We start from the raw sequence: 72,089 nt of genomic DNA, 5'->3' as shown, positions 1-72,089 counted from the left end.
TGTGCTCTGACATCCTATGATTTTGTGGAAAGAATAGAGTTAACAGTATCATCCTTCTGCCCTTACTTAATGATCCATGGTGGATGAATTTAGTTCAGAACAATGTAACACTGCAAACATAATTTATGTTGATATCTTTTTCAAAAGTAAATTTGTAAGTAGTTGGTTCCCTTGCAGCCTCTATCTTTGAGATGACATTGTAAGAGATGGCCCCTCTCTGGGTTGAAATAGTTGCAGGTGCACCTCATGAAAGGGAGCAAGTTGGCATCAGGCAGGGTTATCCAATGTAGGAGTTGCACAGCATACAAACAGACCTTGAATTTGGACAAGGCCAGTCCAGATGGGGCAAGCTGTTGGCCAGGGTAAGTCTGGCCTCAGACAGTGAGGAACATATGTCTCTGTGGTATTTGGATTGGATTCTTCAGCTGCTTGACCCCATACCTTCACTTATGGGATATTCTAAGATCTTCTCCTGATTTTCTAACAAGGTCAAGATGTTCTTCCAACAGCCTTTTATACCTTCTGTTTGGGAACACCTGTCACACTAGTTAGTTGCTTGTTGAATTGTCTGTTTTCTGCACTGAAGTGTAAACTCCATGAGAATGGGGACCTTGTCCTTCCTGTTCAGCAGGTGCTCAGGATGGTGCCTATACATTAGGAAGCTCAATAAAAACTTGTTGAATCTAGATGTCACCTTGTTTAGAGAGTTCTTCACTGAAACAATGGCTTATTTCCCAAACCATACCAGACTGGAGACCTTAATAGTTTTCTGTTCCCTATGCTTGCTCAACCTGTGGGATTTCCTGGCACTCCAAGCCTCCATTCCAGGTCAGTCTTGTTTCTCAGTTAAGGGGAAGCACTACCTCCTGCATGGCTCATCTTCCATCCTCCCTCATCCTTCAGCCTCCAGGTCCCCCATGGGCTCCTGGTGTCGTTGATGTCAAACTTTTCCACATGTGTTAGCATTTGTCATGGGCCTGAGGGTATCACAAGGTTGTGAAAATCAGATATGACTGTGAGATGGTGAGTGACTAAACAGAAGGTAATGACAGACTGAGCAAAACAACCACCACAACAAAACCCCACCAGCAACAACGGACAGCGTAAGACATTTTAAATAAACAGGGTAGGTGAGTTGGGACTTACCCGAAGGCAAATGGGACTCTCAAACCAAAATTGTTGTGATTCTCAACAGATGAAATGGTAGCAGAAAAGATCAGGTAGGTTGGAAGTTAGATACTGCGGGAGGGTTTTGGTTTTTCCTATCCCTTCTGATTTCCTTCCTTTCCCCCACTCTAAACAATATACCTTAAGTAAATCATTTCTAGGTTCTGGGGTAGACCAGATGAAAGGTGGGACTGGGGGGGGCAGTTCTAACTGACATGAGATTGCCCCCTCTTGAGATTTTCTGTACTCTATGTGTCAAGCATATACCAAGCATCTCTCCCCATCTGTTTTGCAACCTCTGAGAGAAGTGATAGAGAGAAGGACGTGGTGGTACAGGACAAGTAGAAGGAACTGGAAACAAATAGCAGGGGTGATAGGGCCATGCACCAGATTCACTTGCTGAGATGAGGAGCAGGTAGGGAAGGAAATGAATAATTAGAATCCTTTTAATTCCTGGGCTTCTTTACAATTTACATATCACGTTGCCATGAATATTTTCCTCTATTCCTCACAACTCAGGGCTGACATATTGCAGGTCAGGAAGTAGGACCACAGTGGGCAAATGCATGCCCTGGTTCATTTTGGGGTTGACAGCAGGGTGGGACTTGCATGGCTCACCCTTTTCTGCTGTATTCTAGGGCCTGAAATCTAACACAGTGGGGAAAATGGACTTCTTTACCAGTAAGATCTTGATGCTAATCCCAGCTTCCACTCACATCAGCTCTGTGACCTTGAGAAAAATCTTTTCGTGGTGTTCTTAATGTCCCCACTGTTTGAAGTTTTTTTTTTTTTCAGCAACCTCAAAAAATTAACATATGTAAGTCTTCTAAGTGTGGCACTTAGAAGTGTCACCATCTTTAAGAATACAAATGTCCACATTGGTACCAGGACATATAGACAATTTGGAGCAAACAAAGAGATTTGATAAGAAATGTATGAGCAGTTAGTTATCTGTGATCTATTTCCTACTTCTTTCAACTAAATTTAGGAAGTTTTCTTTTTTAAGCCAACTTTGAAATCTTAGCAGCAAACTATAGCCTGGAGCTGACATAGCAAGTAGCTAAAGCTCCAGACTGTCAAAATTAGTGCTCTTCAAGCCTCCAGCTGTTTTTTATGCATGTGTGCAGTTCTGCCATAAGGTTTGAATTCCAAATGACCAAATTTCAAAATTCCAAGTTATTGTTGTACATCAGTATAAGCTACTTTCCAGAAGTTGACATGCAACCACTGAATTACCAGTGTTTTCCTCAAACCCCATTTGGGAATCCAGCATACACTTTCTCTTGAAGTCTCTAGTACTAAATTGAATATTACTCTGTCCTTGTCTAGGTCAATAATAAACTGCTAGGAAGATGAGGAAAAAATAAAAAGGAACTTAGGAGTGATGTGAAACTCAGTGGGCACAGGATGGATAGAAACTTTCAGTTTAGGACTGGCACAAGGGTATTCCTTGTTAGGGAGTGGGGAGTTTCTAACACCTAATAATTCATCCTCCCAGGTGCGAAATCTTAAGGAGTATAAATTCTTAAATTCTTTCTTGTCCTTCACTTCCTGTGCATAGGTGAGGTAGAGTGACAATATTTGATTGGAAAATTTGGGAACAGTAAGCAGCTTTATTTATTTCATCACCTACCATATTCATTGTTCTTTTCCAAGGATAGTTTCTGTGTAGGACATTCATTGTGGCACAGGGTGCTGAGAGCTTCTAGGGCCCACCGTGGCCCCTACTAGGTGTGTAAGTTGGCCTTATTCAGTCTTCAATATTTAAAAGACTAAATGAACCCCTATATAAGCTATCTCGTTCCATTTCGAATTTACCAGCAAAAAGGTTTTAACTTCAGGGTATTCCCTTTTGTCTAACTGCTTAATTCCCACAGAATGAAGAGAGAGAAGTATTATTTATTGGCCTCTCTCAAGGACTTTATCACCCATGGATGCTCATGACCTAGCCTTGGCCCTGTACCTTGAAGGAGAATAACTCTAGGATCTAAAGATGTGTCAGAGCTAAACTTTTAAGTATATAGTAATAAAAGAATGAGGTAGAAGGATAGAAAAGGTGTCTCCTATTTTGAGTATATTGAAATTTAAATTGGAGTTACTGAAAATAACTGAATGAACCCGAAGTATGTCAGGATCCATATACCTCTGATGGTTAGTGAATTCTGTTAAAGAGCCAAGGTTATGGGTTCAAAGTCCATTATGTTTAGTTATCTCTGTAGACACAAAAATCTTTTTTCTGAAGTTATGATCTTGGAAGGATATCTTGCAAATCCACTTTATTTGTCACAGGGGAAATCTCATGAAATAGTGTAAATGGATCCACACAAACCCATTCCCATCAGAGGAAATACAGCTTAAAGTATCATCCTATATTTTAGGAAAGTAAAATTGATCACTGTGTTGAATACATTAAATATAATAGCAGCCAGGAGACTTTGCAGACTTCCATGTTGAAAAGGAGAACATTTATTTATGAAGAAAATATTTATTACACATCTGCCAAGAAACTAGGTGCTCTGGTAGAAATCAATGAACACAAAGTAGGATCCCCAGTGATTCTTAGCTACCAGGATGTAACAGGAGAAACATGAAAAATTAATTATCTAGAGGAGTGCACATAGAAAGTAGCAAAATGGTGGAATAGACAGTAAATGTTAAGAAAGTTCCTTGAGCGCTGAGAGTCAACGGCAGTTGAGAGAAGAGGTGAGAAGGATTTTAATAAGTGAGGGCAGGTTGGTGAGGGAGAAGCCAGGTGCAAAGCTGTCTGAGCAATGAGGTTATAAGACATAAAAGAAACAGGAATTATTTACAGTTGGTAGAGGAGCCTCTATGGAGATAGTTTTGTTAAAACTGGGAGAGAGATGAAATAAGAAAAAGTGGGCTGGATCCAGATCATGACACGGCTCATTGCTGAGCTATAGGATTTAGATTTTTATTCTGTAGATAATGCTGCAAACTTGCCAAAGAAGGGAATGGAATAATCAGTATTTCAAAAACTTATTAAGGCTCCCTCAGCTAAGGCACTAGCCTTGCATCCTCCTGTGACTCTTACGGGTACAATTTGACATTTGCGTAAGTTGCTGACTAATATCTTTATATCTGAAAAGACAATAGGCCCAATAAAGTCGCTATGTTCCTAGCTCCTTACCTACCGCCAACTACAGTTTATATAATCAATAACTTAGTGTGGAATAAAAAATGAAGATTTTTAGATTTTAAGAAAATTAATCTGCTATGGTACAGGATGGAGTGATGGGGAGGATAGAGAGAGAGAGAGAGAGAGAGGGAGAGAGAGAGAGAGAGAGAGAGAGAACTGTTAAATGATGGATTAGTTGAAACAAGAGAAGCTCAACAAACATTGTTACAAAAGTCTTATGACAAATGGAAAAAGTTGTAAGGATACAATGAAGTCATGGATGTCATCACTTAATGAAGACTTAGATATGACAAAGTAGAAAGTGAAAACAGTTGAGTTTAACAAAGCTTTTCGATAAGATGTCTGAGAAATAGTAGTAGATTTGTGTATATGGAACACTTGCTTGGAAAAGACTTTTAGTGCAAGTGGGTTGAATTTGTGTAAATCAGTGCTCACTTGGTACCCAACACCTGTCTACATGGCCAAAGGTACAAAAATGCACTTCTGGTGGTCTCGGCTCTGCCTTCTTTCCTTACTATTGTGAACTAACTCAAAGTTCCCCTTGAGCTGTTTATTTCAAGAGAGGAGCCTTTGTCATAGTCTGCAGGTCCTGGGATTTCTGTTTACAGCCTCCACATCTCTTGACCACCTGAGTGCTCAGTTTACCTGACTGACTTTCTTTCTCATAGGATTTGATGTTGCAACTTAGGATCTGGGTTGGGTCTAGAAGTAATTTCTCAGATCAACTTTTCTTCAACAGACCCTCTGCCCAGTTCCTGCTGCTCTTTATCCCAGGACTCCATCTTGCTCCTAGCTCATTCTGCCTCACCTAGACATTCCACCCTGATTTACCTTTCTAGTGGTATCTTCCTATCACTAAGAGTTATTGCTACTCAACCCATTGTCCCCCAATAAATCAAACCCGTTAAATATGGGTGCCACTTTGGGAGGCATGAGCCCTTAGAGTAGGTGATTTGAGATGTCAGTGCTTCTTCAGAGATGGTGAGTTCTTCTTTCTTGACTGGTTGTCACCAGGTTTCGTTTTGTATCAGAACCATGTGATTTCTGCTTGATTTCCTAGATTTTCTGTGAGATGTATGACTGTGGTTGCTCTCTTAATGGTGACTAATGGTAAAAGCATGACTTACAATTCAAAATGTTAGGGAGGTAGTTTCCGTTAGATATGGAAGCTGACACAAGGCAACCAGATTTTGGAGTCATCTCCACAGATAAAAACAATCATGGTTACTGCCAACATTGGTTCAGATTCACACAGACAAATGAGTCAGTAAGAACCTCTGAGGGAGCCGGGTGCACTGATGCATGCTTGTAATCCCAGCAGCTTGGGAGGCTGAGGCAGGAAGATCGTTAGTTAGTTCAAAGCCAGCCTTAGCAATTTAGCAAGGTGCTAAGCAACTCAGTGAGAGCCTGTCTCTAATAAAATACAAAATAGGGCTGGGATGTGGCTCAGTGGTCTAGATTGCCCCTGAGTTCATTCCCTGGTACCCTTTCCCCTCCAAAAAAAGAAGCTCTAACAGCAATACTTTTCACCACAAAAGGTTGCAATTGCGATTATCTTTTTGAAAATAAGACATTGGTAAAAACAGCCATATTTGGGGGTAGGGCAGAGAACTGTTTCTACCTCAATAATCTTAGAGAAGAGGAACTTTTATAAAGCAGGTATTAACCTGAATGTTGAAAGCGTCAACACTAGGGACCTAGGAGGAGGAAGAAGAAAAGGATCCTTGGAAGCAATGAGAGATGGATTCAAGGCCAAGTCCGGGAGGCCAAGAGAGGCTGCAGCATGTTGTGAGTGGTCAGAGGTGACAAATCCTATAGAAGTATTGAAGAGACAGAGGCTGCCTCCCCTGCTGTAGAGGGGCTGCTCTTGCCCATTCTTTCGATCATTCCTCCTGAAAAAGTGTGTGATAGCAAAATAATGTCGGAAAACAGCCTTTGGTCTCATGTGTTCATCCTCAGACAGAGGATCTGTGCAGGAGGCCTCCCAGCCTGACAGTGATAATGAGGGATGATGGCCAAGTGCAGTCCTTGGTCAGGGCTCTGTGCCACTGAGGCTGTCGTGCTTATGTGTCTGTGTCCATAGGACCTAATTTCAAGAGGCAAGAATAGTGCAGGAGTGAAAATGTTTCCAATTCAATATCAAATAAAAATACATCACGGCCTTGAGCCTGTAGATATTCTGGGACCAGCCTTTTTCCAGCCCCTTAAATGTAACCAGTTGGAAGTCTTTTTTAAGTGCTGTACTATTCAACCTTTGAGATGAAGGATTTGCCATTTAATGGGGAAGCTACTTTTCAATGTAGAAATGGAACACTTAGTCCGTAGCTTAACGATTCTGGTCCCTTCTTGATAAAATAGGCTTAATAACATAAAGGGACACATGTGTGGTATAAAAATCTGAAGGTGTATAGATATGCAGAGTTGAGGAGAATGTGATACTATTCTGCATCCCTTGGGTACTAGATACCTTCTGATGAAAACTCAAAAGTGAACCTATGAATCCATGTTTCACAGGCACTGTGAGATACTGAAAAAAACAGGATCAAATATTTTTAGTTATTTAATCCAGAAAAGCTCCAGTAAAGTGAAGTTATGACTAGGTACCAACATCTAGTATTACTCTCTGCACCCTAAGATGTTGACTCCATTTCATTTTCTTCTTGGAGAGCAAGATATGGTATTGTAGACAAAACAGGCTGCATTCCAACAGGAGCTCACAGCATTTATAAGGGGAAGGGACCAGAATGAAGGTCAAAGATGTGAGTTCAAGTTCTTCCTGTACTCTTTACTACTTGTGTGGTTCTATGAAAATTGCTGAAATTCTCTGAATCTCATTTTATTATTCTGAAAAACAAAAATACTCATCTTTGCTTGAATATCATCAAAAGGATTGAATGAGTTAATACATGAGAAAAGCTTGGTCAACTGTACACACATCATGAAAAAGGCATTTTTAAAGTACAGTTGGCTAGAGAGATATCTCAGAATGAAGTATCAGACTTCCCAAAGTGCAAAATGTCCCAGAGGAAGAAGTAATCAAATCAGTTTCATTTTTAAAACAACAGGGATCCCCATTATTGACTTTATCGGCAGGTTAATTAAGAACTCTGTTAGTAATGCTGTTAAGGAAGCTAGGACATTCTCACTTCCCACTGTCATCACTGAATATGTAGTTGCTGCCCTTTGTTTCATAAGACCTGTCACCCAATGCATGCACAAATGTTTCCTTAGTAAAACACATCAACAGGGATCCTCAGGAGAAACTCTTATTTTTTTTTCATAGAATACCCAAGCTACAGGCACCCAAGATAAGGGAAAACCATGTATGATGGTAGCTTATTTTAAAATATTTTCAGTTATTTATAAAATAGGTTATTTATAAACTTTGGGAAAGACATTCAACCATTTTGTATCTGTTTTTGAATTGCAAAAATATTAATAAATAACCCAACCAAGCAGGGTGTGCTGGAGATTCAATGAAAGGATTATATAAAGACCAAGGCTACTAGCACTAAGACTAGAAAATAGAAGAATTTCAACGTGTGATTTCCCTGTCCTTCCTCCCTCCATCCTCTGCTTACAGGCTAGAAACAAAGAAAAGAATTTATAGCAAGATTATGTGGTTTTCTAAGAGTTACAAATGATCCCCAGGTGATGTTTGTCTTTCACTCTTACCTTGCTCATGTACTTCACCTCTAGATTGACTAGAATCACAATGAAAAGTCTCCTGATTGGGCCACATTATGTGTCCAGTTGCATTGACTAAAAAAATAAGTTATCTTTTCCAAATAGGATTTCCTATAGAATTCTTATAGAATGCCAAAATTAGCCTCAATTAGGATATTTTATTCTCAGGCCTGATTTTTTAATTGGCTCAGCATAACATCAACAACAAATTGTAGAGGGACTCTGAGTATCTCATGCTATCTGGCTACTTTTTTAAAAAAATTTCCTATTCAAAATTAAAGCCTTGGGTAGGCTTGAAGGAATAAGTCAGGCATGTTTGAGACATCTTAGAAAAAATGACGGGAATGAACTAGACAGCAGAATTCAGCTCTGGCTTAACCTCTTGAAACTGTAGAAACATCAGGCAAGTTACTTTCTTCCCTACATTTTCATTTTCTCAGATATAAAATAAAGATGGGGCAGGGGACATTTCTACCATCTTTCTTGGGTCATTGCTAGGTTTAAGTAAAATAGCATAAAGTGAAGGTCTATGTAAACATAGAGCATGTTGAGAGTGAAATCCTCAGTTCCAGTAATTCTCTTGTTCACAGGAGCCTGAGGGAGAGTCTTTGAGTATTTCATGCAACAAAATGAGTGTTCTCCAAGCAGTGAAACCATAACTCTCTTCCTCTGTTGGAAGGTTCTTAGTAGTCCAGAGGTTAATGCTCATTGCCCTTCCCTCCCTATGCTCAAACTAACATCATTGCGTCTGAAATATCTGATGGTACTCTGCCACTCTGGCTAGTTCTCGGAGCAGCCAATACTGACCTGGTGCTCACAACACTCTGATGTACCTCTTCACCTGTTATAATGCTTATCATTCGCTTCTAAAGGAATACATGTCCCAAATTCCCAAGTAGAAGGCTGGGGTGGGAGATACTGGAAGAATATACAAGTGTGACATCCCAAAGATTTCTTGGGCTGTGTTTAGCTTTCTAAGTATGTCATTAAAATTTCAAGAATTTGGTGATGTAAAACAACAGAAATATCATCACTCATAGTTCTTAAGGCCAGAACTGAGAAACTGGGTATTGGCAGGGCTCTATCTCCTTTGAGGAAACTAAGGGACATTTCTTCCTTTCCTCTTCTGCTCGCTGTTGACATTTGCGTAGTTGCATTAGTCCAATCTCTGCCTCTGTCTTCACATCATTTTGTCTTTTCATTTCTCTTTTCTGGTTTTCTTTTATAAAACACCTGTCACTGGGTTTAGGCCTCACCCTGATAATTCAGTTGACCTCACCATGAGATCTTTATCTTAATTTTTATCATAAAGACCCTTTTTCATATCATATCACATTAACAAGTTCCAGAGGTTAGGACACGGACATACTTTATTCAGGCGCCTCCATTCCATCCACTATAGTCTGCTGCCTGGATTACAGATTATAGAGAGGCAAATAAGTCAAAAATATTAAGAGACTGTTAAATTGGTTCAGGGAAGAAGTGATGGTGGTTTATTGCATTGGAAGCCATTCAAAGTGATTATATTCTTTTTGCATTTTGAAGGTTGAGCTAAACTGGTAAACTGGATGTGGGTCATGAGAAGATAAGAAACGTCAGAGGGACCGAGTTTTGGGCCTGAGCAGCAACAAAGTACAGTTTTCACGTTTTTCATCAGTTGGAAAAGAGCAGGTTCAGAAAGAACATGATCAACCCAATGTGTTAAGTTTGAGAGGTCTGTTATACAAAAAGGAGAAATATGAGGTATTCAGTCTTATACACAAATTTACATGTGAGAGTAAATGACACTCAGCTTTCTAGGAGCACATGGCTGTAGTTGGGGAGACACTCATGGAGGCAGACAATAATAATCCACCTTGATAAAAACTAAAGAAGAGAAGGGAACAAAGTCCCATGGGAACTTGGGAAGGGAGCATGAAGTTGGGCTTAAAGGGTTTTGGTGGCTACACAGGAGGAAATCCTCAGGGGCTCCTAAGAATATTCATTAAAAGGACGTCATCCTGAGTGAATCAAGAGGAAGAGGAGGGGCAAAGGCAGACAGAGGACTGTGGCAATACAGATGGCCCCAGTGCAGTCTGTTCTATGGGCCCAGGAAACCTGCACAGCTCACAGGCAGGGTGGGACATTTTCCCCCCAGGAGCAGGAGAGAATGTTCCTGCAGAAACTGGGAATTCACACAGGCTTCCCCCTCAACAATGGAGGAGAGAGGGACAGCTATGGAACTTGAGACAAGAAAGTTACAGGAACCTGGGAGAAGCCATATGACTCCCAAAGAACCAAGGGAAGATGTTTAGAACTGATCTCCTTGCACATCTGCTATTGGAAGACATGAAATTCCTATCTAGTTCCCAAACTGTGTGTCCCTTTATGTTCTCAGCCTTTGTGGCCTGTGGAATCAATGAAGATAGCATAGGCAAATGCCCAGGGGCATTAAATGCCTTGGCAAATACAGGATACTATGGGGTTTCATTGTAGTCAAATTCAAGCTCAGATTTTTCTACTGGATGACTGAAATTTAGCCTTTAACTGACTTTACCTAGTTTCAATGAGCAAGTGTTAGAATGGGTACACACGTAATTATATAAGTCCTTTGAATGGTAGCTTTTCATCTCTGTATTTACATGCATGTGTGCTTATGCATACATATCTCAGTATATATGCTTCTGAAGTAAAATTAATTTAGAGGGAGGAGAGGAGGAACTCATTTGTACTTGTCATATGTGCATCAGCTTCTTTTTTTTTGTGGTAGTCTTAAGTTTTCTTTCAGAGAGAAATGGCAGGCTGGGCCTGAGTACTGGGAGCTTTGCTTCTATAGCAACCCATGAAATGTGATTATTGCTCACAGCTGTGGTGAGCCGTTTCTGCAGATTATGGTCGCCATTGCAAGATGGCGCTGGCTCCACTGTGGTCTGTAACAAACAACTCCTTGTTTGGGAGAGTTGGTGCATGGTTTCTCAGCACCCTGTGAGAAAGTTCCACGTGGCAGCTTCTCATTGGGGCTTGGGATGCTTTATTAAGGCTGGGAGGGGCATCCGACAAAAAGAGATTAGAAGAAATATCAGGGGCCTGAATAAACTGCTGAAAGAAGATTCCTGAGTTGCGTCTTCCTTGCGGGCAAGGGGTCGCGACACACAGCCAATGTTAAAATGACTGTCCCTTCAGCATTAAATCTTGTCAGGATGCAATCAGGACATGCTGTCTCATAGCTTCCTCTTTAGTCAGGATTTTTGAATTTTAAAGGTAACATATGGAATTTTGAAGAAATTATATATAATATGAATATTATATATTATATATATGAATATGTTGGTGAATGTTTGTACACCCACTGTTCCAAGGATTAATGGTGTATATCTACTCCAAATTTAATGACATGAAACAACTACTTTATTGTGTCCAATTCCAAAGGCCAGAAATTCAAAGAAGGCACAGTGGGAATATGTTATCTCTGCTCAATGATGTCTTGGTTCTCAGCTGGGGTGATTTAAATATCTGGAGGCTTTAATCAACTGGGGCCTTCTTCAATCATAAGTCTGACACCTGAACTGGCATTTTTTCTAATTTTATTTTATCTATTTATTTTTCATCTGATGCTAAAGATCAAACTCAGTGCCTCACATGTGCCACGCAAGCATTCTACAACTAAGCCACAACCCCAGCCATGCACTGGCATTTTTTAAAGACCTTAAATACCTACACATGACATTTCCAGGTGGCTGGAGGTTCTCACAAAACAGTTGCTAGATTTCATGGAGGCCTTCCAGTTAAATCAGGTGGAAGCTGCATGGCATGTTATGACTTCCCACACAGAATCACATCTGCCTTCTCAATTGGTTGAAGCAATCATAACTAAGTTATGTCTCATCCTGTGAGGGTACTGAGAGAGTACAACTCCTAGATATCTGAGATCCAGGACCAGAACCCAGACTCATGGATGGGACTGCCTTTAAGAAGCTCTGCCTGTGTGCCAGCCAAAGTTGGCGTTCTTCTTGGGACTGTCCTAAAAGGAAGGAACCATGGCTTTCTTATTGACCTGGACTTCCTGGGAGAGGTGGAGTTGCTACAGATTAGTGAAAAGAACACGTTTCTCACTTTCAAAACCATATGCCTGATGTGTTTCAGGGATATAATTGATCTTTAAAAGGCTGACCTTCTGGGACACACTCAGGGTCTCTCCGTGGAAAACAGACTGTCAGGATATTAGTCCTTTATTTCCAATCTTTTCAGGTTCTCATCTGTTTTTTCCTCTTCCCCCCAACTTTTTTTTTTTAAATCAATTAACTATCTTTCAATTTTGGAGAAACAACTATTGCTCCAGGAGATATTTCCATAAATGCAGGCTTCACCCCAATGTCAAAAAAATTCATGTTTTGAAATGCATCCCTTTCCTCAGTACTCGAGCTTAGCAGCCAATATTGTCTGAAGCTGCTGATCCGAGTCTCTGCTCCTGGGTGCTCACAAACTTTGCTTTATTTTCTGCAGAGTAGGCAGTTACCTCTTTTCTATTCTAGAAGTGGCTTTTTTTCTGAACAGAACTATATATGCAGTTCCAATCCATGAGAGGATGGACAGCAGGCAGCCCACTTGAAAAGCTAGAACACTTTATCATCTAAGGAAAACTTCAGGGTATGCTTCACAATTCCCCAGGCTCATGGGCTCCTTAGGACTGCTCCAGGGTTTCTGAGCTTCTCCTCTTGGCACCTCCTTTGCTATCAAAGGATTGCCATTGATTCTCTGGACAGGGCCTCCAGAATCGCTGCCAAATCAAACCTCTTACCCTGCTTCCCAGGCTTGCTCCTTCCTTCTCAATATTCCTTTTTTCCCCATGACATGCTTAAGGATTTCCCACCTTCTTCTTTGAAAAATAATCAACCAAACCCAAGGGAGAGTTCAACAGTTTCAAGGGGAATGGTAGGATGCCAAAATGAGAAAAATAAAGGGTTCATTCCTAAAGTTGAAATTATCATTTTCCAGGAGCACAAACATTCTGGAATCCAGGATGTGAGGCATTCTGTTAGGAAGTTTGAATTTGTGGGGTTTTTGTTTTTGTTGTTTGTTTTCTGTTTTGTTTTGTTCTGGTTTTGTCCTGGTGAATTCTGTCTCCATAGATATTTTTCTACTTTACAGCAAGGGTGCTGCTTATGTGGTTTTGCTTGAAGGGAGGTGGGGATGACTGAGATTCTGCTTAGCAGTCCCTATGCACCAAAGTTAACAGATTTGTCCCATGGCAATTGGCTCCTGCTGCTGGGGTTGGCTGAGCCTACTGCTCAGACACTGCAGGACTCCTGGCCCCCTGCTTTGATTTCCAAATGGGATCATGCTGGGGCAGAAGAGCTGCTGCCTTTGTCAGGCTCTCCTGGTGCATCCTTTACAGATAAGTGGGCTGCAGCTCCTGCCATATGGGCTGCTAATGGTGCAGCAGCCCCAACTGAGAAGCAAACTCAGGACTGAGGGAAATGGGTGTGCTGAACAAATGGCGTCTATCTTGGAAAGGGCTGGAACAGTGTCTGGGGAAGTTCCCTGGGGCTTAAGTACATATTGATGAAAGCCAAGCAGAATGTCTGAGAAATCTTTCCTGCTAAAGGCCAAAGTCTGCCTGCTCTGAACCTACAGTATTGAACATTTCATGTCAACTTCCCTAGGGATCAAGTGCTTTGGTTGTTTACTGGGGCAACTGCAAATGTAAACATTGGAATAAGATTGGGTTTGAAAGCACCTGCCACCTAATACATCATGAACTCAGGCAAGGTAATCAACTTGAGCTTCTGTTTCCTTCTTTGTAAATTGAGGATTCTATTATCCATCTTACAGGCTTTTTATCATAATTAGATGAGAAAATATATGTAAAGGGCTTTGCTTGGTGCCTGGTAAAAAGAACATGAGATCTATTGGCAGAAGAACCTTGGTAGAAATCCTGACTCTACTACCCAGAATTGGAAAAGACCTAATCTCTTGGAACCTCAGTTTAGTCATCTATTTGAAAGACCCTCCGACTCCCTGTCCAAGGAAGAACGCACGAGACACTGGCTGCAAAAACAAGAGGCAATTTATTAATACACAGGCACCTGCGGGTGCTCAGCAAAACCTCAGCCGGAGCTTTGGTGAACTGACACACCGGGCTTTGGGGTACAGGTCTTTGATAGGATAAAGGGGCAGATTTTGTGCACGCGGTAAGCAACAGGTTTCTTATTGGTTATTTTGAACCCAACATATATGTTCCCGGAAAAACACATTAGAAAAACCACATATTTGCACTCTGTTTTTTTTCTGTTCTTGCTTATCAGTTCCTATTTGCCTAAGAATGCCCTGGGATCTGTTTTTTTGTTCTTTCCCAACCATCCTGTTTTTTTTTTTTTCACAACTGGCTACCCTTAACTGATTATCAGATAAATATCTCCGGTGTTTGTGTGGGTCTGCAACACGCCCTAATGGTTTTGCAATTGGGCTTCGGGGTAGCTGGGCTAGGGTCTTTCATTCCCCCCTTTGTCTGGAAACTTGGGAACCAATCATGGTTCCCTCAGTTGGGGGCCTATTTAGGCAGACTCTACATCTTGGTAAACAGTAATCCTCAGGGGACAGTCTTTAACTTTCCAGACTTACTTAAAATTGGCCTCCTAGATCCAACCTGACTCGATTTACCTATCTACACTGCCTTTCCATTTTTGGCTTTGTTCCCCCCTAATTTTAGAAACTTTATTGCTGTGTGGAGAAGGGGCAATGACTTGTTCTGGCTGCTTCAGAGCTGAAAAAGGGGTGTCGAACATGAGGGGGCTTGAAGACGTTGGGGGGGCGACGTGGGGGAGGTGAGTTTCCTTTTAGAAGTCAGTTCCATTTGAGGTCTGGTTGGGGAAAAACAGGTTGTCATCTGGGGATGGGTGTTTTTATGAGAGAAACAAAAACCATGAGTACTGAATAAGTATTGCAGCAGCTGGAACATGTCACTGTACATAAGTTTCCTCACCAGGCTTTAACATCCCCAGTTACTAGGACTGTAAACACAACATTTAACTTTTAGGGTTACAGATGTCCTTCCCCTTAAGGCACAGTTTAATAATTTAATGTCATCTGATCTTGCAAAATCCTTTTACTAGTTTGACCTCTGTGTCTAATAGAGAAATCTTTAATTCTGTTATTAGGGCTGGATAACCATACTAGCAAACACCAAGCCTACCTATGTAGGTTAGAAATAAAGGCCTTAACCTTAAGCTAAAACTACTCTGGCAGTTCCTTTTGATAGTTATCAGGCATTCCTGTCTGAGAATCTCTTTTGAAGCCTCCAGTTTACTTATTTATGGAAGTTATATTTAACTATTACTATTATTTAAAATGTCCAGGAATAGCTTTGTTTTGGCTTTGACTGTCTTTGCTAAGTGTTTAAGATGAAGCAAGTCAAACTGACTTTTGTTTCTATCTATTGTTAACAGTCAGCTGAGTTTCCTTGGGAGTCCTCGGGAACTTACAGCAGCTTCCCAGTTCTGCTAGTGCCATTTGCGCTAGGATGGGTCCAGGCCTTGCTTGACCATGTGGCTTCCCTCGGAAGCATCAGGGATGTCTCCCTTTTCTGATGACCCTCCTCTTCACAGCAAATGCACTGATTGGCCTTCTGTCCTCCACTGGTTTCATTAATCTCCCTGATCAGGAAGTTATGTGGCCCAGAGTTGCAAAGCTCTTTGGAAAAGTCCCCTATCCCCTGACTCAGACTGACTCAGAGGGCAAGAGCCAAATTTTTAATTGTAAAACTTAATCTTAAACATCCAGCAAATAAGTTTCAACAGCCTTATATTAAGAGCACTGGGCTTTAATGTCTATCTCTCTAGCCTGTAGCTGATAACTCCTTATCTTAAATTAACCCAGGTTGTGAGTTCTTAAAGCAGTACCTCTGCAAAACAGGCAATCTTTAGACCATTTATAAGAAAACTATAAAATAAAATTATCAAGAGTAAAAACATATTTAGTTCATATAATAGCTACCTTGAATTTTGGTGGAGTTATACATTATGTCCCCTGTTTGAGATCCTAGTAAACTTGACAAAAAAACAACTTTTGGGCACAACTTTAAATGTACTAAAATCTGGCCTACTTCTTTCATAGTCACTTTCACATGCAGTGAGATGGGACATAGAGCCTTATCTCAAGTAAGGTGGGGCTCTTCATAGATCTTAAATACTATAGTTTTGAAACTGATCTTTGTTTTTTAAACATTATTTTACAAAGCCTACATAAATTGTTGCTCAAGTTCACATGAATATTAGCTAACACAATATAATATCACATCTAAAACATGAATTAAAGAAAGGCTGAAAGCTTTTAACCTTTTGTAGAAAATTAGCAAAGTACTTTTGTGTTTTGCAATAAAAGCTTTATACAGGTTAGGCCCTCATTAACTTAAAAATACATTTAAATTGTATCTCAACATAGAACTTTATATATCTTATTGATAACAAGTCCAGTTATAGAACACAAATGATATAAATAAATCTCCAACATGTTTTTCTTTTAAGCCTAAAATTACCATACAACTTTAGTACACCAGCTTGATATAATGCTCTTTTGAAGCTTTTACTTTATGGACTTGTATACCTGAAAGATATGAACACATTAATGGCACCACAATTACTTTGATGATTTTATATTAACCAAGTTTAGCTTTTAAACAAATAATATCACAATATTGAAAAATAACAGCTGTTGTTGAACCATAGTTGTATAATTTTTAATTTTTTTAAGATTACTTGCTCAAAAACTTACACATATAACCAACTTACATAAACTTTTTTTATCACTTACTTAAACTTTCTTAATTATTTCATATAGACTCTCTTATCCAGAAACACATTTTTCCTCTATTAAATCCATATCTAGAACCTTTTAGTTTTTCTTTTTCATCTGTTAACCTCCTTCTGTTCACATTTTGAATTTAGGCAGATTATTTCATAGACATCAACATTTTATTAGGGTCTTTTTTAACACCTAGAAAAACCTATAAGCTTAATTTTAAAGACATCTTTACTTTTATCTGTTTACCCAATTTAAATTGAACCATTTGAATCACGTGAATCAAAGATATTTGGATCCATTTAAAAAAATTTTTTTTAATGAGCGCTCTTCATATATCTGCCAACTGTCATATAATTGCATGATATATGGACATATATATATTTACAGACATACAACACATAACACAAGTGTGCACACATACACAAGGCCTTGTAGCTTTTTTTCAGGTGAAATCTCCATTGCAATGTTTAAAAACTTCACAGTTGATCAAAAATAGAACTGATCAGAAAACATTAACTTGTCTGTAAGATCAAAATTATGAGCTCAAAAAAATACAGAATCTAAGAAAAAGCTAGAGTCCTAAAAAATGACTGGCCAGTAATTAGTAAATATCATACAATTTACTTTTTGGTTTGGTCTAGTTTGAGTTCAGGTAAAAAGATACTTTTACTTTTTTTTTTTCTTGGGCCTCAGATCTGTCTCTTACTGAGCTCCAGGCTTTTTCTATTTGCATATCAACTTAAGTCCTGGTTGAGGTCTGGAAGGGACTGGGAAAACTGGAATTCTGAGCAGAAACCTCATGCCTAAGGCATTTTAACCATAAGTCACAATTTCCAGGTTTGGATGTTGAAAATTATGATACAAGTTTAAGATACAATTTATAAAATTTCATACCTTTACATTTTCCTACACTAGAAAAACTTGCTCACACAGAACTGAAAATAGGATCTCTACCATCAGAAGAAAGCCATTTTTTTTTGTTCTGAAGTTCCTAAAGTATTATTAAGTTACATTAAATTGCCTGAAAAAGAACTACACACTACCATGTATATCTAAAAGTAAGATTTTAAAAATTTCCAAGACTGTTGCTTTTCAATGTTATTTTAATAAGCCAGACCAACGTTTCAATTTAACATTTTTTTTCCTGAATCTTATACACTAAGAGGAACAGGTACCAAATCATAATTTACTATCCTTATTCAAGTTAATGCACTGTTACACCTAGTGAAATCTTCTCAGGCTACCCAGTTCAAAAATTGATGAAAAAAAAAATAAAACTGAATGATTGGGAGTTACTTGCCAACTTGGAAGTAAAGTTCTTTTAATTTTCTATCCTAAGTATCTAAGTTCTCTGGCATGAATTATCTGAAATCACAAACTAAACAATTACCTAACCCTAACTTTTAACTGCAAGATTGTGCAATGCTTCAAACTCATTTAGATACCAGATGTTACAATGAAATATAATCTTTTAGACACACATTTAGCCTAGATTATCCCCAAGAAACAATCAGACAACTAGATAAGAAAATATCTCTCCAGGTTTTGGACTTCCATTTAATTATGACTCCTATCAGTGGCACCATAGATTTCCCCATGAGTGGACCAGATGTTTTCACATAGGGGCAACCATAGGTGTAAAATTAAGGGTCTCAGTGTGACTGACTTTACTGCATTCAGGTGGAGTAATTCTTGCAGTGCAGGGAAAGAATGAGGAAATTTCCCAGAGCGAAAATGGCTCTGGCAGCTGCTGGGAGTCCCTCAGTTTCCCCTTTACTTATAGGATTAGCACCTTTGGATAGAGCCGATCCCAGGCAATCTGGCATATCTCCTAACTTTCCAGTAGAGTCAGTTTTTATCTGCCTTAGGTCTTGAAGGGGGAAGAGGGTATGTACTTTGACCGGCTCAAATATCTTTCTTGACTCTTTTACTCAGTGAGTCCAAGATTTTATTTTTTTCTTCATGGCAGATCTGTAGACTAAAGGAGCCACCTAAGTGTTAAGGGATATCTACTGGTTTTAAGGTAGCAGATTACAGGAGGAGTTGATTCTAAAAATGCCTCTCTAGCAGCTTAAAGAACACAGCTCATTTTAAACATTGGGGTGGTAAAACAGACTATTGAAAGTCACCTATGCGTCTTAGGGAACCTGGGCAGATTTTGCTAATTATCCTGTGCCTTTCTTAGTCCTGCAACCTGATTTGCTAACATTTCTGACCTGCGAAGGAAGGGGAGCATCCAGGAGGAATGGATGCGAGGTTGGGAGTGTTGCGTAGCCCATACGGAGGCAAATGTGATTGGGGCTTTCCCTCAGTGCCATTCATCTACAGATCACCCTAGATACCCCTTAGGGCTGTCGGGAGGGGGCTCAAGAGAAAGGAACCTTAAGAATCGTCTGAGAGTAGCCCAGACCAGAATTCCGCAGTTGTTCCAAACTCCTTCCTCCACCTCCAGGCATCCAAACCAGATCGGGATTCCAGACACTGTGTACTCACGCCAATTGCTCTCCGGGCCCAGACAGAAAAGTTGGAAGCGGCTTTGGCAGAACCCAACATGCCTGCTCTGTATTGAACAGGTGATTAAGAGCTGCCTAGGCCGAGAAACCTCTCACCCGAGTCTTGAAGAGTGGCAGCTGCACTAATTGCGTTTAAGTAGCCGTCGGGTGCCCACCTTACCTCCAGAAAGAAAGAGAGAGAAAGATGCACCTCAAACAGACATGGGGTGCGTGCACTTACCTTGGTGTAGAATCTTGGTCTGGGACAGAATTTATGACTGAAAGTTCGGCTCCCATTCCCAAAGCCAATTAATGCCAATTTAATAATGAGGACAGGGTTTTGAGAAAAGTTAAAGCGAGATATCAAAGTTTTTAGATCCCCAGCAGGCATTTCTTAACCGCAGTGGGTGCACGCAAGCCAACTAAGGGAAGAAAAGAAAACACTGCTTCCCTAATCTCGCTTACAATTTAGCTTAAAATTTAGCTAAAGTTATCTCCACACCTCTAAGGCAGATTGGAATTTGGGACTCTGCATCAGTCCAAAGTAAAACAATGCCATCACACTAAACAGAGACATAAAAAGACACACAGAGACACACAAAGACATAGATTCCCTTTTCAGATTGTCAAAAAAATGAAAGTGGGTGCTGGCCCCAAGCCAACTGGGGCCTTCCCTTCAGACAAACGGATTGGGGGAGCATCCCCCTCAGATTGGGTCTGACAACCCCAGATTGGGAGATTAGTTCTCTTGCCAGGGTTTCGGGCTGGGGACAGACAGGACAATAGAAACACATAACACAAAATTCGCAGCGTGGCCACAAAATTCGCAGCGCGTCGTGGATTGTTACCCAGAAACTAAAGGCTCAGACGGACCTCGGATCCGTCAGCTACAAAATACTTTACCAAATATTTTACAAAATACTTTACTACAGGCAATCCACTCAGAACCCTGGGACGTCTCCCAGGGTGGCAGGAATCCCTGGGACGTCTCCCAGGGTGGCAGGAGAGAAGTCCGAGTTTGTCAACTCCTTCTCGAGCTGCCCAGAAAACAGAGCGATTACGCGTAATCGTACGGACGCTGCGCACAGACAGATAACCACCGAAGACTGCAAACATAGAACAAAAGAGACACAAAATGACACGAGCTGGCCAGCTTACCTCCCAGTGGTTGCCCGGTGTTCCTTGGTACAGGGGAATCTCGGTGGGACCTCCACATGAAAGACCCTCCGACTCCCTGTCCAAGGAAGAACGCACGAGACACTGGCTGCAAAAACAAGAGGCAATTTATTAATACACAGGCGCCTGCGGGTGCTCAGCAAAACCTCAGCTGGAGCTTTGGTGAACTGGCACACCGGGCTTTGGGGTACAGGTCTTTTATAGGATAAAGGGGCAGATTTCGCGCGCGCGGTAAGCAACAGGTTTCTTATTGGTTATTTTGAACCCAACATATATGTTCCCGGAAAAACACATTAGAAAAACCACATATTTGCACTCTGTTTTTTTTTTCTGTTCTTGCTTATCAGTTCCTATTTGCCTAAGAATGCCCTGGGACCTGGTTTTTTGTTCTTTCCCAACTATCCTGTTTGTTTTTTTTCACAACTGGCTACTCTTAACTGATTATCAGATAAATATCTCTGGTGTTTGTGTGGGTCTGCAACACGCCCTAATGGTTTTGCAATTGGGCTTCAGAGTTGCTGGGCTAGGGTCTTTCATATTAATGGTTTAACAAAATTTTTAATTAATTGTTATAAAAGTTAAATAAAAATTTATGAGCATTGGAAAAACACATATTGGAGGCACATATAGGCTGATTTCACCTTCCTTCATCCTCTACAGCAAGCTCCCACTCATCTGGGCATTGTGTAGGAAGTGATTTCCCCTGCCACCATCACCAGTTTATCAAGGCCTGCCAGGACCTTGGTAAAGGTTCGATGTACCCAGGACACAGCCATAATCAGGAAAGAATTTTTTGCCTGATGTGGCAATAAGAAAAGGTGCATTAATGCAGAACCTCAAACTGTACATGTAACAAACACTAGTAATCATTTGTCAATGGCACAAGCTGAGGACTTTATATTTATATCAGTTGCAGATTTATCACATTTCTTCCAGACCACCCAATGCACTTAAAAAGGAACATATGAAAGTCATTCCCCTCTATTTAAAAATATGAGGCTTAAGTTGTAGAGTACAAAATTGCATATAAGTTGTTTTTGAAGAGAAGGAGCATTTGATGATAGAAAAAAGAGAGAATCAAGAAAATGATAGCAAATGTAAGAAATCAGGGTGTGAAAAAAAATGAAAACCCAGAAAGATAATAAAAGAGTTCATATCCATTCTATGGGGGCAGATTAAGAAGGACAGTGGCAGAGGGAGAATGTCAGGAAAGGAGAAGAAAGGGAGTAGGGTCAAGCATACCTCTTCATACTCTCTAGCCTCTTCCTTGAGTGATCTCTTGATGATGGGAGAGGCCTTCTGGTAAAGGGCCAGGCAGTCAGGAGGTTAATTCATTATACTGGCGCCAAGTGTGCTGGGCCTCTTGAAGAGTCCTGAATAGACTTAGGCAAAGAACCTAAGGTCCCCAGATATGTTTCTGTCCCTGAGGTAGGAGGTCAAGTTTAAGAAAGACACATGATAAATAAACTCTGCAACTGTATTTCAGGAAGATTGCAGAGCTGATATGTGCACTTAGGGGGGAAGAAGGCTGGGTAATGATAAAAACTAGGATAGTTGGGCATTTTGCGATTGTTATATAGTCTAGGACAGAACTCCGAGAGCACAAGGCACCTGGGAGTCTTTCATTACTGTTATTTACATCTGGTGCTTCTGAATACCCAAGATTCAGCAGTCGGGTATAGAGAGCTGCAGAAATTATTGCTTATACTTTTCAGATGGGAAAAGAAGGTACAGGCATTATTAGATTCATAGAGTATTAGAGATACAAAGGATCTTGGTATGTATGTTTACCAAAGGGATACACTGTGGCTCACCATAAACACCCAAGTCTGTATATACTGAAGTTATTGACATAGGCTAAAAAGCTGAACAGAACAGAGCAAAATCACAGGAGAGAGAGAGACAGACAGACAGACAGATAGACATAAACAAACTGAAACCTAAACTCCACTTTAAAAGCTACAGCAACGGGAGTTTTAAGCTTCCTAGCAACCAAAACAAAGACAACAAATGACCTTCCAGATCACCTAATCCAACCCCCTAATTTTATGGATTAGGAAATGATGGTCTATATTATTTTTAAAAACTTTTCATCAATGAAATGTGTTTATGTACCTAAGCATGGAATTATTTCTACTTTAATGTCTCAGATTAATTTTTTTTCAAATGGGCTTTTTTCACGAGGCACCGCTGACCTCCCAGAAACCAATTACATATCAGAGCAGTACGAAATGCTACATAAAAAGTTAACCTTCAAGGAGCTATAACTGTTCACACAACAAGAAAACAGTCCCTTTACGGGGAGTACCATCCTCCTGACCATCTGCAAACTTCATATTCTGGAGGGCTTTTAGGCTTCTTCTAAGTTGCCTCTAATGCTTTTAATCCTTTTATCATCTCACTGTGTGGACTTGCTTTTCCCCCAATTTTCAATTTTTGCTTATAGTTGCTGGGCTTAGGGCAAAGTGAGAGGGGCTGCAGAACTACCCTCACTTGATATTGATTATGTGCTAAAACTTACTCCAGGAATTGAACAGCTAATTTAACCGTTTACTTGGCAAGTCTCTGACCTTAGAGAACAGGCTACTCCTTCCTGATCACTGCTGCTACACCAGACAATGCTCCCTCCAGCCATTTTTGAGGACAACAAGTGGACCACTGGAGGCCTAACGTGTCTGAGGCAGGAGTGAGAAAAATCCTATTGGGTGGGAGCCATGCTGTATCACTGATGTGAGTAAAATTGTGGCCCTGGGGGCTGAGAGAGCTGTGAGGGATGCTGTGGAATAGAAACAAGGACTCCTCATTGATTTTGAACCCATGAGCCTCCCTACCCAAGAAAGAGCAATAGATTCACTCTGTCTCAGTAGCATCTTGTTCCATGTGGATTTGCAGCAACCAGGTCGCATGGGATTCAAATACCTCCACACAGGTGCAACCTAGTTGCCTCTTGGCTTACTCTATGCTGGTTGCCTCTGTCTCCCATTTCAGGGCTTTTATGCTCAGCAACATGCATGTGTGACCTGTAGCGTAAACCTTGATTAGGGGACATGGAGGAAGTTTATAACACTTCTTGGTGGATGGTCCTTTAGGACTAAGCAACTCATTACATCTAATGGTGACTGTCTTATCCATGAATTTTTTTTCCAGATTTATTCTCCTTACCCTTTTCTCTTGTTCAGTGGAGTTCCCTAGTGAATGAAAAGCATGAAAACCACTGATCAGGCTCAGCCTCCTAGGGAACCCAGACAAATACAGATACTCATCTTCCTGGCCATCCATCCTGCTTTTCAGAAAGCTACATTAGGGCTGCCTGGTGAGGATTACTGAGTGAATAACTTAGAATCTATGGTGAATTTGATATTTAATTTTGGCCACCTAGATTTGGTTTACTTTCTTTGTGAGAAAAAAAAAAAAACACTTTTTTTTTTTTTTTCTGGCAGCCTGTTCTCCACACCTATCTATACAGGTTAAAAGGCACCAATTCCAACTCTAGCACAAGGAGTGAACATGTGACTTCTTTCCAGCCAATCAGAATACTGTATAACCCCACCAATGGCTGGCCAAGTATGGTCACATGATCCAAATTGAGCCAAAAGAACAAAATAAACTTGTGCTAGAATTATTGGGTAAGGGACATTTTGCTTTCCTACTAAACTTGAAAATTAGAACCTAGAAAATGTGATAATGGAGGGACTGGGGATATGGCTCAAGTAGTAGCATGCTTGCCTGGCATGCATGAGGCACTGGGTTCGATCCTCAGCACCACATAAAAATAAAATAAAGATATTGTGTCCACCTAAAGCTAAAAAATAATTTTTTTAAAAAAAGAAAGAAAATGTGATAATGGAGCTACTAAAAGCCATCTTACCAACCCAAGGGGGAAAGTCATCTCACAATGGGCCCAACACAGAGGAAATAGAGCTGAGGATTTGGTAGCCTAGGTTCACTTTCAACTTGTCTTATCAAATTGTGGCTTAGGCTCTAGACTTCTCATTCATCTGAGCTAATTCATTCCCTTTTTGTTTAAACCTGTTTTAGATATTGCTAAAATTTTCAGTGTCCTGACTGATAAATAAAGCTCAAATTCTGCCTCAAATTCCTTATTTTTAAAGTCCATCTTGTTGTCACTTCTAAACTTCTAAGGTTTACTAAATGTTAAGAATTTTAAAAGGGATATCTGTAATACTTACAAAATAGCTATAAATATTACTCCCAATTATTTGCCACATAAGAAAGAAAACCTCTGTTACCTTTAATGGCTGCTCCTAGATTCTAAACCTTCCCTGATGCCCTAGACATAATCATTATCTTGAATTTTGTGTTAGATTCACAAGCTTTGTGTGTGTGTGTGTGTGTGTGTGTGTGTGTGTGTTTGTGTGTGTGATTTTTTCATACATATGTACCTGTATCATTTATTGAAGTCTGCATGATTTTTGACTTTCTATAAATGCAATCACTCTGTTTACTTTCTTCCTTTTCTTGCATTTTAAGCATACTACATTCTGGGATCCTTCCAGATGGTTGCATATAGTTGTTGTACATTTATTTTTGATGTTGTATACACATACTACAATATGTCTTTGCAGTTGGTGGAAATGTTTATTTCTACGTTTGTTTGGTTGATATTACAAACAATTCTCATATGAACATTCTGAGAATGTGTCCACATACACGCATAGTTTTTTTTTTTTTTTAGGGTTTATATCTAGGAGAAGAATCTGTCATGGTTTATTTGCAGTTTAAAATTTACTAGATAAGGAAAAGTTATTCTTTAGAGTGGTTTTGCTAAAACGTACATCTCATAAACCACTAATAAGTATAGTTTTTTCATAATTTCTACAATACTTGATATTATCAAAACTTGCTGTTTGCCAATAATGATGAATATGAAATTGTATCTCATCATGCTGTTTCAACTTCTATATTTTTTCTGATTAATAATATTGAAACCATAACTGCATCATAAGGATTTGATCAATATTTTCTCTGAAGGTAAATGTTGTATGATATAATAATCTTTTATTTTAAAGTGAACCCATGACAGATTTATTGAATTAACTAATCAATGAGAAAATAAACAAAATAGTCAGATTTTCAATGATAACTGAAGAGAGTGAGGTATTTGTATTGGATGAAAGGAAGAGTGCTTAAATAACATGGCTATCGCATGCAAAATTTAATTAATAATGTAATAAAACTGCAAGTTTTGATATTATCTCTTCTATAATAGAGAAGTCTTAGATTTGTACCAGTATTTTTTATATTTTTGCATTCCCAACTGATAGCAATCATTTGCATTGCTCTCAGTTTTCTGCAAGTTATTATCTATCCTTATAGAAGTTGAAAACTACTCTAATTAATAGTAAATAGCAAGTTGAACAGAGAAGACCACCTCAAGAGCAAAGGTGATCAAAGCCATTCTTTTTGAATATTTATTTTTTAGTTGTAGTTGGACATACTACCCTTAATTTATTTTTTATTTTTATGTGGTGTTGAGGATCGAACCCAGGGCCTTGCATGTGCTAGGCAAGCACTCTACTGCTGAGCCACAACACCAGCCCAAAGCCATTTTTATAAAGAGCAAGATGGTAAATATTTTGGTCTTTGTGGGCCACATGGTCTCTGTCTTTGAAAGCAGCAAGAGATAATACCTAAATAAAGGGACATAGTTGCATTCTAACAAAATTGTATTTTCTTAAAATCAAATGTAAAATCAAATCAAATAAAAATGGCCACAATATTTGACCTGTGAATCAGATTTTGAAAACTCATGTCCTAGATAATTAGATTATCCACAGGCAAGCCTACTAGAAAACTCCAGAAAGTAGTCTGAGATGATATCCCTGTGGTCTATTTTTATGGTTGGGATATATCTTCTTCTTTTTTTTTTTTTAATAAAAAAAGAGGGTCTCCCTTTAGACCTTAGAGAATCTCCTAGGATTGTTCTCAACCACCAAAAAGATAATCTCAATGTGTTTCAGCGTGATTAATTTACATAGTTGCAGTGAAAAGTGTTAATTAATGCAAATAAGTCATTTTCTGATACTGTCAGCAAATCTAGAGCCTGTGGCATTAAGCAACTTCTAAGGGCAGAAAATTAACTTCCATTTGAAGAAACAGAATAGTTTCTATTGTTTCAGCAATGTGTTTTATTTTCTTTTCTAATGTGCATCTAGGAATTAAACTAAAACATTTATCTCTATCAGTTTTTCCTGCAATGTCTATAAATGATAATGAATTTCTATCTCCTGTAACAAGTTTCCTGGCCAATCTATAAATAAACTTCCTTACCACTGAGTTTTGAATGCTTTAAACCAGGGGTCTGATAGTAAAAATTTGATATTTTGAGGATCAGAAGGTCTCTGTTATACCTGTTCATTTCTACAGTATGGCTTAAATCTGTTCATTTTCATGGATGTGCTTATGTTCTAATAAAACTTTATTTACATAAACAGTTGACAGGCTGGATTTGTCCCACAGGGTATAGTTTGCCGATGTCCTGTTTCAGTCATAAAATAGGTTCTAGCCTCATTTTATTATTTGATGTTATAGAAGGTAAAGAAAAGCAAACAATATTCCAAGAAAAATTTGTCATTTTTAACAGAAAGAAAATCAATTCTATTATTTCATCAATGAGCTATTTGCTACTAAAGGCATCACAACTTTTTTAAAAGCTCTTTGAATAAACTCAACAAAAACTGTGTCAAACTTTACAAAATGTTTCCATATTATATTTCTACCTTTCAGACTCATTATTTGTCTATAATATAATCCAAGGATAATAAAATTCTTTACTGAAAAGGGAATTTATATTTTTCTTCACTATTCACTTTTACATTTGAGAACATTAAGAACAATAAGAGAAAGATCAGTGGAGCAGACAAAGCAGGATGAGGGAAGGAAGGAGGGTTGGGACAGAGAAAGACAGTAGAATGGCTCTGACCTAAATTTCCTATGTGCATATATGAATATACCACAGTGAACCTCATCATCATGTACATGCACAAGACACTAATTTAAAAATGTAAATAAATAGCAGAAAAATCAGTAGAGGTAAGGGAACAGAGTGAAGGCAGAGGAGACAGAAAGGGGAAGTACTGGGGACTGAATTACAACAAATTATCTTCCATTCTTTTATAATTACATTAAACTAAATTCTATTGTAATGTATAACTAAAAAGAACCAATAAAAAACAAAAAGAACAATAATTTGTTTTATTTTAAGCAAAACTATATATTTTTTACCTAACAAAATACCTCATTAGCTTTCATACTAAATTGTACCCTGTGCTTTTTTTGCTCATGAGACTGTCTAGTCTCATTCATGTATATTAATTATAACTTTTGCCAAAGTATGTAATATGTAGTTAAAAGAAAGAACTAGGAGATAGGTGACAATTGTCATAGGTGGGGATTTTAATAGAGAAGCAAAGTTCACTTGCATATGTAACACAAACCAAGAAACCACAAATATGTTTTGCACTTTCTACTTTTTTAAAGTGGTATAAATGAACACATTTGTTATTATCCAAAAGTATAGACATGCTATTGAAAGCAGTATAGAGATTCCTTGGAAAACTGGGTATGGAACCACCAGTTGACTCAGCTATCCTGCTCCTCAACCCAAAGGACTTAAAAACAGCATACTACAGGGACACAGGCACATCAATGTTTATAGCAGCACAATTTGCAATAGCTAAACTGTGGAATCAACCTAGATGCCCTTCAGTAAATACATGGATAAAAAAAATGTGGCATATATGCACAATGGAATATTACTCAGCAATAAAAGAGAATAAAATCATGGCATTTTCAAGTAAGTGGATGGAGTTGGAGAAAATAATGCTAAGTGAAGTTAGCCAATACTAAAAAACCAAATGCCAAATGTTTTCTCTGATATAAGGAGGCTGATTCCTAGTGGGATAGGGAGGGGGAGCATGGGAAGAATAGACAAACTCTAGATAGGGCAGAGGGGTGGGAGGGGAATGGAGAGATCATGGGGGTAGAAATGATGGTGGAATGTGATGGACATCACTATCCAAAGTACATGTTTGAAGACATGAATTGATGTTAGTATACTTTGTATACAACAGAGATATGAAAAATTGTGCTCTATATGTGTAATATGAATTGTAATGCATTTTGCTGTCATATATAAAAATTAATTAAATTTTTAAAAAAGTATAGCTACTCTATAATGCATAAAAATTGAAAGCTAAAAAGGAAAGACCAAACACACACACTTATTTTTTCTTGGTAGCATTCTATCAGACAGATAAATTAGCCAAGAATTCAAAGATTATACATTAAGCAACTCAATTAATATTGTCTAAAATATTGTAATTAACTGAATGATTTGGCAATTATGTTTAAACTGACACACTGCAGAACATAATTACTATTGATATAAATCATTTGTCAGAATTACAATTCAATTTAAACACAGAATTTTATATTTTTTCATAATCTGAAACATATGTGAATGATATAAGCTTCTTTATAAATTAAATTGGCATAAATTTAAGAAGATTAGATTATTCAGATTCATAATTTAAAAAGTAAAACAAAAATCAAATAAATGAAACTTTATTTTCCTTTAAAAGCAAAATGTAGTAAGTGAAATGTGAATTTTTATTATATTCTATACCAATAAAATCAGAAAAAACCATATAGGTGTTTTGAAAACAATTTTATCAAGGTAGTCTGATCTGTTCAGAGATGCATTTTCATTATTTGAGTTTAGTTTATAATTTAGCAGCTTCTATGAGAAGTGCTTTTTTCTTAAAAGGCTAGCACACATAAAACCTTAGAAGTTGGGTGCCTTTGTTTTCTGGGAGTCATGGGAATATTAGATTTAACATCTTCTCATCAATGTCCATAAACCAAATAAAACAGATCCCATTTATTTTATCAGACTTATCATTTGATTTATTAGTATATTACACATATTAATCATACATGTGGACACATATGCATACATGACACATACACATATACATGCTATCAGAAGCAAAGTTCTCATTCCCAGATATACAGAGCATGCAGCTTAAGCTTTGTAATTTCAACTATGGAACAAAATAACATGGAAACAAAACTGTACCAACCCAGATCTTAATGGTGTGTTCTCTTTCCAGTAAGAATGAGATATTTTATTGCATAAACACACAAACAAAAAATTTAAGAAGATAATTCTGTCATCTCTCACTCAGTGAGCCTAGATCCCAACCCCACGTGCAGAGGTTACCTCATGGTGAATCATGACCTATTGAGAGGATGTGAACACAGGGGAACTGAAGCCCAACTCAGCCAGGGAACAGAATCAAAGATAAAGACAGAAGCATGGAATTAAAGAGGTAGGGAGAGACATAAAAACAGTGAAGGAAGAAGGGGAGGAAGGCAAGCAGGCAGAAAACAAAAGCAAGCTTTTATTGCCTCTGAGGATTCATCCCAGATGTTAAGAAAAGACCTGTAAGCACAAATAGCCCATGAGCGATATCACTTGAGCCACACAGTCTAATTGGCGATGGGAAGGTAAGCCAACTAGAAATCTAAGTAGAATCTCCAAAAGTGTCAAATATGATTTTTAAAAAGCTGAATGAAAACCACATCTCTCATATAAATATTAAGTAAGCATGTGTTATAGATTTATGTAGCTCATTCATGAAGGAATCAGCTAGATGATAAGGCCGATTCTCTAAATAGTTATTGACTTAATTCTCTGCTCAAAACCTTCAGTGTATCCTTTTCTTTGCTTTCTTGCATCTGATTGGCATGGAAAAAAATGTTTAAAGAACACAGAAAACTTGGATTACATGAAAAGCAATATTTACAATGAAATTCCCTGCCTCCTTATCAAGTTTTTTGAGTCTTCAAAATCAAACGTGCCCACAAAGCCACAAGTCCTCTTGTTAAGAGATGTCCAAGGACAAGAGACAGAAAGGATTTCATGTGCAGTAAGTTTGGGGGATTCCAAGATAAGAGAATTATCAACTGATAATCAAAAGGTTGTTCTTAGTTTTGCTACAGAAATCTTGGAAGATAAGAGATTTAATAAACAGACATGTTTTTCACTGATAATAAGTTTTGGTGTTCTCATAAAGACAGTTGAATTATAAAATATTTCCTATAGACTCATGTAATCTACTTTTTTATTATGAAAGCTTCAGTCATAAATATGTAGTAAATTAAGCACCCCTTTTTTACTAAAGAAAAATAAATATTATCCCCTTTTCCAACAATATACTAAAAGTATTGCATGAAAATGAGAATGAAAAGGAAAGAGAGAGAAAGCATGGGAGAACTGACTTTTCTATTAAACCATAAAACAAAACACACAAAGGAAAAAATGTCTTCTAAATAAATAGTTTAATTCTCTTAAAAGCATGAATCAGAAACCATAGCAGATTCCTACATCCCAAAGTAGTTAGAATGACTTCAGACACTTGAGGCAAGGTTGGAAACTTGGGAGAACTTGTCAAACATTAATCTTTGGGAACAAAGAAAATCCCACAAGTTTTGATAGTGGACTGGATCAAGGCAAACAAGGGAGGTTTAAGATGAGTGATCTAGGGTGAGTGTTTCCATGGGAATAAGTTCTCTGTCTTTAAGCTTTTCCTTTATTGTTCTCACCTTTTTAGTAGGAAAGTCTCTATGGAACTTCTGTTATGAAGCTGCTCTGAGAAAAGACAAAACTGTTCTTCATGTGAAAAGGTAATAATAAGTGGTAGAACTCTCTTTCCAGAGCAACATTTTTATAAGAATATGAAGCAGATAGGACTTGACAATTCTTTCCATTAAAAGATTTGAAGTTTGAGTATAGATTTCATGTTATTATAGTTCTCCTGCCAAGGCTAAATTTAAACAGTCAAGATATTTTGCTTCTATTTCCCATTGGTAGATATCTATAGTCCCCAGTGGATGTTGATTATGGTCCAAGATCAACAGATGAATTTATTAACAGCTTGTATTTATTTTTTTTTTTTTGAGATACAGGTCTTGTGGCTTCAAGATACTCCAGTTCAATTGACCTAGAATGGGCACTGGAAATCAGCATGCCTTTTTAAATACTCCTTAGAATTTCTGATGATTTAGGAGTATTGAGCATTACCTAGGAGCATTTAGACAGAATTCAGCACACAGATGATGGCAGAGGTAAGTTTTTGGAGGAGAGGGCTAGCAGGATGTGGGATTAAGAGACGGGAAGTTTGGCAAGGTTTTGGAATGCGTGTAGAAAAAATTTTAAATGTGACCCGAAAAGATAATATTTTTGTCAAGATGAAGATAGTTCACAAATATTTTAATCAGTCCCAACCAAGATCAAAGTCCAGGTAATTTTTTAAGTCTCTCAGGACATAGCTGCAGCCAAGTAAGACAAGCCATATTGATAGTGACCATGGAATGTCCATCTCGCTCAAGAGGGAGGGCAGCAGGCATACTATATGCTCAGGGTGATGAATATTCTCAGGCTGTTAGATCATGTCACATATCAGACTAATGATATCTGGTCAAGCTTTAATCTCTGGGATCTGTGATTATGAGCTAATTAGGAGGGAAATGCATTTTATGGATGCGATTAAGCTAAGAGTCTTGAAATGAGATCAACTTGGATTATCTTCTTGAAAAAACAGAGAAGAGAGAGAGAGGGGGGAAATAAAGCCATTTAAAGATGAAAGCAGAGTCCAGAGGTAGGCAGCTATAAGCCAACAAGCATCTGGAACCATCTAGGGCTAGAAAAGGGAAGAATGCACTCTCCCCTGGAGTACCCAGCAAGAGAATGGCCCTGTGAACACCTAGATTTGAGATTTCTCATCTCCACAACTAGGAGAGATTAAATTTTTATTGTTTCAAGTCATTCAAAGTAATGCATACCTCTGTCATAACAAAGTGGATGTTCCCACCCCCCCATACTGCTTTGTACAACATGTATGTGGTGGAAATAAAAATAGAGATGAGATCCTCAAGGAGGTAACCAAAAGTCTCAAATTAAAGGGAATGGCACATGTTCAGAAAGGTGGTGAGGGCTACATTCGAAGGACCATGCTAGGATGGAGTGCCCTCAGTGCATGCTACTCGTGCAACCAAGAAAACAAAGACTACAGAGGACAAAGGCAGTGGCAGAAGAAACAAGGACTAATAGCATTAGAGAACTTGAGTGGCCACATCTACATTGGATTGTTCTTTGGGAAAGGAGGGCTCATTGGAGGATAAGCCGCCCATGATTCCTCATGACAGGGATCACTGTGGAGGTACCCGTCATCTCAAATACCAGGTGCGGGGACAGGGCACTCCGGGGAGCAGCATGTCCTAAGGTTATGTGCTCAATTCTTTTTCATTAGATGTTAGGCGTCCAGTATTTTCTAAATTACCCTCAGACTAACTACATCCTGTGTGGAGAAAAACCAAAATGCTGCCTGGGGAGATAATTTCCAGAAAAGAAAAAAAAGTGGCTTGGGAGAAATCTACATTTTCAGATGTTTATTCAACCTTTCTCTTGTGTAGCATGAGCAGAAGGAACATTCTTCCAAACAGTCACATTAGAAAGATTAAGGCTCAGTTCTCATCAGAGCCAGATAAGGACCTAGAGAGGACCCTAGAGAGAATAAGATCATCAAGCTCATATTTCTTAAACATTTGCTCACCATGCATTTAGTACAAGAGGGAACAAAGAGACTTCATTTAATAAATACCTTGAACAGAATTCAATATCAATTTTTAAAGAAAACTTCTGTTCACTAGTTTATTTTTATTTGCTAAGGCAGAATAAATAGGCAGGAAAAAATAATGGAACCAACTTTGTTAAACGTTTCCTATTTTTTTAATTGTGCTTTGTTCTTCAGTTTATTTTCATTATTTTGGGGCTCAAATAACTTCTTGGGACACATACTATATGGTTTGAAACATAGATACTTAAAGGAATTATTTAATTTTGATAAACCATACTAAAACTGATATTGTTTTGTTCATAACATCAGCTGGCTAGGATCACCCACATGAGTCACATAAAAATACTTAACGGACAGGATGGTAGTAGAGCAGTTTTCAATTTTCTGTTCCAGATTTCTGTCTACCAATTTATGATTTCCCAGTTATATAGAAGTACTACCTGAAAATGTGTTCAGCAATGCCACATTGATTTGAATTTTTTGTTCTTTACGGGTAGATATTTTTCTGTCTGCTTCTTAATCTGGGTCTCTGGGTCTAGTGACAGCCTCTGTAAGCCTGCTTTCACCCTAGACCTGTGCCTACTGATGATGTAAAGCCTGCGGAAAATGTTCTCTTGATGTAAACTGTCTCCATCCTTCAAGGCTGGTGTGCATCCTACACTGTCCAACAAGCATTTCAGGATGCTGTAGTTTACACAAAAACCTTTCCCATCAAGCCATTGAAATTGTTGCATATGACTCAATTTCAGCACTTAATCAATGAGTACTTTCTACTGAAACTTTGAGTTTGCTAAGTACTTTGTCACAAATTATTTATTTTAATCATTATGAAAAATCTTTGAGGTAAGGTTTATTATTATTATTTTCTGTTTTCAGAATAATGAAATTTGAAATGGTTTGGTCAGGATCACACATGTAGTGGAAATACCCCTAGGATTCTAACCCAGGTTATTCATTTTTCTACTTCACAAATGACTTATTTTATTATTTCTATGATGCATATGTTTGCTTACATTTTAACATCTTTAAAACTGATATGTTGTGTTCAGTTGACAGTGTTCATGTTTCTTAAGAGTACTAAACATTTTGGTGTTTCTTATGATCATGCTGTTTTATATTAGAAAGAATATTATATTTAATGAGGGTTTCCCATTTTCCACGGCCCAAGAAATAAACCTGTGAGCAACAGTCATATTTCCCATTCCCATTGCATTTCCAGTATTTTACCCTATGTCATTATACCACCCCACTCTAGTCTGTTGTAAATTATTTTCTATTTTGTCCCACAGGTTAGATTCAATAGTCTTAACAAGATTACAATCCACTTGAGATGCTTCATCTTGTCAAATTGCCTTCCTTGTATATAGCCCATGATACTTTTTCAGGGTATTTTTTTGCTACCGCTTATTTTGGCTTTCAATATCAAATAGAAACAGGTCTCAGGTGGTAGAATCATTAAATTGATCCAGATTTTTAAAATAGTTTTTTAGAACTTGGAGAATCATAGCTAGATTAGTGATATGGAGACACTAACATCTCTGCAACTTTGCACTACTGTGATTTGCCTTAAGAACACAGGGGTAATTGATAGGATGACCCGTTGCCAATATATACTGCCCCAAACAAAACAAAACAAAGACTCTGTTTCTTTCTAGCTGTCTTGGCATTAGCAGCTGCAGTTTCTCAGGACCCCATTGCATTGAGGGTCCTGAGAAACTGTATAACTGAGAAACTTGAGCCACATCCCTGGCTTTCCTGTTAACCAGCTGTCAGTATCTGAACCTCCATTGACTTGTCTCTAAGATGAACATATAAGGCTGAATAATCTCCAGATCTAGGCTTTAATGGTATAAGAAGTAGAAGCCAGCTAAGTCTTGGTTTTATTTTTCCACCATGTGCTTCCAATTAGCAGATGGTGGTCCCTTAATTAAAGGACTGTAACAACAGTTGGGGAAGAACTGGCTTTGGAAAGTCCCATGTCAACAAAAAGAGTCTGGACCTTCACACTGCTAGTAACTGTAGTGGCAGGAGCAGAGATGTTTGGTGACTTAACTCTCCTTTACCCTGTCTCTGCAGGTGAAAGACAGAGAGCATAGGAAAACAGAAAGAGTTGTGGTGGGCATAACAGTTTCTGCACCTGCTTTTATTCCCAGGTTCATACCTTACAGCCAAGTAAGAGAATGATATGAACAAACAGTTAATCCATCCTTCAAGTTAGTGACATTCTAGGGAATGTCAGGAAAAATCACTTCTGATAATCAGAATGCAAATGCATGCCTGCAATTTTACTGTTTTCTGTGTATTTTAACTTGTGAAGTAAGAACACACTTGCATGTTGATGTCTGTTTGAAATTGTATTTCAAGGAAATAACCAGATTGTTTCACATATGTGAGGCTCCACTTTCTCTAGACATCTTACCTCTCAAGAGACCAATATCTCAGGCAGGGGTCCTCAAAAAGACCTGGATGCATGCTGATGACTTCTGATTAATTCTTGCTTATTGAAAGATACTTTCAGAGTCACTAACACTTCTGTGCAGTTGTACAGCAGAGCAAAATGATACAGTCAAAGGATAAAGTCAATCAAAGAGTGATAAAGGATCTTGGACAGGTTCTGTTTCAAATTTTGTATTTTATAGACTTGGTGATATGGTTTTTCCCAGACTGGTTCATTTTTGAAACTATATCCCTGTGTTCTCAATTCAGTCTTCTCATTTTATGACAGTCCACATCCCAGAGTCTATGAGTATAATAACTTGTGAGGTACAGAACTGTGCAATCAAGCAAAGGCTCCCAGAATTGGCACTTAATCTATTAGGAAACACTGAACTTGGAAGCAGAGTTCTCCCAAGATAGTATTGCAGTTGTAAAGAGGGGAGTGAGGTGGAAAAAAAAAATATGCTTTAAAAACACCTTACTCAGCAGAAATACAAAATTAAAACATATCCTAACACTTTTGCTTTGTTACGTTTTTCTGTCTTCTAAAGTTGATGGGAAACCGTGTTGTGATAGAAATAATACCTGGCATGATATCAGGAATCCAGGGTCTCTATCATTTCCATCTGGGCACCACAGTTAATAGATGAGTGGCTATACAGGGATTTTTATACCTTCCAAACAAGAATAATATCACATACTTGCAGAAATATTGATACAGTATGATGAGCTTAGAACTAAATATGAGATATCCCTCAAAGAGTCCTATCTGAATGCCAGAAGATTCAGAGTTTTGACCTAATCAATCCTAATCAATCCATCCTAATTTGAATGAATTAACTGGGTGGTAACTGTGGGCCAGTGGGTCTTGGATGAAGTCCCTGTTGTCATGTTCTAGAAGAGTTCATCTTCCCTGCAGACCCTCTGCTTCCTGGCTGCCATGATGCTCTGCCTCATCTTGGGCCCAGAGTGATGGAACTGGCTGACCATGGACTGAATCTCTGAAACCATAAGCCCCAAATAAACTTTTCCTCCTCTAAGTTGTTCTTGTTGGATATTATAATCACAGCAATGAAAAGCTGACTCACACAGAAATTGAAACGTGGTGCTATATATGTTGACATAAATTATACCTGCTTCCAAAAAAAGAAAAGAAAAACAGAAAGAAAAAACAGATAACAACTATAAACTATACATTTATCAAAATGACTAAAAGAATTAAAAACTAAAAAAGTAATAATGCCAAATGCTGGAAAGGTATATAGAGAAAGTGGCTCACTCATACACTTCTGGTGGAAAATTGTAGAATGTACAGGCATTCTGGCAAATAGTTTGGCAATGTGTTATAATATTAAATATACAATTAGTATATAAACCAGCAAAACACTTTGATATAAGTTAGTGTTCATAGCACCTTTATTCATTTTAACTCCAAACTGGAAATGACCCACATGTTTTTAAAGAGTGAATGGTTTAGCAAACTATTGATCTTCAAACCTTGAAATGCAACTCAGCAATAAAAAGGAATAAACATTGATATGTACAACTTGACTGAGATGCCAGGGAATTTTCCTGAGCAAAAATAGTGTATCTACAGAGAAGATTATGCGAAGAGTTTAAGACAATAATTTAAAAAGTTATTGTCTTAGATCTTTCAAGCTTCTCTAAGAAAACATCTTAGACTAATAACAACACAAATATAGTTCTTATACCTCTAGAAGATGAGAAGTCCAAAATCGAGGCACCAGCAGATTGAGTGTCTAGTGAGGCCTCATTATCCTATTTCCATTTTCTTCTTCTTCTTTGTACTTTTTGCTGCATTCTCATGGGTAGAAGGGATCCACTCACCCTTCAGGCCTCTGTCATTACGGTATTCACCACTTCACAAACGCCCAATCTCTTAATATTGTTTCTCTGGGGATTAGGCTTCAACATATGAATTTGGGGGACATAAACATTCAGAATCTACAAGTTCTATACTGTATAATTCTATTTATATGACATTGTTAAAATAGACAATGGACAATTACAAAATTGGAGAACAGATTAGAAGGTAAAGGCATTCAGGATGTGGAAGGAGATTAAACAGAGATATGTGACTAGGTGAGAGCAGAGAAGGGCAGTAAAAGGGATTCTTGTGGTGCTGGAACTTTGTCTCTCAACTTTGTTTCTCAGTCTGTGGTGATGAGTACATGAACCTACATATGTGATAAACTGCAAAAACTTACACACAGGCACACGCATATAAGAAAAGCAGAAAAAATTAGAATAAAATCTGTAGATTGTATTAATGTCAATATCCTAGTTGTGATATTGCCCCTTTGTTTTTCAATAGGTTACCCTGGGGAAAATGAATAAAAGAAGCATAGGATTTTTCTATATTATTTGTTACAACTGAATATGAAACAAAAATTATCTCAAAAAGTTTAATAAAAAATGAGGCTTGTAGTATTTATTATATAAAAAGTAGACTACTGATATAAAACAATGTGCAGTGAAAGTTGGAAGAATACACCATTACAGGGTTCAGTTGTGTGTGGCAAACCTACTCTAGCCAGCACAGCAGGATTTAATACAGAGAAATGAGTGTTTACAAAGTCATAGGGAAGCTTGAGGAGTTTGTACTGATGCTCTGAACCACTCTGTAGAACAGGCCACTGAGGACCTGCTCTACTCTGTTGCCACATCAGGAAGTGACTGCCACAGATGCAGGTGCTGGCACAAGCCCACTACTTCAGCTGTGATCAGCTAGCAGCACAGGTGCTTTGAGCCTTGAGTGGACAGAATACAACACAGGCCTGTGCTGTTGCCTTTACTGATTCAACACCTGTGCTGCTGTCAAGAGAAACTGCAGATGCACCAGGAGCATAAACTCCATCTCATTTTCACTTTCTCAAATCCACATTCTGATTTAGTGTGGGGTAGATGGGTCAGGTGAAAAATATGAGGCTTAAAGGAGTCTGAGAAATGTACCCTTTGCATTTTGAGATTCTAAAAGGAAGCAGAACTTGGTGTGAGAACTTGGAGTTTACTGAGACATTCTGCAGCACCTGTCACAGATATATACCAAAATTAGTGCTAGAAATGGATCTCTTTATATCTTTAGTTGTCATTTTCTTCTTTTTTTTTAGTCTGTATCTTTCTGTATGTATGCCTTTTAAAATTATATGATAATAAAAACAAAAAACTATTCCAGCTTAAAAAGTGACACAAACAGGTAATCCATGAACTAGCATGGGTGGGAAGGTGGGGTCACAGTGATTGAGATCTGATCCTTGTTAAAGTACCATTAAAGTCTGAGAGCTTGTGTTTCCATGATAAACGAGCATCCCAGTCTAGAAAGCATTTGGCTCAGTTTAAAACTAAAATATCTGCAAAGAAAAATATTACAAATGAGCAAAATAGACCAGGTGATACAACATGGGCTAGAGAGGACTATGGTAAACTCATCCTGCCTGAAGTGGAAGGTCACTGTTTGGTTTCAACTAACTATTGCATGTGAAAATTCAGGCCAAGGGTTATTCAACTTTCTGATTTGTTTTTAAAGTGATTTTTTAAAATGAGAGATATCATTATTTTAATTATTATTTGTATCACGTTACAATCTAGTCTTGGAGCAGACAAGACACAACAGCCCTTTGGTAGCTTGTTCTAGTGTTGTTAGGAGAGTCATTACAGGAAGTGAAAATATTTTTACCAGCACTATAAAGTCCAAACAGAAAATTTATTCAAGATATATATATATATATATATATATATATATATATATATATATATATATATATATATTCAGACAGCCAGAAAACATGCAACCTCTGTTGTTCCTGGAAGTCTAGTTTTGAAGTTCTCATAGATTCCTTTCTGAACATCACTAGTTGCATTGGAGGAAATCCAGCTAAGCCAATGGGTAGAGCTGCTATAAGAAAAAATTGTGAGATTTGGTAATTTTCCCAGAGAACCCTTTGGAACAAAGGCTGAGATGAGTTCAGAGCTACTGAGTGGGTCTCCCTTTGTCACCACCTCTTCCATGGGCACCATGTCAGCTGGCAAGCTAAGGACAAGACACAATGGAGGAGGGAACATTTATACTTGAAATATTTAGTACTGATTTAATCTCTGACACTCCCACCTTCTAATGTGTTCATTAGAGGAAACCAGAAAAGAATAAGAAGAAGAAGAAGGAGGAGGAGGAGGAGGAGGAGGAGAAGAAGAGGCTGCCAAGAGAAGATAGAATCGGATAAATGCAAGAACTCTCATGACTTCTATAATAACACTGAGAGCTTACATTGGTACAATGTTTTGTGTGTGCCAGGCAATGTCCTGAGCACCTCTCAAACATTAAGTTATTCACTCTTCACTAGTCTGTGAGGTAGGTGAATGATTCTTATCTCCACATTAAAAAGGAAAGTGAGGTACAGAGGTCAGGCAATACACTGGATTCAGTCTTTACCTCTCTGTAGATCCAAGCTGTTTATGGCCCTAGTCTGTCTACCAATGGCCTATACTGTTCTCAGCACTATAGAACTTGGTCACTGATGCTGATGGACCAGCTATAGCAGGGAGCCTGCTGCAGGCCAAGGGGACAGCTGCCGCAGCTTCTTTCAGCTCCCCCCACTACCACTACTGGTTGTGAGCATAATCTTTCAGTATCTTAGCCGTCTTTCAACTCCTGTCTGGGTTTCTTGTGACCTCTAAGGTGAGACCCACGAATTATGTACGCATGGGCAAACCAGTAGTGATGCACTTTGATCAAATGAAAAATAAGAATCTGTAGATAAGCTCTTCTTTGCTATCCTCAGGGAGTATTTTTATATTGTTTCTCTGAAGATATCTAGCAAGACTGAGAAATCAGCCTGTCTTGGAGTGGTGATAGCCCCACTATATATTTCCTTATATTTGTTCTTTCCATTTCCTGCACTCCATTTCACTGGGGTTGCACTCCCCAATAGTGTGAGTACATAATCTTTTTCCTTAGGCTGTGTGTTTTAGAGAACCCAGCTAAAAAAATAATTCAGGCAAAGTTATATAGCTAGTAAGTAATCGTGCTAGAATGAGAGCCCAGAAGTCTATTCCCAGAGTTTTTGGGTTTTTAAAATACTCAATATACTACATCTAAAGGAAAAAAAACTAAAACCTTGGGTTACAAAGTTAATGTTATGTTTAAAAATAGCCTTCCCCTATCTACTGAGTATATTGCTGATATCATGTACCCATTCCCAAACTTTAATCTTATCTTTGTTCCAGGCTAGACGCTGGAAGTCTCCTACATAAACATCTAACTTTGTTTATTTTGTATCTCCCAACAAAAGTGTGTTGGCTATTAGAGCGCAGCATCTACCAGACCACAGTATAAGAAATCTCATGAAACATGTACCATGAACCCTATTGAACCATGGTCATACAACCATATTTTAGAGCAGTTTTGTTTATGTTGGAAAAGAATTCCAACCTTCTTCCCAACAAATACTTGTTCTATTTTATTACAAAGCAGGCAAGAGGTCAGGTACAAAGAAAAGAAACTTCGCAAAACAAAAACAGAAAAGCACCTTCTAGTGCTCACAAGGCCCTACTTTTGGTGAGGAAGACAGATATGTCAAGAAATAACTTTAAAAGTGTGATCAGGTTTTACATCATTTTTTTAAATGAAATTTTATCTTTTGGCAGAACTTTACTTATTTGCTTACTGGGTAAAACTTTAGGCAAATAAATGAGGATCTTAATATAATTTTAAAGGAGTGCCTTCACGGATCAATGTAAGGCAGGAAAAGCATAGACATTCAGAGAGGATCAGAAAACTCCAGTACGTGGGACTTCATCCACAAATAAAGTCACATTCAGCTACCTCTCTGATAATAATGCTGACATCTATCAAGTTGTGGCTTCACACCAGGCTTTTCAAAGCATTCTTCCTATTTTAGCTCACTTAAGTCTTACGAGGATAGTGTAAGGTAGGCACTACCCACATCTTTCTCATCTCACAGATGACAAACTGGAGCACGGGGCATTTAAATACTTCATGGACACAGAGATTGCTGGGGTGTGGCTGGTATCTTAGTGCTGGGAGCTCGACTGCAGAGTCTCACTTACTACCCACCTATCAGTCGCCTTTCTCTCTTAGATCTGGTTTTGCACCACCCTCAGTGGCTTCATACCTTCCAATTTTCCTAGAAATGACTTCTGTCTTTTAAAAATTATGCCATAAACCTTTCAGAAATAATTTTGAATTTCTACATATATGATCTATATGATAAGAATAATATATAGTGCCCAAATTGGGACAATTTTGAGAGCAGAAAAGGGGATACTATTAATAATTAAGCCAGGACAGCAGGTGAAACCAGGACAGTTCCACCTCTAAGCTAAGATGTAGAGTTACTTGAACATATATCATAATCTTCCCATAGAAAGAAACAACAGAATTTGTGCATGCTAGAACTAGAACATTTAAGCAGAACACATCCATCAGAATATTACAGTTTAGAAGAAATCAAGAGCCCCTTAGAATGGAATCCTTCAAAGACTTGCTGTTTCTACAAAATAATATTTCAAAATTAATAATCCAAGTAACTCATGAAAAGCCCCCATTATATGGTTTTGCCTACCTTTTACACCTCATGTCCAAATTACTTCCTTCTTCTTCCTCTGATCTATATCCTAATGGGTGGATTATGTCAAGATTTCTATTCTTGCCATGCCTCCCTGTCTTGGGCATACTGTACCGTTTGGACTTCAAAGGAACTCTTCTACTTGTCCCCAACTCAGAGTATATTCTTTCAATTTTTACCACGCATGTTTCATAAAACTTGGCTGTTTTTCATATAATAATTACGGTAAGTCTCATTGTTAACTGGACTTTTTATTTTGAGATAATGTTTTGCTTCACATTAAGTTGTAACAAATAATAAAGAGAAACTATGTATCTTTTATCTAGTTTCTCCATGGTAATATCTTGGAAAACTATAGTATAAAATCACAGCCAGGATACTGACATTGACAAAATCTACAGATTTTATTTCAATTTTCTCTATTGTATTTATACTTGCATGTGTGCATGTGTTTGTACATGCCATTGTTTTTTCTTAGAATGCCATGAACTCTGTTTTGCAAGTGGCCATGTCATAAGCATTGTTGAAAAACCAATGCAGAACTGAGCATTTTTTTTTTCACAAGAATGCAAGCTCCTTGAACACAAGACTTGGTTCAAGAAAGCAATAGATCCAGGTGGTTTATCTGGATTTAAATGCTTCCGAAGTCAATTGATCTGGCTCTCAAAGGAGGAGGAGGAGTTTTTTAGGTCAAAAGTTTGAGAGAAGATTCTATAACCCAAGGAAACAGCATATAAAAGTGCAGTGACTATAGGAATGTTATAATAAAGAAGAAGAAACCAAGAGAAGAGGCTACAATGAGAATAGGGCCCAGATATGTGGTACTGTGACATGTGCTAACACAACCCAAAGACATATTAGACTGAGCTATGTGCTCAGCCAAAGATGATCCTACTTTATCCATAATACCAAAGACTGCTCATTTATCAGCTGAATCTGAGAGTGTCAGACTACTCCTGGAATAGTATGATCAGATTCTCTTGTATACCATAGAAAAGAAAATAGCCTCTTCATTATTAGAAAAATGTTATTAACCTTTCAAAAACTTACCATTTTTTTTTCTTGGAGTTTGGTCAAGGTTTTACATTTATCTTGAAAATGCTAGTTTCTGTACTATTTTTAATTGAAGGCCTTTAGGGCAAATTCAATTAAGTTGTGGTATATGAACTGAAACTTGCAATATATTAAAAATATTCCACTGCACAGTTCACTAATTGCCCAATTTCCTATTTGAGTCCCATTGTCATTCTAACTTTGCACTCAAACTCAGAAAGACATGCTCAGAAGAAATGACTGAGGGCTTCAGCAATCACAAATATGCCCCAGATGTAACTGTGGCTTCCAACCTTAACTGGTGCTTAGAGGATCACAGAGCTAAAACGGGCTTCGGAGATCTACTTTCAGACCCTCTCTGTTATAAATGAGCAATTTGGTGTCCAAAGAATTAACCCATTCAACAAAGGTGACAGACATATGGATGGAAACAAAGGATCCTGACATTGAGCTGTCTTAGCCCTGCCCCAAATGGGAAAGTATTCTCCTCATCTTGTGTTCTCGGGTGACATTCACTCCATAGAGGCCCTATAATGAGGATGCTAACACTGGCCTAATAGTGAAGGAGAAAGAAGCAGGGATAGATCTTTCTTTCAATAATATCAAGATATCTTCCTAGCCTGTTATAAACTATACTATCTTTGTCATTGTCCTTATATTTCATTATCACCCAACAGAACAGGACATAATACCCTGTCCTCCTCAGTGCAACAAGCTCTCCCAGTTCTGGAGCTATGTCCCCACAAAGTTCATCAAGTCTCAGGAGAGGAAGAAAAAGAGGAGGTTTAAGGTTCTAGATCTTAATCTAAGTCACACTATATATTGGCAACACCAGAAAGCACTTCAAGGCTAAATTTGAATTATCTATTAGCAATTGTTTTTCATTAACCACAGCTGTCTGCCTCTTGTTAGCAAAGTGAAAGCCAAGCTACTGAACAGCTGCTTCATATCCCCACACAATTGTTAGGGCAAATGTCCATAAATCATTATGCAAATTTGCTGACTGAGACATGTTTAGATAATGGCTTTCAATTGAATATACTGAATTCTGTGTCTCAGGAATTTTTTAGACAGGTATATCTCATAACCTAGAGGCTAATACTTGATTTCTCCTACTTATTAAATATTGCTACAATATCTTTTTAATTAAAATACAGTTTTGATTTTATTTTGGTGGTTCTGGGAATTGAACCCAGGGCCTTGTGCATGTGAGACATGTACTCTACCAACTGAGCTATATCCCCAGCCCCAACAGTTTTGATTTTAAAGTACCATACCAGGAATCCAAGCACTCAACACAACTGTTTCATTTTTGTCTATCTCCCCTCTAGGGTTTAAAATTCTGCTTGTACATATAAAAAGCACCATGGATGTACCTTTTGCAGTTTTGCATTTTACAATTTAATATATAATAAGCATTTTTTCTTACTTGATTTTTATTTCTTATTTTAAATGACTGTAATAGTCTATCACTTTGATGTGCTCTAATTTAGCAGTTTTTCTCTCTTTTAGCTTTATTGCTAGTATAAATTGCTTCCATAAACATGTTTTGGCTTTTTTTTTTCTGTTGCTTTTTCCCCCCCTTGGGGAGAGGAGAATTCATGTTTGAACCAATGATGTGAATATTGTTACGTCACCTATTGTACATTACTATATTGATTTCCAAATGTGATATACTAATTTGCAATGCCACCAAGAGAATGTGTATGTGGAAGTTTTCCAGGAATTTTACCATCTTGTCTTCTATTAATTTATTTATTGCTAATTGCTAGGTTGTACAAAAGCACTCAGGATTCAATATGATATTTATTTGATGAATTGATTTGTTCATTAAATTTATCAGTCAAGAAACATTTATTGCATAAATGCCTTGCTAGGAGGTGAAAAAGAGAGAGATAAATGAAATCCTGTGGCCCCCAAAGGACCTCCACATCTAAGCTGGCAGCAGGACAGAGGCATTTACAGCAGAGCATTTCGTGAATGATGGCAGAATTACACACAGGCCACTGTGAGAGCATGCAGGGGCCACCAACTCGAGATGGAGGTACAAGAAAGGATTTCAAAAGTGAAGTGATAAATGGGGAACATGAATATTCCAGAAAGAGAACCAGAAGAAATCATGGGCAAAGACACAGAGACATGAGAGGGAAAAATCATCTTGGAAGACCTATGGAGCCAAGCTCAGAGAGCTGCAGAACTCTGGGGAGCTAAATGGTAAAAAAAAAAAAAAAAAAAAAAAAAAAAAAAAAAAAAAAAAAAAAAAAAAAAACAGGCATATTAGTGAGGACTATTTTGGCATCAAGTGTCATTAATGTCAAGTAGAGAAAGCTTAAGCAAAGAAAAGGAGTAGGAAGAAGAGAGGGAGAGTTATAAAGAGCTGTAGTATCTCAGTGATTCTGAAGACAGCAATAAGTCCAGATCTTAGAAGCAGTTATAATCAGAAAATGTGAACCCCGACATGCATCTATCCCCTCTCCCATCTGTTTCTCACTAGATCTCAGTCTCTTTTTTTCTCTCTCTCTCTTTCTCTCTGTCCTTCATCTTTGCTTTTCTTACCTACAACTTCATTTTTCCAGTAGGTTAGCAGGAAATGTAGCTACCAGCAGCTTTACAACTTCAAATTTAGATACCCAAATTGAGAATGTCTCGCTTTCTTAGTGCCAATTCAAAAGTTCCCAATTAGTTCTCGAATTGCCCCTACTTGGGTCAGAGACCCACCTGTGATACAATTTCCTGAGCCAGAAGGCAAGGCATGAGGGCTCCCTAACAGGAAATTCCTATGGGAAATGTGACAATCACACTGGAGGTGATTATTGAGAAAAAGTGGGTGTGTGGTAAGATAGAAATAAAACAAAACCATATATATTCATTATTATTAAAGAGAAAACTTGTAATATGATCATGAATTACATTGAATGATATACCAAGGACTTCTTCTATGGCCAATACAATCATTTCACATGGTCAACTGTGTATCTCTTATTCTCACAGCTTGCCTGCTGTTTGTTATAGTTTGGATCTTAAATATCCCCCATAGGTCGTTTGCTGAAGAGGACTGTGCTATTGGAAAGTGGAAACATTAGGAGATGGACCTTGTTGGAGGAAGTAGGTCACAGTGGCATGGCTTCAAGTGTTTATTTAGTTCCATTCCCTACCTCTCCCTCTTTTCTGCTTCCTGGTTGTCATGAGGTAAGCAGCTTTGCTATGACACATCCTTCATGCCTTGGTGTTCTGTTTTATCACAAACACAAAAACCGATTGAGCTTCCTTTGTTTTTCCTCAGGCATTTTGTCACAGCACCAGAAAACCAACTAATATATAGTTTTGAGATGATTTTGATTGCAGTCCTCTTTTGGGAGCTATTAAGTGAAGTTACATACCTCCTAAGTCTTCAATATTGGCAAACTAGCTACCAGTTTTTGGGATGTGCCCCATATAATTGGAACATGTTTTAATCTTGACTTTGACCTCAAAGGAGATCTGTGGGCCTCTGCCCATAATCTGATAGAAAAACTTACTCAAACAGGGCCATTGGCTGCTGTATCTTCTGGTTTGGGGCTTCTACCTCAGTCTCTACTTAGAGAGTTGGGGCACGTTTAATTCCTTCCTTGTTCCCTAATCTCATCCCTTTTCAGTGCTTTCCATCTAAGTGTAATCCATAAGGTTATTTCTGCAGTAAGTGGTTAAAAAAGATAAGAAAAAGAAAAAAAAACTGAAGAGATTTTGAGCAGGAGTCTGGGATAAGCAAATTTCTATTTTTAATATGTTTTTAGGCTAAAAAGATCATGCTGGCAGCTCCAAGGATGGATTGCTATGGATTGAAGCTAGAGAAAACAACAGAAGTTAGGGGGATTGTTCTATTAATCTATGTGAGAAATGATAAAAACCTGAACTAAGGTTGTGGCAGTGGAGACAGTGATGGGGAGATAGATGTTAGATACTGATAAGATGTGGTGAATCACAGACAGAGCTTTCGGAACACAGACTAGAAAGCAAACAGCACAAACTAGCTCCTACAATAAATAGGTTTGCTAACCAAAATTAGGTCCAGAAAGAAGATAGAACTCAGAGTCACAGTAACTCCTGCTCACCTGGATGTCACAGATCCTCCACTTGATTTCCTTGGCTGTTTGTTGTCTTAATTTTACTCTTAAGATAGTAGCAGAAGGGTTACAACAATTACAGACTTCATGTCTTACATAGAAATGAAATCTTCCCTAGAAAAAGGATCATTTTGAGATCTTGCCTACCCATTAATTACGGACAAACTTCCCAGAAGCTCCCAATCTCTCCTTGATTTACACAGAATCCTTGAATTTGGTCACATGTCCATTAAATCAATCACGGTCAAGTGGCATGGGATCACTATTGGCCCATCAAGAATGTTCCTGAAATAGATGATGGGAATCACTTCCCCAGAAGCAAATTGGCTGTGTCCAATGTGGGGAACACAGAGAAAACTCTTGAACAAAATCAGTGTTTTCTAGAAATGGCAGAGTGAATGTGGTTGTGCCCCAGACAGCTAGTGTAGCTCAATATAATCAGTTGTTGTCTTGGTGCAGGCAAGAGAGTGGAGGGAGCAACTATCACTATCCTGAGGTTTACTGAGCTGCATGGTTAGGCAAACTCACCAGGATAAGGAAGCCAGAGTTAAGGTAAACAGCTTTGGGCAGAGATCAATTTGAATGACAGCCACATAAAAATGTCAGATAGACAGCTAAATAGGCAGGTATGTGTGTGGGTTTGAAGCTAAAGAAAGGATTTGGATTAAAGAAGTAGTTTTGGAAGTTGTCACCATATGGAAGTTATATAGCATACAGGTGCATGGTGAGGTCATTGTTGTATGAGATTATTTTTAAAAAATGTGCACAGTGAGAGAAACAAAGATAAGAATTCATCTCCAGAAGAGGCCAAAGTATAAGGCTTGGAGCTCACTAAATGCATTTGCATATCAAAGTGGTGTTTCTTGAATTTGGATGGCTGTTGCACTGAAAATTTCTACATAACTAAATGATTTCTGAGCTCCACTTGACAGCTCATTATTTCTAAAGCAATACCCTCCTCCCCCTGACAAAATTCACTTATACTAAAGAGTATGGAAAAGTCTTTGGAGTTAGGAGCAATGGGATTTGACCTTAAATAATAAATACTTCATGGATTTAGAAGTGTTTGAAATCCTTTTATGACACAAATAACCAGCTATGGTTAATAGGCCAGATGGCTTCTGCTGGGATGAAGACAAGTTTGGTGAACTTATAGTTGGTGACTTTGCAGTTAGATTTAATAAATTAAACTTGACAATCTTGTAGGAGGGACTTAGCAAGAGTTCAAAGAATATTAAGGTCAAATCTAAAAAGAAACAAAACAAGTTTAGGAATCTCAGGCTATTAAATTGAAAGTGAACAAATGATAAATGTAGGGAGAAAAGTCATCTGAGTTTTCTGGACTTCTAGGAGCTATGAAGGCGGTAAGCCTGGCTCTCTAGACTTTAACTATCCCCCATGATAAGGCAAGCTCCTAGGTGATCCAGAGAGAAAAACTGCACTCACAAATGTGCATACTCAGACTCAGGAAGCAAAGCCTTTTCTACTTATTCATTTGAGCCCACTCAGCCAGAGAGAAGCCTGGGCCATCAAAACTGTGATGGAGGAGAGAAAAGACTAAGCAGGCAGACCTGACCTCTTCCAAGCATTCTAGTTCCTTTTTTAGAAGATATTTCACAAACTCATGAAAAGGGTCTTGTAGACAATTTTCCTAAGGCAGAAAGAAAAGTTGTTTCAATGCTGGAAGCACCCAACCCTGACAAATACCTTAGGAAATTCAGGAAAACCTAAAGGTGAGATCTTTCTCTCTCCTTTTTTCAGCCATGATGTAGAGCCACTTAACTGATTAAAAAGGGAAACAGAGGCAGAGCAGGAGTCAGAGGATGCCATAAGATTCGAGGAACGCCAGGCATTTCCTGCAGCTCTGAAATTTTCTGTAGTTAGAAGGCACTGACCTATCAAGTAGTAAGAAAAATGGATAGGGCCAGCCAAATTGCATTACAGCTCAGCTGCTGCCTGAATGTGACCTTGCAAGCCAAATTTTCTTATTCACTTTCTTCATTTAGAAAATAAGTGGGAGGGGGGAGTCATAAATATCTGAGTGAGAATTATGGTCAAGTACAAATTCCCCCTGTTTAACTGCTAGTTGAACTGCCCCCATGACTTTGGGAGGAATTATTTAACCTCTCTGTGCTTTAGGTTTTGCACTGTGAAAAGGATTTGCAACCTGCACTATGCCCCAAACAGTGCCTGGTACCTTGTGAACATCATGCAAGTTGGTTACTTTTATTCCAGCTTTAATTTTACATACATCTGTAATTCTGGGACCAGCAATTAGCTTGATTCTTTTAGCTCATATCAAGACTCCTAGGAATTAAAAGTGCTTCAATAGACATGGAAACATTCTGGAAATATTTGATAGCCAGAAGCTAGGTTTGCTAAGCTGCCTTTTTAAATTTCTGTTAAATATTTCTAAGCCCTTTCAGAAAAGGTTGTTTTCAAAATAAGGTAAAGATTTCAATTAGGCAATGTCTTGTAAAACTCTGCCCTCCAGGGTCTCTCTTCTTTGTATTAAATAGGGTGGTATTAGAATTAATTACCAGAAGAGATGGATGAGAGTCTACTGGCTGCTTGATGAAAACTCTCACTGCCCCTGGCTCAGGAACATCCAAACCTGGAGCAAGTCCACTGTAATTACAGTGGGATGGAATAAGGGAAGAATGACACATCCTGAAGGAAAGAATGTTACTTAAAACTTTACCCAAGAAAGAAAAGTATCATTTTAGGATATACCTTTCATTCACTCATCCATTCATTCCTCTTTCTCTTGTCTTTTATTTTATATCCCTTTAAATTAGGATGATGCAGGAGAGGCTCTTGGGTTTCCTTGATAAAATTAGGATTCCTGTTCTTTCCCCCTTGGTTTTGTAAAGCTGGACTGGGGTCAGTGATTTGTACTTTTAACAACTAAAGCATAAGATTCCACTGCTATGAAAATGGCATTCAGTTTGGGATACCACTACTTGACAGAGAATGTAAAGTCATGAGTCAAGAGTACTCTTCATAGATGTGGATGACTCTTCCATATTTATGTCATGACTTTTATTTGGTAACATATTTAATCGGGAATATATTTTCATTAATATTTCTATTAATAGGTATTCAGAAATATTTGCCCAATAATCCATTTGTACTGTTCAAAGCAGACTGGATACTGTGAAGAAACAGCAACACATGGCTACAACATTCATGATTCAGAGAAAATTCTAGGAGCCAATGTCAGAGGGCTAGAATACAGTTTATAGTACATATGAATATGCCAAATATTTCATTTGCAATGTTTCATTTAAATTTACCTTTGAGGATACTCTAGAAGGCAGGGCCAATTAACATTTTACCAGTTATCTAATAAGTCCCTGTGGAAACTTGAATTAATTGGTATCATAATTCCTGTTTATGGCAATGATAGTTTAATGTCACTTTCAGCTTGGCATGATCTGTGCTTGCCCATATCTTCTTCATCCTGTTTGTTCTAGATGGGGCCACTGGACATGAGGGAGAAAGAGAATACAAAAGGAGAGTCTGGGACTTGGGTCAGGCCTCAGGCATTAGTCTCAGGGTGAAGAGGCCACAGCCAATTATTTATAAGGTACTGTTATCCAATATGTCCATGGTGCTGGGTCTCAGGACACTGTACCAGGACTTTCAGGAGAAAATTGCAGTAGTTTGGTGTGGACTATTATAATGGAAATGATCACACCCAGCAGTGAGTACTCTAAGGCAGTAGTACATCGGACAGGATTCTCAGAAGAGACCTTGCAAAAGTCAAGCAGGTGTCAGGCCCTGTCCCTTGGCCTGAGTTCAAGGCAGAATCTAGTCCTGGGGTGATAAGTAGAAACACACATATGGGATGGCATGAATCCAGAGCTGCAGGCCAATGAATACTTGGTTGTTCAGGGTTCAACCTAAGGCCACATGCCCACATTTTAGGACATCTGTCCAAAAATCTTTCTCAACATTCTGATGGGCATAAAGTGTTTACAATTCTTTCTGATCTAATCAGAATCGTCAGAGGATATTTAAAAAAATTATTTCAGAATGAAAATAATTGCTCCTATTTCCCACTGCTGGGAAGAGAATATACAGGTAACCCTAAGAAATGGAAGTCTCTGGAGTCATCAGCCTGCTTGGAGGATAAATGCTGGTCCTAAAAATATATCTTCTAAGAATCCAGTGTTCTAGAATAGTTTGATTTTCAGGTTTAAATAGCGTTTTCCACTTTGGAAGCCTGATGATATGTATAGGACGGAATCTCCAATGCCATACTTAAAACATTTCTCCTGTGCCCTCTTCACGTTATTACTCTGATCCAGGTACTGAGGTAGGCATAATATGTGTGTTTTTATGTGTATGTTTGTGTGTAGGGGTGTGTACATGGTTTTATCTAATTTATTTCTCATAATAACCCTGAGAGTTGGCACTGTTACTTCATTTTATGAAGGAGCAAAATGAGTTTCAGGTGAAGCATCTTACCCAGAATCAAAAAGCTGGCAAGCAGTGTTGTTGGATTTGAACTTGCATTCTACCTCAAACCCTGCCTCTTACCCACTTTGCTCTGTTGTTGAAAGGCATATTGAGCAGCTGAAGGAAGCCAGGATCTGATGGAAATATAGGACCACAAGTGGTAGATCTGCCTTTATCTAACTTTGCAAACTTTCTTATTTCCACTCAATAAAAATAAACAAAAGAAATTGTAAATAATCTTCTGTGTTTCAATCACTGCTGTAGTTACAAAAAAAGGCAAAGGTTCTGGTTCTTATAGAGCATACATCACAATACAGGGTAACCTGGTATCATTTGTATTACAGATAATAAAAAATAAATCTAATAAATTCATTATAAAATATAGTATAATAAATGGTATAATAAGTTTAAAAATAAATTTTAAAAGTGAATAAAAGCAGACATTTATTGTTAACAAATAATGAATTCTATAAGGAAATTAAATTGCAGAAAAGGGATATTGGAAATGTGGGGGATGGGTATATAGTAATTTTAAATGGGTAATCAAGATTGCCTTAGACTCATGGAGAGTGTAATTTTAATATTTGATTAAAAAAAAACCTGAGGAAAGTGAAAAAGTTAGACAAATATCAGAGAAGAGGATTCCAAGCAGAGACTAGTGTAAAACCCACCAGACTAGAGCTTGCCTGGAGCATTTGAGGAATAACAGGTGGCCAGCATGGCTGTAGTGATGTCAGAGTCCAGTGACCATCCAAGTCAAAACTATTATAAAGGATTTGGTTTCTACTTGGTAGGAAATGGGTAGCCACAGAATTTTGAGCAGGGGTGGGACACAACCTAGATTTACTTTTTAAAAGAATTTCCCTGACTATTCTGCTGAGAATAGACTCCAGAGATGCAAGGGGGGTGGCAAGGAGATCCATTATGTGGAAGCTATCACAATGTCCAGGTGGAAAAGGAGGTAGGTGGGAGCCTGAGGTAGGAGTACTGAAGGTGGGGGAAATTTTATCTAATTCTGAATTTCTTTTAAGGGTAGAACCAACAAGTTTTCCTGGTGGATTTAATATAGGATATAGGTTGGGAGAGAAAAGAAGGAGTCTTGGAAGATGATTATATGGAAGGAATGTGTTATCTTCACTGAGATGGGGGAGACAAGGAGGTGTGGGGTCAATATCAGGTGCTCACATTGGAGCATAAGTTTGAAATACTTGTTAGATATTAAAATTAAATTTTAAAGTTTCCCATTGCTATATGGGTCTGGAGTTTAGAAGAGAAGTCTGAGCAGTAGCTAAAGAGTCATCAGCATATAGATGGTGTTATCAGGCCAGATTCTGCAGGAAACAGTGACACATTCAAAGGCTTTAACTGAACAGAATTTAATAAAGGGGCTATTTACAGAGATGTTGGCAGGATTCAAGGGATTTATAAGGGATAGTGAGCATCAAGGGACCTGCAAATATGGAAAGTCATTACCACTATCAGGCTTGTAGGAGAAATGGAGAGGGAACAGTGTGCCTGGAGCCAGTGAGGATTAGAGCCAAGGAAAATTCCATTTCCTGCAGCTACCTTCCTATCGACCAACCAGACAGAAGTGAGTCTGCAAGTGTGGCTGGGTAATGTAGTTTGCAGTGATGGCTTCCTGGGTTATGGAGCAGGACAGAGGAGGTGGAGAAACAATCTGGGGATGTAAAACAAAATGAAGAACCAACATGTATATTATGTATAAAGCCTGTGATTACATAAGATCATTAAGAAAACAAGAAATCAGCATTGGGAAGGAGATGAAGAAATGAGCCTGGGGCTCATCATTAAGAGATGTGGGAGCAGAGGAAGAACTAGTAATATCACTATGCTAAAATAGCCTGCAAGATAGTACAGGCCATAGAAAGTATGGGACCCTGGATGCTAACAGGAGAATATTTATCAACAGTAAAGATATGTTCAATTGTATCAAATGCAGCTGACATATTAAGTAGATGCACAACAACTGGAGTGAACACCATGGAAATTACTGGAGTCCTGGACAAGAGCCATTTAAATGGAGTTGTTGGGACAAACATCCACCTCATAGAATAGCTTCAAGGTAGAACAGGATGAGAGGGATTTCTGACTTCAAGAGAAACTATTTTTTCCCCTAGGAGTTTTACTACACAGGAAATCTAAATAATGGGAACAAAATTATGAAATAAACAAGAGTCAAGACAGATCTTTGGATAACAGCATGTTTATCTGATGATGGTACAGATCCAGCAGCTGAGAAAAAATCAATACTCCAGGATACAAAGAGGAGAATTCCTAAAGGGAATAGTTCTTCTGGCATTTTTGAGGGGCCATTTAAAGAATGAATGAGATATAATAAAAAAATAGTACATCCTCCAACAATAACAAGCAGTCTTAGCATCAACATTCCCTACCTCTCCTGCCTGGATTTTTGAGCATTCTTAAGCTCCTCTTATAGGACAGTTACTTGGCACCTGCAGTACACCAGAACTGTACTCCATAGACATCTAAACTCTTCCATAGACATAGACTTTATCTCCAAGTTCTGGACCCAGGAAAGTTACATGGCAGTATTTCAGGGATATTAAGGAGTTAAAGTTCATAGCTTGTAGGAGGCAGAACTAACGCACAAATTCCTGGTGTTTATTACAAAATCCTTGTTCTATTCTGCTCCTTTTCCAGCCTCATGTTCTCCTTCTTTTTCCTGTAACATCTTTGCCTTTATTTATTCTGTTTGGGTTCTTCCCTGCCTATCTGGTTCTCCACAATTTCTACCTCCTCAGCCCCAACCACTTCCCCCTTATTAACAATCAACCCTGATAACATCAATCATCCTTTAGTGCAACTATGTTCCCCATCCCAAGTACCATTTTTTTTCCTCTTAAAATGAGCCCTTCTTGCAAATATGGAGTTCAGTCCTCTTCCCACAATCAGCCTGTAATGGAGGAATATCATGCATTGGTAGAGGAAAGAACAGGGACCTCCAAAAGACACTGAAATCTAGCTGTGAAGATCAGCATCTATGCTTCTGAAAGATTATTCTTTCTCTTCATGGTATTATTTAGACAACTACTTATTCTTCAATTGAAGTGCTCAAAAATTTATGATCCCAACATCTTGGCAGGTCATAACTGAACTGCCTGGTTTCTTGGCTTAAAGTTGATGAATGCTGTTTTCTACACCCATTCTTAATTTCTGTTCTCTCTCTTGCTCTTTTTTCTCTTTCTTGTTCTCTCTTTCTTTTGCTGTTTCTCTCTGTTACACATGCACACATGTGCACCACATATATACACACACAGCTCTTCTTCAAAGGGACTACTTTCATTCAGACTCTGCTTTCTTTCTGATCATGGTGCTTGGAACTTGGAGAGGATTTGGGAGGATGGAGTGACCTGCCACTATTGCTAATAGGTAGGATCAATATCACGAAATGTGCCACATCCTTCTTCATTTTCTCATCATGCAGGGATCAATAGCCTTGCCTTGCCTGTAAACCTTTCTCAAAGGTTCAACACTTTTCATATCCTGGGCTGGGCTTTTTTACTCCAAGATACTCCATACAGAAAAGGAGGAGCTGGCCCTAAACTTGCCAAGTTGGAGTGTTGTGCTCACTACTTTAGCCCCACGTTATGCCCACAGGTTTACAGATGTGCAGATGTACAAGAATATGGCTCCTTGTCTGCGTGCACATGTATATTATCTAAAAATAAGTAGATCAATAACTTCCACTTTACCCTCAGGAAACTAATTTACCTGAGGAGGAACAAAGTGCAGAAAGATTTATTCTTCCCTGTAAATTAATGCCATATGGAAAAACTCATTTGCTCCTAAGACTTGATATGGCCAACAGTTGGTATAGGTGAATTACATTACTAGGTTTCAAAGAATTCTTCTCTGCCCAGTTTATGATACTGTTTACTTTTTCTTTGGTGGTGTTGTGGATCAAATATAGGGCCTTGAGTATGCTAGACAAGTGCTCTACCACTGAGCAACATTGCTAGGCCTATGACACTCATTCTGGATTTAAAAGAAATGTGCTCTGATAAAGGACTTGTGGAACAATGTATCTGATCCTAAGCAGAACAATAGAAGTCTACATGTTATGATTCAGAGGGACAGAAGTTTACCCTTATTGCTAACAGAAAATAGCACCTGCCCCAGGCCACCTCAATACTTCAAACTCCCACATCATTGACTAGTTTAGGGTTGGGTCTTGAAGGCACCAGTTAAAAGGTAAACAGACTGTTAGAGAAAAAGAGCTACAGCTGTCAGTCAGCCCTGTGATCAGGAGAGCAAACAATTGACACTCGACAGTATACTGTGTTGCTAAGCTAGAATGTTCAGTAGATTAGGAGTATTCAATGCATTTTTGACTTATGATCTTTTCAATCTACCCTGCCATCATTAATCACAAAGCACATGAATAACAAATTAAAGTTAGCCCTAGAAAATTCTGAAGCAATGAGGGCCAGGAAAGACGCCATAAACAAAACAATAGCATCTCACAGACATTCACCTCTTACTCTCTGAGGCCAATGAGTAGGTGAACTTGTGTGGCAAAAAGCACATTGAAAAGACTAAGCGTTGGTCCTTAAATTCGTATGGAATAATAAAAGACTTAGAATCCCAAAGCAATATTGAACCAGAAGAGAAATGCTGGAGCATCACAATACCAGATCTCAAATTATACTTCAGAGCTATAGTAACAAAAACAGCATAGTATTGGTATAAAAACACGCATGAAGACCAATGGAATAGGATAGATGAGGCAGTGATAAACCCACATAGATACAATCATCTAATACTTAGCATAGGTGCCAAAAATAAATATTGGAGAAAAGATGGTCTTTTTAACAAATGAATGTCCATTTGTAGAAGAATGAAACTAGATCCCTATCTTTTGTCCTTCACAAAAGTCAAATCAAAGTGGATGAAAGACCTAGGAAATTGATCAGAAACCTTTCTACTGCTTGAAGAAAACACAGTATCAACACTCAAACATTTTGGCATAGGCAGCAATTTCCTTACCAAGATTCCTAAAGTTAAATAAATGAAACCAAGAATTGATAAGTGAGACAGCATCAAGTTCAAACTTTTGCACAGAAGAAGAAACAAGAGCAGGAAAGTAGAGCCTATAGAATGGAAAAAAAAATTTGCCCACTATTCTTCTTACAGTGAATTAATATCCAGACTATATAAATCAAAAACTTAAAATCCCAAACCCCTAAATATCCCAACAAATTAAAGGGGGAATGAACTAAACAGACATTTCTCAAAAGAAGAAATACACATAGCCAACATATCTCTGAAAAGAGGCTCAACATCCTTAGCAATCAGGGAAACACAAATCAAAACTACACTGAGATTTCATCTCATTCCAGGTAGAATGGCAACCATCAAGAATATAAATAATAGTGCTGATGAGGATGTGGAAAAATGGTACACTCATACATTGTTGGTGGGACTGAAAATTAGTATAACCATTTTGGAAAGAAGTATGGAGATTCCTCAATAAACTAAGAATAGAATCAACATGTTACACAGCTATCCCACTACTTGGTATTTATCTGAAAGAACTAAAATAAGCACTACAGTGATATGATCACATCAATGTTTATAGCAGCATAATTTACAGTAGCCAAGTTATGGAACCAGCCCACGTTTACAATCAACAGATGAATGGATGAAGAAAATGTGATATATATAAATGTAAATATAATTTTTTTATAATATAAATTTCCTCAATCACAGGGAAGAATGAAATTATGGGTATGGTATTTGTTGTTAAATGGATGACACTGTGGAACATCAGTGGAATAAGCAGACTCAGAAGCTAAAGGTTGAATTCTTTCCCTCACATATGGAAGCTAGAGCAAAATAAGAAAAAAAAAAATGGGGCAGTGTGGAATGGGGAATCCCATGAAAATAGAAGGGAGATCAGTGTAGCAGAGGAAGAGAGTGGGGAGTGGGATAAGGGGAATGGGGAAAAAGAGGATTTTAGAAAAACATGTTCAAAAAGGTATGCTATGAACCATCTAAGCCCAGAAAGGTGGAGGGATTAGCAGGGTATCTGGCTGCCTGAGGCTTCTCTCTAGAGTTATTTAATGTTATAGTTCCATTAGTCTGATGTAGAATTATAGTCTGATGAGAAATCCCAGTCAGAGGCTAGAAATGATTTTTTCTCAACCTCAGCAAGAATCTTAGCCATTCAGGTCAGGAGATTCCATTACCTGTGTGGTGAGCCACTGTCAAATACAACTTCACAGACAAACCTATGAGAAGGAAAGTAAAGTATGAGGACAGCCAGGCAGATAACTTTCCAGAAAGCACCTATATTTTACAATTTGGCGGGTGTAGAAAAAAATATTCAGTTTCAGAAACTTACTGCATTTTTTGGTTGCTGAAGCCCAAATATCCTGGTTTATGATTTCCAGTGACAAATGATATAATCTGTAGCTTCCAGAAAGAAATTTTACTTCTATTCTTTTTCTTGGATCTTAAGTAGTCTGCAGAATGAATGCATAGTTAGAGATCGTAGGCAATGATGAACCAAACCTGCAAGGTTGAAATTCCTAGAAATCGTCTTCCCATACATCCACTGAACAGGTATGAAAATTACAGGTACTCATTTATTTTATTGTGTTTTGCTACTTTTTCCTTATTATTACATCTGTTATGATGATCTTTGAAGCTGCTGTTGTACTTGTTTTAGGCTCCACAATTACATTCATATAAGATAGCAAACATGCATCTTATGAATGAATAAAGAAAGTAGTTTCTTGAGATGGAAACCACTTCTGGTGAAGATGCTGTGAATATTGTTGAAATGACAACAAGTGATATTACATACACTTAGTTGATATAAAGCAGCAGCAGGTTTTGAGAGGATTGGCTCCAGTTGTGAAAGCTCTGTGGATAAAATGCTATCAAACAACATCACATCCTACAGAGAAATCTTCTGAGAAAGAAAGTAAATCAATGTGGCAAACTTCATTGTAGTCTTGTAAGAAATTGTTACATCCACCTCAAACTTCAGCCTCCTAATCAGTCTGCAGTCATTGACATTAAGACAAGACCCTCCACCAGCAAAAAAAGAAAAAAAATATGGCTCATGTAACTTTCAGATGACTGTTAGCAAGAAAGAATTTTAAATTAAAGTATGTAATTTTTTTAGAAATTATGCTACTGCACATTTAATACACGGTACATTGTAAACATAACTTTGCTATCTCCTGAGAAACCAAAACTTTCATAACTTGTTTTATTACTATATTCACTTTTTTATGATGATCTAGAACAGAGCACACAATATTTCTGAAGCATACTCGTATGTGCAAGGAGTGAGTTTGACACATTTTATACAGTGACAAGACATTTACAATCTAAGGAAAAGACATCTTTCTCTTCTCTTCCCCCTTAAAGATGCCAGAAGTACACAGCATCTGAATCAGTAGCTTTGTGACACAAATTTCTCAGGTGATTGGTTTCATGGATTATTGCCCAGGAGCATATCTCACCCCTAACCTCTACACTTCTGATGATATCTGCATTGTGGACAATCACTCTTATCATGATACAGTATCAAAAATTGTAATAACAGAAAACACTGTAAAACATGCCAAATATATGAACTGCAAATAGAAATTGGTAATTTTTAGTTAAACTTGGCTATGAAATCCACTTAGTACCCACCTCCACGGATAATGAACGTATTTCTTTTTCAGTTGACATTTGAGGCCCAGCAATGCACTTGCTTCAATTTTCAGCTTCTCAATTCACAAACTCCACTGGGGCTTGGCATGCTCTCGCTTCCACCCTGGCACTGAGATAATGGCCCTCTCCTTCCTCAGGCTGGCTTGATTACCTAAATGCCCTAAATGTTATTGCTGGACAGAAATTCCTCTCCTACATGCTTTGGGGAAATCCTATGGGTGCCACCCTTAAGAACCCCTGGATCACAATGTGACCCTAATGACACTGTCCTGTGTCACTGAATTCATTTTCTACCTTACAAGATAAACACGCTCACTTCTGAGTGTCCTGGCAACCGATGTCTTTCTCTGTTTCCACTCTGCCCCTGCTTTTTAGCCTTTCCTTAATGGAGAGGCACTTTCAAGTCTCTGAGAGAGCTCTACCACCTTTCTGGACTAGGGTCTCCACATACATATAAATGAAGGAAGCAAAGGAAGAAAAGGGAGAAGTAAATACAGAGGGGAGGAAGTACATTGAGGGTTTTTTTAAATTAACTTCTAAAATAGAAGAGGAAAACATGTAAGAAGGACTATAGCTAGCAATCACACAAAGTGAACATTGGTCCTTCCAGCCCTGCTGAAGCCAAGAAAAAGGAAGACATATGCCAAGCAACAAGGTCAGGACTCTGCCCTAGGCATGATCACCTTGAAGGAACACACAGGCCACTTTTCCATTGACCAGGGCCACTAATATGGAAGAGAACACCATACGGGTTCCCAGAATGCAGACTGGACCTGCTAGCCAGTGTATACTTGCATTTCCCCAACAGTATGTGTCACAAGGCCCCTATTTCCTTATGCTCACTACGTAACACTCTGATATTTTCTTCTGTTGTAACTTGAGCCTGTGGCTGCAAAAACCCCCAAATATTATTATTAAACAGACCTTCCAAGTCTGTAGGAAACTGATGGGTAAATGAACCATGCAAGAAAAGCCATAGAAAATAGACATTGATCCGAACTTGAAGGCGAAGTGTGTGAAATTGTTTATAAATTGTCTGGATAATTGGAGGCACTGAAGTGGGACACTACAGCTTCCATTCTTTCTTGTTTTATGCACAAATTTAATTAACTTTCAAGAAAGAAAATATTATGCTCTTTAGAGCTGGGCAGAGCTGGATTCAAATCCTGCCTTTAATGCCCGAGTACTGATAACAGAGTAGTCACATTTTTTCATTGTTGTACTTTTCCAATTTTAAAAGGGAGAAGAATATTTCTTCCTGTATTAAAACTATTAAATGAGATGAGTGTACATGAAACACCCATGACAGGGCAAGGCATTTATTAGATCCTCATTCAATGGTTCTTTGCTATTTGGCATTCCTTAGATTCTGTTAGAACTAACATCCTGAATTTCCACATTGTCATCCTGTGGAACTAACCATGTCATCTTCTCCCTCAAGCCTGATCTTTCTTCTAATCCCTCCTTTTTCATAGGAAGGGACTTGGGTTAGAGGTCTTAGATTTACCTCTTTTCCAACCTGCTCTCTTTCCCAGCAGATTTGCTTGTAAGGATCACATCAATTGGCTCCCATGAACTTGCTTGCCAATAGAGAGGCTCAGCAGACCAAAGGAAGGTGGAAAAGTGAGGTTTAGGTCTTACTCCTTGGCTTCTTCTCTGTGAGACCAACTTTTGATGACTGAACCCTTTACCTGAAAATGAATGTGTTGCTCAAGTGGATCTGCTCTATAGAACTTGCCTTCTTGATTCAGAGAAGCATTTCCTACCCTTGGTCCTGTGCACAGAGCCCCAGGTTCCTATACAATTCCTCATGGCTGCCCTCCATCTTACCAATACTTTTGTAATTGGACCCTTCTTAAAACAGAGAGAAAGGGAAAAGAAAGAAAGAAAAAAAGAAAGAAAGAAAGAGAAAAAGAGAGAGAGAGGGAAAGGAAAGAAGGAAGGGAGGGAGGAAGGGAGGATGGGAGGAAGGGAGGATGGGAGGGTAGGAAAAAAAAACCTTCTTAAAGCTGTTTAAATTTTTCTGATTTGACATGTTATTAGTTCCTTATAGGAATTTTGACTTGGATCCAAGATATTTTCTGATTTTCAAATCAAAAACCTCGAAGTCATCTTAATCTTCTTCTCTCATTCCTCTAATTTCACTAATTATCTCCTCTCTACCCTTCCTGACAGGTATACCACCCAAACATTTCTGGAAATAGGCATCTCCTTTCTAACACAGTGATTGTCTTATTAGTTGAGATCTTGATCATTGCTTGCTGGAGGTTTCCAACAGCTTTCTAAATGGTTGTCCTGCCTCTGCTTTCATTCCTCTTTTATCTGTCCTTTATGCTGCCAACAGGTTTCCAATGCTAAGAAGACAATCTCCAAACATTCCGGTATGGCAGTAGACACATCACATTGTGCACTTGATTGGCTTCCCAACGTCCTCTTTGATGTCTCCTTTTTTCCTGCTCTTAGCTGCTTCCTCTCAACTAATAACAGGCCATGGATGAGCTCTGCAGTCAGCCATTTGCAGTCAAATCATAGACAAATTCAGTAATGATCATGGCATGAGACAAACAGGAGTGGGGAGAAGAGTCAATAATTTAAATGAATTGTGTTTCTGGCTCCTGCCATGTTGGGTGGATTTTCCCAAGGTGTGGAGTGCTGAGAGACAGGAGCCAATCAGTTACTTCCCTAGTGTCAATGTGCACACACAGCCTACCATTCAAAGAGTAATGTGTTTTTTTGAACATGACTTCAAAACTCAAATATGTCAGCTGATATTTAGATGAAGAAACACAATCTTGTTTTCAACATTGGGAAGCAATATCTGTTGAATTGAATAAGAAATAGTAGCTGATTTCTGAAGAAATTGCCAAGGATGTATTGACTTTTGTGATTTTCCCCTTCCCTGATGACAAATGGCACCTGTGGCTTTGGATTGTCCCACACTTCTTTACACCAAAGTGCTCTGTACGTTTGCTCATCTACCTGGAACATTTTCCTCCTCTTTTATTACTAGATAAAGTCTACACTTAGAGTCTCTAAGACTCATTAAAAAACCAGGCATGTAATTCTTCCTTTCATCTCTGAAAGTTCTTGGTGTATCTTTCTATTACCATATACATATTATTGTTTTATAATTGGTAACTAGCCTATTTACCCATTGGACTGTTATCTCCTTGAGGGCAGAAGTTAGTGAACCTTTTTAATCACATTGGTTTCCTAAGGTTCCAACTATAGACTACACCAACTCTCTATAATTAGGTTCGTGGAACAGCTTAAATATTGTGATTATTACTGAACAGGTCTGCTTTCTCTACTTCATGAACTTAGACAGGCATGGATGCATCTGTGAGTCATTAGGCACTTTGTTCCATCCTGTGACAGGAGAGTTTTGTCATGACATCAAACCATTTTTACCTGTCAGAGAGGCTGGAGTGATTCACCTTTTGAGTTCTTCTCCTTCACAAATCCAATCAATACCATTAGATAGCTCCACTCATCTCTTGAGGTGGAACTTGATTAGAACTGTTTGTTATTGCTAAGTAAATCAGAGTTCTGGAAAATTCAGAGGGTTGAATTGAAGAGAGAATTCATGAAGAAAACATACAGGGGTATAGCAGGGCTACTGGCCTAATAAAAGGCCATGAGATATCCAGGAAAGAACAGTATCCTAAGAATTATGACATGTAAGTGAAAAGAACAAGAGAAGAAAGCTGTTAATGGAACCCAGCAAGAACTGTGACCATAGAAGTGTGAACCTATTCTTCAGGAGATGTGGCCATTGGTGGGAAAGGATCAGTAGGAATAGGAATACCTCAAATTTTCTCTCTTCCTCTTTTCTGATTCTCCTGCCTCCTAATGATTACACTCAATTGGAAGACAAAAACAGTGGATCTCTGGACCAGAACTCTACAGATATCAACTTGATGGGACTCAAGACTGAAAGAGAAGACTGGACAATAGATCTGAAAAGAAAACTACAGAATAATAGAGTATGATCACTAGAATATTCTGAATTACCAGTTATGCTCTGGATGGTAGACTGGAATTTTTAGGATCTGTCATGGTTCCAACTATGTTCTTCCCAAGTTCATTTATTAAAGCTCTAACCTTCTGAGTGATGGTATTTGTAGGTATGAGCTTGGAGAAGTAATTAATAAGCATGGGGACATAAGACATAATCCAATGGGATTGGTGTTTTGATAAAAGAAATAGAAAAGATTTCAATCCCCCTCCCTCACTCCCCCCCTCTCTCTCCATGCTCATGTGCTGCAATAAAGGACCCAGAAATACAGCGGCTATCTATAAGGTGGGAAGAGAGACCTCACCAGAAACCAATTATATTGGCACCTTAATCTCAGGCTTCCAGCTTTTAGAACCATGAGAAAATAAATTTCTGTTCCTGATGCCACATGTTATAGTTTGTAATGGTATTACAAGAAACTGAAAAGGATCCTTTGAAGGGGATTCCAAATTATTACAGAAGGATCATCTATATTTTCAACTGTACTAATAAATTTGACTTTGCAAAACTTGCTCTGATGAGTTTCCAAGGAAACCCAAATTCCCATAATATGGATTATGATATTAAATCCATAAATTTATCAACAGGTAAGATTTTTTTTCATTTTCAGTTACTGATGCTAATTTCTATTTTAAGTTATATTTTTTTCCAGGTAATCGTAGTTCAAGGGAAGTTTTTTATATAATGGGTTATATCATACCAATTTCATAACTTGCTTCTGAATACATTTTAGCCTCATTTTTAAAATTAAATGCCTATTCATCAAAGCTTATGGACAAACATATCTATGCAAATTTACACCCTAGAATACCAGAGTAAACAGGAGATATTATTCAAAGATAAATAAGTTCTATTCTTTTCATCATTTGTGTGGTCAGGTTGTAAAGGATATACTTTTCTCTTTGCTCTTCCTAATCCACTTCTTCCTTCCTCTTCAAGAATCTGATTCTCTTTTTCAGAATCTTTAGGGGACAGTCTGAAGAATTCTCCAATTCCTTTTTGCCACTTGGGAGTTGGACGTACACAAACTGGATTTCCTCCTGCATACTTACTTTCAGCTGTCCTTGATGAAAGCCATGTAGAATTAGTAGCAGAGCTGGAGGAACCAAGAACGTTTTGGGGGGCTGGAGAAGCCACCACTTTTCTGTAGATGCCTGGAACGCTGTCTGCTTTAGTTCCTACCATGTTCAAATGGGAAGAGATGAGAAAAACGCAGATTCCCAGCCAAAGAGGGTTTCAGAGGACATGGACCTCCTCTTGCACGTTTAAGAAATGTTTGTTTAGTTCATTTGTCATTTATTGAAAAATTTTCTATTTATTTAGTTCATTTGAACGCTTGTAAATTTATATATAATACACACATATATATGCATATATACTTTTATATATATGTATATAAAATTGGTACCACATTTTTGAGTAATTTTGATATTCTTGGTATCAATACTTTGTCAGAAGATTAGCTGCAGGTATTTTTTTCCTTATTCATTAGGCTATCTTCATACTGTTCTTTCCTTTTTTGTAGATTCCCTTCAATTTCAAGCCATACTATTGATTCCTGGCATTATTATTAATTATTATTATTGACATTATTATTATTTATTTGGTACTAGGGATTGAACCCAGGGGCATTTCACCACTGAGCCAAATCCATAGTGTTTTTTATTTATTTTTAATTATTTATTTATTTTGAGAGAGAGAAAGATGAGAGAGAGAGAGAGAAAGAGAGAGAATTTTAATATTTATTTTTTAGTTTTTGGCGGACACAATATCCTTGTTTGTATGTGGTGCTGAGGATTGAACCCGGGCGCACGCATGTCAGGCGGGCGCACGCATGTCAGGCGAACGCACTACTGCTTGAGCCACATCCCCAGCCTCTATCCATTTTTATTTTAAGACAGGGTTTCATTAAGTTGTTTAGGGCCTTGCTAAGTTGCAGAGAATGGTCTCAAACTTGTGATCCTCCTGCTTCAGCCTTCTGAGTCACTGGGATTACTCACCACTCTATCCCTCTACACAGGGATAGAAAATGTTGCAGTGAATTGATTGTTTGACAGTAAATGCACATTAGACACAGTGAATTAACTACCATTAGGACCACTGATAGATAAGTTCAGATCAATGGATTTATACTTTTTTAACTTTTTTAATACCAGCCCATTAAATTTTCTTTAAGCACATTGCCATAGACATTTTTTTTTTGATTAAAGAAAGCCAATCCAAAGAATTTCTAATTAATGGCTAATGCCTAATAAGCATATCATTTTACTATGTTTGCAGGACACTCATATGTGGAAGATTAATTTATACTTATCCTTTTCACACTCCTTACCATCGAGACAATGCTTCTGTGATTTATGCTTTTGTACGACAGAGTGTATGTATATCTGTGGACACTGACCCATTTGAAGTCAGAAGTGGTACTCATTGTGATACTGAGAGGGTAAATGACTTAACATAATTTTTAAATCTATATAGTCTTATTTATTGCTTTAATCAATATTTCATTGATTTTAAGTTTCCATTTGCTAATTAGTGCTAAGTAAACTAATTATTTGGAGAAGAAAAACAAAAAGGAGTTGTTATATATACCTTCATTGCCAAGGAGTAGAGAGAAGTCTCAATACATTAAATGTTTAAAACAAATTTTTGGCTTTGGAAGAGGTTTTGTGAAGGTATTTCTTTATAGGGAGTTGTACAGTGATTTAATGTTTAAAGGGTAATAATTTTCACAAGTATTATCTCATTTTTACTCTGGAAGCAAAATTAAATGCTACTTATGTTTTCTAAAATAACTTTGCTATTTTTTTGTTTTTTAAGAAAAAAGCATTATGTTTAGGTAAGAAAACTACAACTTAGCGAAGTTGAGATTTCTACAAGTAATTGGTTTAAGAATATATCTTTATTCCTCTGGCTATTATATTCTAAAATAATTAACTATGGATTTTTATTACATTCCATGAGAGTACTATATTTTAATTAAAATATCTATTATGTTATTAAATATTTAGTATTTTATAATAATAGTTCATATTTTATGGAAACTATACACATGCCGTAGTTATATTAATTTTATTTTCTTTCCATGAAAAATTTTGATACATGTAATAAGTACAAGGTTTTTGTTTTTTTTTTTACTGAAATATTATTATTTATTTTTTTTTAAATATTTTTTTTATTGGTTGTTCAAAACATTACAAAGCTCATGGCATATCATCTTCCATACATTTGATTCAAATGGGTTATCAGCTCCCATTTTTACCCCAAATACAAGTTGCAGAATCACATCGGTTACACATCCACATTTTTACATAATACCATATTAATGACTGTTGTATTCTGCTACCTTTCCTATCCCCTACTATCCCCCCTCCCCTTCCCTTTCCTATTCCCTCTCTACCCCATCTGCTGTGGTTTAATTCTCTCCCTTTTTTTTTCCCTTTCCCCTCACAAACTCTTATATGTAGTTTTATGTAACAATGAGGGTCTCCTTCCATTTCCATACAGTTTCTCTTCTCTCTCCCTCTCTCCCACCCCACTCGTCTCTGTTAAATGTTAATCTTTTCCTCATGCTCTTCTTCCCTGTTCTGATCTTGGTTGCTCTCTTTATATCAAAGGAGACATTTGGCATTTGTTTTTTAAGGATTGGCTAGCTTCACTTAGCATTATCTGCTCTAATGCCATCCATTTCCCTGCAAAATCCATGATTTTGTCATTTTTTAGTGCTGCGTAATACTCCATTGTGTATAGATGCCACAGTTTTTTAATCCATTCATCTATTGAAGGGCATCTAGGTTGATTCCAAAGTCTAGCTATTGTGAATTGTGCTGCTATGATCATTGAAGTGGCAGTATCCCTATAGTATGCTCTTTTGAGGTCCTCAGGGAATAGACCGAGAAGGGCAATAGCTGGGTCAAATGGTGGTTCCATTTACAGCTTTCCTAGGTATCTCCATACTGCTTTCCATATTGGCCGCACCATTTTGCAGTCCCACCAGCAATGTACAAGTGTACCCTTTTCCCCACATCCTCGCCAGCACTTATTGTTACTTGACTTCCTAATGGCTGCCAATCTTACTGGAGTGAGATGGTATCTTAGGGTGGTTTTGATTTGCATTTCTCTGACTGCTAGAGATGGTGAGCATTTTTTCATATACTTATTGATTGACTGTATGTCTTCCTCTGAGAAGTGTCTGTTCAGGTCCTTGGCCCATTTGTTGATAGGGTTGTTTGTTATCTTATTGTTTAATTTTTTAAGTTCTTTGTATATTCTGGATATTAGGGCTCTATCTGAAGTGTGAGGAGTAAAAATTTGTTCCCAGGATGTAGGATCCCTGTTTACCTCTCTTATTGTTTCTCTTGCTGAGAAAAAACTTTTTAGTTTCAGTAAGTCCCATTTGTTTATTCTTGTATTTAATTCTTGGGCTATGGGCGTCCTATTAAGGAATTTGGAGCCCGACCCCACAATATGTAGATCGGAGCCAACTTTTTCTTCTATCAGGTGCAGAGTCTCTGGTTTGATATCTAGCTCCTTGATCCATTTTGAATTAACTTTTGTGCATGGCGAGAGAAAGGGATTCAGCTTCATTTTGTTGCATATGGATTTCCAGTTTTCCCCACACCATTTGTTGAAGATGCTATCCTTTCTCCATTGCATGCTTTTAGCGCCTTTATCAAATATAAGAAAGTTGTAATTTTGAGGATTGGTCTCTGTGTCCTCTATTCTGTACCATTGGTCCACCTGCCTGTTTTGGTACCAGTACCATGCTGTTTTTGTTACTATTGCTCTGTAATATAGTTTGAAATCTGGTATCGCTATACCGCCTGATTCACACTTCCTGCTTAGAATAGCTTTTGCTATTCTGGGTCTTTTGTTTTTCCATATGAATTTCATGATAGCTTTATCTATTTCTACAAGAAATGCACTTGGGATTTTGATTGGCATTGCGTTGAACCTGTAGAGAACTTTGGGTAATATTGCCATTTTGATGATGTTAGTTCTGCCTATCCATGAACAGGGTACATTTTTCCATCTTCTAAGATCTTCTTCTATCTCTCTCTTTAGGGTTCTGTAGTTTTCTTTGTATAAATCTTTCACCTCTTTTGTTAGGTTGATCCCCAAGTATTTTATTTTTTTTTGAGGATATTGTGAATGGGGTAGTTTTCCTCATTTCCATTTCAGAAGTTTTGTTGTTGATGTACAGGAATGCCTTTGATTTATGCGTGTTGATTTTATATCCTGCCACTTTGCTGAATTCATTTATTAGTTCTAGTAGTTTCTTTGTAGACCCTTTTGGGTCTTCTAGGTATAGGATCATATCATCCGCAAATAGTGATATTTTAAGTTCTTCTTTTCCTATTTTTATGCCTTTAATTTCTTTTGTCTGTCTAATTGCTCTGGCTAGTATTTCAAGGACTAAATTAAATAGAAGTGGTGAGAGAGGGCATCCCTATCTAGTTCCAGATTTTAGAGGGAATGCCTTCAGTTTTTCTCCATTTAGAATGATGCTAGCCTGAGGCTTAGCATATATAGCTTTTACAATGTTGAGGTAAGTTCCTGTTATCCCCAGTTTTTCTAGTGTTTTGAACATAAAAGGATGCTGTACTTTGTCGAATGCTTTTTCTACATCTATCGAGATGATCATATGGTTCTTATCTTTAAGTCTATTGATGTGGTGAATAATATTTTTTGATTTCCGTATATTGAACCAACCTTGCATCCCAGGGATGAATCCTACTTGATCATGGTGTACAATTTTTTTGATATGCTTTTGTATTCGATTTGCCAGGATTTTATTGAGTATTTTTGCATCTATGTTCATTAGAGATATTGGTCTGTAGTTTTCTTTCTTTGAAGTGTCTTTGTCTGGTTTTGGGATCAGGGTGATGTTGGCCTCATAGAATGAATTTGGAAGAGCTCCTTCTTTTTCTCTTTCTTGAAATAGCTTGAAAAGTATTGGTATTAATTCTTCTTTGAAGGTTTTGTAAAACTCCGCTGTATAGCCATCCGGTCCAGGGCTTTTCTTGGTTGGTAATCTTTTGATGGCTTCTTCTATTTCTTCCTTTGTTATTGGTCTGTTTAGATTGTGTGTGTCTTCCTGACTCAATCTGGGCAGCTCATATGACTTAAGAAATTTATCGATGTCTTCACTGTCTTCTATTTTATTAGAATATAAGGTTTCAAAATACTTTCTAATTATCTTCTGTATTTCTGTAGTGTCTGTTGTGATATTGCATTTTTCATCCCGTATGTTAATAATTTGAGTTTTCTCTCTTCTGCTCTTCGTTAGCTTGGCTAAGGGTCTGTCGATCTTATTTATTCTTTCAAAGAACCAACTTTTAGTTTTATCAATTTTTTCGATGTTTTTTTTTGTTTCAATTTCGTTGATTTCCGCTCTGATTTTAATTATTTCTTGTCTTCTGCTATGTTTGCTGTTGTTTTGCTCTTCCTTTTCTAGGGTTTTGAGATGTAGTGTGAGTTCGTTTATTTGTTGTTTTTTTCTTTTTTTGAGGAATGAACTCCAGGAAATGAATTTCCCTCTTAAAACTGCTTTCATTGTGTCCCATAGATTCCAGTATGTTGTGTCTGTATTGTCGTTTAACTCTAAGAATTTTTTGATTTCCTCCTTTATGTCTTCTGTAACCCATTGATCATTCAGTAACATATTGTTTATTTTCCATGTGATGCAGGATTTTTCCTTCCTTCTTTTATCATTGATTTCCAGTTTCATTCCATTATGATCAGATATGGTGCATGGTATTATCTCCACACCTTTATATTTACTAAGAGTTGCCCTATGGCATAATATATGATCTATCTTTGAGTAAGATCCATGAGCTGCTGAGAAGAACGTGTATCCACTTGATGATGGTTGATATATTCTATATATGTCAGTTAAGTCTAGGTTATTGATTGTGTCATTGAGCTCTATAGTTTCTTTATTCAGCTTTTGTCTGGAGGATCTGTCTAATGGTGAGAGTGGTGTGTTGAAATCACCCATAATTATTGTGTTGTGGTCAATTTGACTCTTGAACTTGAGGAGCGTTTGTTTTATGAACGTTGCTGCACCATTATTTGGTGCATATAAATTGATAATTGTTATGTCTTGTTGGTGAATAGTTCCTTTTAGCAGGATATAGTGTCCTTCTTTATCCCTTTTGATTAGCTTAGGTTTGAAGTTGATTTTATTTGATACGAGTATGGCCACTCCTGCTTGCTTCCGAGGGCCATGTGAGTGGTATGCTTTTTCCCAACCTTTCACCTTCAGCCTGTGTATGTCTTTTCCTATCATATGAGTCTCCTGTAGGCAGCATATTATTGGGTTTGTTTTTTTGATCCAGGTTACTAGCCTGTGTCTCTTGATTGGTGAGTTTAGACCATTAACGTTTAAGGTTACAATTGAGATATGATTTGTACTTCCAGTCATGTTTATTTATTTATTTATTTTAGTTTGGCTAGTTTTTACTTTTTGGTTGTTTTCCTCCCCCTTTACTGAGATACCTCCCTCTGTTGGTTTTGGGCACTATTTTTCATTTCCTCTTCTTGTAGAATTTTGCCCAAAATGCTCTGCAGTGCTGGTTTTCTGGCAGCGAATTCTTTTAGCTTTTGTTTATCGTGAAAGATTTTAATTTCATTGTCAAATCTGATGCTTAATTTTGCTGGATACAGTATTCTTGGTTGGAGACCATTATTTTTCAGCGTTTGAAATACATTTTTCCATGATCTTCTCGCTTTCAATGTCTGTGATGAAAAATCAGCTGTTAACCTAATTGGTTTACCCCTGTATGTAATCTGCCTCCTTTCCCTCGTAGCTTTTAATATTCTCTCCTTGTTCTGTATGTTGGCTATCTTCATAATTATATGTCTTGGAGTTGGTCTATTGCGGTTGTGGATGTTTGGGTTCCTGTAGGCTTCCAGGATTTTGCAATCCATTCCATCTTTCATCTCTGGGAAGTTTTCTAGGATTATTTCATTTAATAGGTTGTCCATTCCTTTGGTTTGAAGCTCTGTGCCTTCTTCTATCCCAATGACTCTCAAGTTTGGTTTTTTGATGAGATCCCACATCTCTTGAATAGATTGCTCGTGAGATTTAAGCATCTTTTCAGTGTTGACTATGCTCTTTTCAAGTTGATAGACTTTGTCTTCATTATCTGATGTTCTGACTTCTACTTGATCTAGTCTATTTGTGATATTCTCGTTTGCATTTTTAATCTGGTTTAAGGTTTCTTGCATTTCTAAAATTACTGTTTGTTTTTTTTTTAAGATCCCTATCTCCTGGTAAAGCTCGTTCTTTGCAGTTTGAATTTGTTTGTTTAGTTCAATTTCGAAATATACTTTCAATTCTTGGACTTGCTGTCTCATGTCTTCTCTAAGATTCCATTCCATCTGAGTTAGGTATGCCTTGATTTCTTTCCCTGTCCATGTTTCTGATGCTTCTAGGTCCTCCTGTAGATTTAAATTGTCCTGCATTATCTGTAATCCTTTTTTCCCTTGTTTTTTCATGTTGTTCAGGTTACTTTCTTGCTCTGTTTGACTGCTTTGTAACTGCTTTCTCCTATACATTTGTTTTGGCTTTGTT

The 72,089-nt window shown here is 37.9% G+C and overlaps 1 pseudogene; it reads right to left on the bottom strand.

The window, feature by feature from the left end:
- Nucleotides 1-64,306: 64,306 nt before the first annotated feature.
- LOC143398244 (PCNA-associated factor pseudogene) lies at nt 64,307-64,696 on the bottom strand (annotated as a pseudogene).
- Nucleotides 64,697-72,089: the final 7,393 nt, after the last annotated feature.

This window comes from Callospermophilus lateralis, chromosome 4, assembly GCF_048772815.1.
Source record: "Callospermophilus lateralis isolate mCalLat2 chromosome 4, mCalLat2.hap1, whole genome shotgun sequence".
NCBI classification, from domain to species: domain Eukaryota; kingdom Metazoa; phylum Chordata; class Mammalia; order Rodentia; family Sciuridae; genus Callospermophilus; species Callospermophilus lateralis.
The sequence above is the reverse complement of the archived record's forward strand: the minus strand, read 5'-3'. Positions and strand labels throughout refer to the sequence as shown.